General features: G+C 37.2%; 1 protein-coding gene across 2 annotated transcripts; it reads left to right on the top strand.

The window, feature by feature from the left end:
• Positions 1–40,526: 40,526 nt before the first annotated feature.
• LOC121380556 lies at positions 40,527–50,067 on the top strand. Of its 2 annotated transcripts, XM_041509422.1 has the most exons (6): positions 40,527–40,589; positions 42,986–43,059; positions 46,124–46,235; positions 49,117–49,229; positions 49,422–49,500; positions 49,922–50,067. In XM_041509422.1, exons 2-5 carry the CDS (start codon positions 43,023–43,025, stop codon positions 49,487–49,489), a joined length of 330 nt encoding a protein of 109 aa, XP_041365356.1. In that variant the 5' UTR covers positions 40,527–40,589; positions 42,986–43,022; the 3' UTR covers positions 49,490–49,500; positions 49,922–50,067. The 2 variants fall into 2 exon arrangements, with proteins under 2 accessions (XP_041365356.1, XP_041365355.1); XM_041509421.1 differs by lacking the exon at positions 40,527–40,589 and having other exon boundaries at positions 42,927–43,059.
• The last annotated feature ends 22,022 nt before the right edge of the window (positions 50,068–72,089 follow it).

The raw sequence follows: 72,089 nt of genomic DNA, 5'->3' as shown, positions 1-72,089 counted from the left end.
GGAACCGATGAATTGGCATATAACTATATAATGAATAATGTTAAATCTTATATTAAGGGACATACCCTAGTTTTTAAACACTAAGGGACATTTGTTTACTATTAAGAGCCGTTTTTGATAACTGAAATCATATTTTACTTAGATTTTATTCTTTAGAATATCCATTTCCGTACATTCGAAGTGTTTTTAGTCATCCTTGTGTTTTTAATATCACAAAATACATTTCTCATATTTTAAAACACGTACGTGTGTCTGAGAAGTAACAGTTATGGAGTCGAGTTTTAGTCTATTTTAGAGGGTATTTCACCCTTTCAAAGTCACAGACTCATGTTTCACTCAATTTTAAATTTATCCAACTGTGTCAGGTTTGTAGATTACCTATACATAGTATTACTTTTCACGGGTTGAAACAAGGGTCTGTCCCTTTAAAACACATTACTGAGTTTTAAACACATACCAACTAAACAAACATATTTACTGAATATTTGTGTAAATTCAAAAGTTTCTTAACAAATTGCCATTAAATTATATAGATTAATATCCTTTTTAATACAGGGTGAAGACAAAATGCTAGAACAGCCTTAGTTGCATTGTTATCGAAGTAATTGATAATGCAGTACACTGAAACTAAAGGTAAAACCGTGCGTGCTTTATGTTGGCTGTTCCATCAGTTGTTTTCATACCTGCATTATAAAATAAGATTTAGCCTATGCATGTTGATGATCATTTGTAAAGAAAGCTTTTTATCTAAACTGATTTGTTTTACAAAAACGTTATTTGAGTTGGTATGGGTTTAACACTTAATTGTATATTTTTATATGAATTTTAACTTTATTCATTACAGAGCTCTATGCCAATTCATCGGATCCCTTTTCACGCAAATAGACTATACGGGCTCGTTCAACGCTTAACATCATCCTTTGGGTCCAATTTCACAAAACATCGTAAGCCTAGTTTTGCACATAATCTACAATTCGTATTACTGTTATAGTACAACAAATATAGCTAGAAGTACACACATTTAATTTTCTTTTGTCCTTAAAATGCAACATCTTCCGTAATGATGTAATATTCTGCATCAAATAGATGTCAAACACGTGCAAACGTAGGACCAGTATAACTGCTGGTCGTAGACGTAAATTTACGATCTTTTCTAACATTGGCCCCTGGAGACGTAAATTTACGATCTTTTCTAACATTGGCCCCTGGAGACCTAAATTTCAGTTCCACACGCAGGCTGGCGAGTAGAGTATGAATGTACCTTTAGTCTGTCCTTCCGTCCACACACACTGCACATTTTTGCATGGATTACAACAAACATTGTGAGTAGAATGATAGAAATATGTGGTAAAAAAAGGTCTCAGGCACGCGCATTTTTACCGAATATCTCTCATCTTTTTTGTCCGAATTTGAGTTGTCTCCGCCACCCACCGTGCCCCCTGTCGTGTACGCTTATGCATACATACACGCACGCAAGCACACACACACACACACACACACAAAACACACACATACACACACACGTAGAGACGAAAATAAAACAATTTAATACTAACCAACGAGATATACCCATATTCCCTTATCAGTTGTCGCCATAGAAACCTTCGCCATTCGAATATCAAATACTGGATAAGTCATTTGGAGTAATGGATATTTTCCGATAACCTTGCCAACTCCCACCTGAAATGAGCCCTTATTGTCCCAGCTCATCCAGAAAGTAAAATACTTGTTGCAGTTCAGTAGAGGTGTGGTTTTGTTGTCGGCAAAGGAACAGGATCCGCCCACACAGTCGGCGTTGGAAAAGATGTAATGTCTCTCTGCTCCGGCGGACTGGTCTCCGAGTCGGACAAACACATACTTAACTACTCGGTGCTTTTCTGTGAACAGAATATCGGCGCCTTGGCAAGCTCTCACCGCAAAGATGAACCAGTCCCGCGTGTTGATGTCGATGCCGACATCAATCATATAGTACCAGTCCTTGTTGTCTACCATGGCTCCAACCCATTTTCCTAGAAGAAAAAATGAATGCATCATGATAGCCCGCAGCTCGAGTTCGAGAGGGTGGTGGGGTTTTTTCTGTTTCTGTTTCTGTTTTTGTTTTGTTTTGTTTTGTTTATTTTTTTTATTAACGACACCATTAGTGCACATTGATTTATTAATAATTGGCTATTGGATTTTTTTTTTTAAATTGGGGCTATTACAAACATTAAAGTCAAAACAATGTTGTTGTTTTTAGTTAACGACACCACTAGAGCACATTGATTTAAAAAAAAAAAAATTATGCCACTGCCCCCATTCCTTTTACTCCTTTGACCGGCCTCGGTGGCGTCGTGGTTAGGCCATCGGTCTACAGGCTGGTAGGTACTGGGTTCGGATCCCAGTCGAGGCATGGGATTTGTAATCCAGATACCGACTCCAAACCCTGAGTGAGTGCTCCGCAAGGCTCAATGGGTAGGTGTAAACCACTTACACCGACCAGTGATCCATAACTGGTTCAACAAAGGCCATGGTTTGTGCTATCCTGCCTGTGGGAAGCGCAAATAAAAGATCCCTTGCGGCTAATCGGAAAAGTAGCCCATGTAGTGGCGACAGCGGGTTTCCTCTCAAAATCTGTGTGGTCCTTAACCATATGTGTGACGCCATATAACCGTAAATAAAATGTGATGAGTGCGTCGTTAAATAAAACATTTCTTTCTTTTTTACTCTTTTGAATTTCACTTCTTCCCGATCTGGCAACCCATCCTATCTTTCAATTTCTTACGCTGTCCACCTCCACATTCCAGTTCTTGTTTCTCCAACCCCGACGGGTGCTTGTCTGTTGTGGCTATCCGTGCCACGCCACACACCTGTCATTCCCCATCAGCTTTTAGCTGTGGACTTAGTCTGACCACTTCGGAGAGATTTATTAATGATCGGCTATTGGGAAAACAATCATTTGGAGCTATTACAAACGTTAAATTAAAAAAAACATTTGTTTTGTTTAACGACACCACTAGAGCATATTGATTTATTAATCATCGGCTATTGGATGTCAGATATTTGACAATTTTTACATGTTGTCTTAGAGACGAAACCCGCTACATGTTTTTCCATTTTTGTTTGTAAGGGATCTTTTATATGCAACATCCCATAGACAGGATAGCACTTACCACGGTCTTTGATATACCAGTCGTGGTGCACTGGCTGGAACGAGAAATAGCACAATGTGCCCACCAACAGGAATCGATCCCAAACCGACCGCGCAAAAAGCGAGCGCTTAACCACTGGGCTATGTCACGCCCCATTGAGTGTGAGAATAACATATAATAGATTAACGCTAGAAGGTGTGCACCATTAAATGAAATTCCATAGACGACAACAATAACATATGTGGCTAAAACTCCTACTTGCAGCATATCAATCGATATAATCATTACACATATAAATACCACCACCCCTACCCTTAAAGTAAATCAGAAAATAAAATTGGGGGTTAAGCTGCTCATTCCATAGACTAGGTGTAGCGTCAATGACTATCCTAGTTCCGCACAAAGTTTGAGTACCTTCTTTTACAGGTACCCCATCATGTTCCAAGCACAAAGCTACCAGACTCAGATGAAGCTAATTTTTGTTATAACAAACACGCTTGTGGTATTAACTGCTCTATCGACCTTTGACCCAGTCGGAAGTTATTTGGTTTAGTACTACCTAGAGGTATTCGAGCTAGATGGCCCATGGAGTGTTTTTTTTTTAAAGAGTTTGTTTTGTTTAATGACACCACTAACGCACATTAATTTATTAATCATCGGCTATTGGATATCAAATATTTGGTAAATCTGACTTAAAGTCTTAGAGAGGAAACCTGCTACATATTTTCAATAGTATCAAGGGCTATTTTATGTGTACCATCCAAGAGACAGGATAGCAAATACCACGGTCTTTGGCATCGTCAGTGCGATGGTCTGGAGAATGAAAATACATGGATTTGAAAACATGATCCTTTTAAGGGTGTTAGGGGGCATGTTTTCTCTAGGAAATATTGTATTTAAAGTTTTTAAAACACCACATTTCCAACCTCCTGAACAAAGTAGCAAAATATTTCGGTATTTCACTCACAATACTAAAAATTCTAAATATATTAAAATTTGAACTTTTTAAAATATGAGACTTTATTTTTTATTGGTACTTTCGGTAATTATGCAAACAATTATACAAAGTAAATGTTTTAGTTAATTATATACATAGCAATGAAATATATAGATCGATGGAAACCATAACAGTGATATCCGGTAAAAAGTCATATTGACACTGTATTGTAGCTACAGTCAAAATATAGATATCGTATTAAATTTGTTTTGTAAAAGTGCATGATTAAATTATATCCCTTTGTCTCGATTCTTCGTATTTAAATTTGATGATTACCAATGCATCTTATCGTATTGGAAACTTTTTTTTAAAAACAACTGTACCTATGTAACAGGGATATGAAGTGCAATTACGATAAAATATCTAAAAATGAATTGAATACGAAGCTAATTAATGATGACACAATGTAGTGTCATTGAGTGTAAGTGTAAGAATTTAACGGCCTTCGATTCGGGGGTTTTTTTTGTGAGGGGTTTTGGAGGATCGCTTTGTCAAGTATGTTTGCACAGAAGTATTATTAAATAAATGTTAATTTAATAATTAAATAAATATAATTTTTATTCAATTTTCTTTTAAAAGTCTATGGTCAAGTATATTTTTCAGAAAAGTTCACATAGGAAAAAATAGATCAAAGCGCTACGTGTTTTCCATAGGATAAACGAAAGATATTAACAAAACGCAAACGATATTGTCAAAAAATTAGGAAAGATGAATATAATAAATACTCGTGATGTGTGAAAACCATATTTTCACTCATTGCGAGGCAATTCGTAAAAACATGTTTTTCACACATCACTTGTTGACATAAAAATCGTATAAGTAAAAATCCCCATGAAATAGTCTCTATATATTTAACATTTTTAGCATTCTGGGTGAAATGTTAAATTATTTCGCGATTTTTTCGTACAGAAGACCATTTACGTTCATTTATAAACATGCAAATTAGGCAATTAGCATATTGTAAATAAGAATTTAGTTAATCCGAAAATATGCAGTACCTTGATATCACGTTTGATGATCCATTTTGACAATTAACAGATATATGTCTATTTTAGTAATAATAAAATGCATGTGGATTTTTTTCATTATCAATGAAACGAGACACAAAACTAACGTTATTTTTATTAAATTTGACCAGAAAGAGTACTTTTGGATTAAAATGTGTTCACACCTTTCAAAAAGTGAAATATTTAATGTTCTGTTATAATTTGCAGATTTCTGGAATAAAAGTCTGAAGTCCCGATATGAATTTTTAGAATAAAAATACCATTGACGGTAATTTATGAATAAGCAAATTAGCTAATTAATATATAGAGGATTCGTCACGAGTATTTTTTTAAGATGGAAAATATCAACCGAGTATTAATTCGTATTTGTCGAGGCTCTGCCGAGACAAATACCGATTAACTAGACGAGGTTGATATTTTACATAAATATTATTAAAAAACACGAGTAGCGAATTCTGTTTATCCTATAACACTTCTAAAATAACAATTTAATTATTTTTTTTAGTAAATCACAGTACTAAAGTCGCCACCATCGATGATATGACGTCATCACGATTAGCACAGATTAGTTTGACGTCACGCATTTTAAATAAATCTTTAAAAACGTTACGCTCAAGTAGGCCTACACGGGTCTTGATGGCTGGTAAGCAAATAACCCATCCACGACAACACATTACCTTGAGACCTTGCAAATTTGCACAACATTATTAACCGGTTAATAAAGTAAATTATCACATGAGTTTATAACATGGATATGATGGGTAAGTTATAGGATAAATATGATTATGCTCTATTTTCTATACCAAGTTTGTTTTTATATTTTAAACAATAAGAAATCTGTAGCAATACAAGATTATATCAGAAGGTTAAACATTTTAGGGGGTTGCCTACCACAGGCAATAAGGCAATTTTTTTTTAACTTGGCCACTGCTCTAGATTAATTGACTTATTGAATTTTTGATTGAATCAATCAATCAGTCAGTCAGTCAGCCAGCCAGCCAGCCAGCCAACCAACCAATCAGTCAGTCAATCAATCAATCAGCCAACCATCCAGACATCCATCCATCAGTCAATCAATCAATCAATCAACTCAAAGCCAAGCCAAGCCAAGCCAAGCAAAGCAAAGCAAAGCAAAGCAAATCAAATCAAATCAAATCAAATCAATCAATCAATCAATGGAAGGCTACTTTATCAAATAAACGTTACCATGTGAATGACTGATTAAATGAACGTATTAATGGATGGATGTTTAACAATTAGTCTATAAATGCAGAATATATCTTAAAATTAATTCTTTCATATTGATGATGATCATAACTACAACTAATAATTACTACTAATAATAGCCTAACCTTGTACCGTGTTAATCGATACAGCTACGACAGTTAACACAAATACGACTTCTTTCCATTTCACCATATTCACCTGAATAATAAAAAACAAACACAAAATCAACAACAAATTGAATTGGATTGAACTGAACTGTGTGTTACTCCCGATCAGACCATAGTGTTGGTTATAAACTAACTGAAATATATAATACAATCTGTAAATCTCTAGACATTAATAAAACACAAATTGTGCTGTATTTTGTGACATGTCCACAGCTTTCGACAAGGTATAGCACAGAAGATTAATCTATGAACTTAAACAATATGTGATCAATATTAGTCTTTTAAAATGAATCAGCAATTATATTTCTGACAGAAAACAGAAAGTGTATATCAATAAAACGCTACAAGTTATGGAATACTGAAGGCAGAAGTGACTCAAGGCTCCGCGTTGGGTCCCTTTCTGTTTTTAGTCCATATTAACGATATTACTGACGAACTAGACTGTGCAATCAGACTATTTGCGGATGATAAAACTATTGCAACATCATCTAGAGACAGTTCAAACCTAGAACATAATATGAATATTAATTTAGCCAAACAGTATAAATGATCGCAAAAATGGAAAGTTACGATGAATCAGAACGAAACTAATGCATTGTTATTTTCTCAAAGAATGCTTAATGAGCTACATATTGAGTTTGGTAACACAACTGTAAAGGTAAAATTATGCAAAATAGTTCATTCATATTCAATCTGCGTGTAAATATGCGTCAGTAATGATTTCGGTATTAAAGAAATACAAAATGTTATTAAATCGCTAAACGTTAATGAGAATATAATTATATAGCTTTCATACCACCTGTTTTAGAATATGCTTCTCAGATATAGGGTGGCTGGTCCCAATTAGATGCAGATACATTAGAGAAAAATACGGTTAGAAGCAGCTAGAATAATCACTAGCATGATCAAATTTGTCCCACGTCATTTGTTCTATGTTTAAAAATGTTTGACTACTGTAAGTGAAACAAGAAAAGCAAACATATTATGCACTATTTTTAATTTCCAATTTCTTAACTGATTGTATTCCAGAAAGTGTGGAACAAAGAGTCCCTTGCATACTAAGAAGTCGGGAAAACATATCAACACCGTATTCGAGAACACATTTATTAAAATCTTCATTTATTTATTCAACAATTGATTTTGGGAATAATTTAAATCCAGTAATTAGAGACTCTGAAACTATATCATCGTTTCAAAAAGTAGTAACACCAACAACGGTAGATGTGGTTCAATCATACTTTTGGCGTGGGAGACTACGCTAAAACCTATTACACACAAGGTTACAACATGGGTGTATTGCCTTAAATGCAGATCTGTACAGATGTGGGCTTACTATAGATCCTTCGTGTGACTAGATATTATACAGAAAACAGTATTCAATATTTCTTTCAATGTAAACATATAAGCAACAGAGGCAGGTTCTTTGAAACTCGTTGCAACATGTACAACCAATAAATTTACAACTGCCTTTAAAAAGTCCCTTCCTCTTTTTACTCTATATTAACGATTAACTAGACTCTGCAACGAGACTATTTGCAGATAATAAAACTATTGGAACATTCGTTCCAGGGTTTGCAGCCCGTTACCGGCTCCCACCTAGAGGGAGTTTTAACGACTCAATGGGTAGGTGTAAGGACACTACGCCCACGACTCTCTCACTAACCACTAACAATTAACAACTAACCCACTGTCCTGGACAGACAGCTCAGATAGCTGAGGTGAGTGTCCAGGGCAGCGTGCTTGAACCTTAATTGGATATAAGCACTAAAATAAGTTGAAATGACTAATGAAATGAAATGAACACATGGTCTAATGGTTTGACTGCACATGTACTTCTTTGTTTCTCTTCGTGTATTTAGTTTCCTTCAAAATCCTGTTGTATATAATACCTTCTTTCCCTCAATTTGATTGTTGTTGAAATAAATTTATATACAAATTGTAATAGTACATATATGTATACATTACTATTATATTACAATTAAGTAATTGTCGCCATTATATTGTATGTACATGTATATAGGAGAGGGCCTAGTAAGTTGGGGAACTTGTGCCCAATCCTTTTGTTGTTTATGCAATGAAATATGTTTTCAATAAACTTTATGTTATCTTAATTACGTTTAATAAGATGACAATAATATACAAAGAATAACTGGTTACTGTCGAGATATATTGGCTTTATCATGCGAAAGTTAGAATGGCGAATACATCGAGGCTTTGCCGAGCGGCATTCATCATTCGACCTAGTAGGAAAAAGCCAAAATATCACGATAGTAACCTGTTATTTTATTTATCCTGCTATCCTCATAAAACCAAAAATTAAGGAAGTGAACTATTTTATTTCACAACTTTAAGGTTTTTCAGAATAGTATGTATTCAAAACGGTTTTTAACTTTGAACAATACAACATTCCTGTGCTGATCATAACCAGTGTAAACGTAGTTCCGTCCCAAAAGCTATATTTTTGGTCAGTGACTGAAATATAGAAATGTATCTAGTTATCTTATAACATTGGCAATACTTATAGTGATTGCACGATTTCAAAAAACAAAAACAAAACACAAACAACAACAACAAAACAAAAAACAAAAAACCCGCAGAGAGACAGGTGAAAATACATAACAATAAATATGTGAACATAGACATACATATAATTATAAAATTTAAATATACCATCACTTCAATGTACTGTTCTCAGTTTGTTAAAATATTTCCGACTAACAATGTCATTTTTATGGACCATGATTACAAACTAAATGAGTTTTCTTTGTTTAGAATATCAGTGTTCGCGCCTTTGTTTCCAACATACCATGTTTTTACATAATTATATTTATTTTTATTTATAATGTATTGAATCATATTCATATAATATTTGTTGCGTATGGTTGTGGTGGGGTGTCGTTAAACATTAATTAATTTATTTATTCATTCGTTCTTATTTACCGGCTGTTATTTTTGTTGTATCTCAAAGTTTTTTCTCTTTTTTTCTTTTTCATTATACATCATTTATTATCCCCAGCTCAATCTGACTGTCAAGGATGGGGAGCCTTGACTTCGTGGTTGTACAGTGAATACACAGTATATACCCCAATAGTAATGTTAGGATTGGGGACTCCTAATTCACCACCTTACAAAATAAGTGGTCAAAAGCTATATTTATACATTTAACTAATAAAGACATATTGAAAACACAATATTCTGTACAACAATTTGAAAACAATATTTGTTACTATAAAAACACACACTTATGTACGATTACGTCATTGAATGTCAACCTTAAGTTTTGTAAATATTTTGTGAGATGTATATTGGGAGCAAGTAATAGAGTAGGATTTATAATATACCATTGGAATTCCAGAAAAACAAAAACAACAACAAAAAGAAGAAGAGGAAGAAAGACAAAATTATTTTCAACAGAATAAATAAATAAAATATAAATAAAATAAAATAAAATAAAATAAAATAAATAAATAAGTATTTAAATATATACTTGCATAAGAATTAGACGAAAGGAAAGAGAGAGAGAGAGAGAGAGTGTAAGAGAAAGATATTTGTAAATAATGAAAGCCTTTTCTCTGTATTAATGCAAGTTGATTCTTGTTTGATATATTTAAAAATATGAACCCAGTCTCGTCTTTTTAACCCAGAACACCAACTATTTAATGAAATATTTGTAGATCGACTACCGTTGATCAAATCTGGTCCAGTCACAATTGCGAAATGCAAGAAACTTTTCAGTATTGTAATTAAACATTATTGTACATTTGGTACCTCCCCAATATACTTCATCCTGTATATATACTGCTTTGCAAGTAACATAATTAAATTTAATATATCATTTGCCCTATGATTATCATGTATTTGACGTATATCTGTAACTGTAAAATGAAGATGTGTAATAGGAGTACATTATTTTATTTTTTTAGCAATCTCTGTAGGTTTTGCTAAAATGTTTGTATTAATGGACAGAACCAAAATAAATGAATAAGAGTTTTTGGAACGGATTTACAGAATAAACATTTGTCATCTTTGTTGCATTTTTACTTTACAGAGAAATGTTTGTAGACAGTATTCGGTGTTCTAGTCTATATTGTAACCACTTCAAATTCGTGTCCTTAGTTATTGTTTGATAAAGACTATATGTTTTTTTCCAATTAAACGCATTTGTAAGAAAACGTTCATTAATCCATTTCTTTTGTGAGATTGGTTTACAGTTGTTTTTGGAAGAATGATATAAATTCTTTGACAACCTTTTTTGTCTTGTAACAGAATTTTTGTCGGGATAGGTATGGTGGTCTTTGTATATTTCAATTATACTTATTGAAAACATATTTATTTATTAAGTCCCTTACTGCATTTAAAAGTCCTTGTATTTCTATAACATTTGTGTCCTGTGTATGTAGTCTACCTTTTGTCTCTTACCTTCATTATTAATTAGATCATATATGAAGAGAATTCCTTTTCCAAACCATTTGTATAGAATATGTGTTTGCCTTCGACCTTCACACCTTCGTTATACCATATAGGTTGGTGTAAAATATCTATCCATGACGTTATTTGTATTTTATTTTAAAAAGATAGCCCATGCCTGAAATGTGTCATGCCAAAATTTATTATCCAATATTCTTAATTTTTGTTTTACAAATTCCGTTCCAAAATTAACGGACTTATGCAAATTTGGATATACTAGTTTTAGAAGATATTTCCATTTTGATTCTTTATGTATATATCTCCGAAACCATGACACTTTTAATGCATTTATAAAATAATGTATGTATACTTGATTCCTCCTTCTTCGTATTGTTTAGTTATTATGTTGTGTTTATTCTATCAATAGAACCATTCCAAATAAATTTTTAGAATGTTAAAATTAAATGGTTAATTTTAGCCATTGCTAATTTTGTTACACTACTATCCTACCAAATGGCGTCAATAGTCTTTTAAACCACTGTATCAATAATTTTTCTATTTCTCGTATTTTGTTATTGTAAGTAACAGTTACCATATCTGTAAGATTAGTAGAAAAATCAACTCCCAGTAAGGTGAACATTCCTTTATCCCAAGTCAATTTTAGATCTGGACAGAGTATTTCGTTGCTATTTTTATGACTACTAAACCGTATAATCTTAGTTTTATCTATGTTTGCATGAAGGCCGAAGCTATGTATATTTATTATCGTAGTTAAATATATAAAAAATATTTACATTCTTATTGTATGAATTGAGATTATCAAAAATGCATAAATAAATGCATACAAGCATAAAAGCATAAATAAATAAAATAAACTACATAAATAAATAAAATTAATAATTTAAATACATAAATAATAACTCAATTGCATGTCCAGGTATCTTTGTACAAACGAAAATATTGGAAGGTAAAATCCATTTTGGGCTATTACAAAAACTAAAGTTAAAAAAAGAAAAATGTTTGTTTTGTTTAACGACACCATTAAAGCACATTGACTTATTAACCATCGGCTATTGGATGTCAAACATTTGGTAATTTTGAAATATATTCTTAGAGAGGAAACCTGCTACATTTTCCCATTAGTAATAAGGGATCTTTTGCATGCACCATCCCACAAGCAGGATAGCACATGCCATGGCCTTTGATATACCATTCGTGGTGCACTAGCTGGAACGAGAAATAGCCCACTGGGCCCACCGACAGTGATCGACCCTAGTTCAATAGCGCATCAAGCGAGTGCAATACCACTGGGCTATGTCCCGTCCCTGGATTTAAAAGACCAATTGCTAATAATGGGACAATATGACTAGAGTTTCCTCAAATAGATATACCATGACAGAATGATCAAATTTCGAAAATCAGTTAAGATGTTTTAGTGGTATCGTTTAACAAAACAAACTTTAACTTTTTTAAAAGGTTCTGCTAGTTAGAAAATGTTATAGTGGGAGAAAATTCACGACAGTATCTTCAAGGTTATTTTGCGTTCCAACCAGTGCGCCACAAGTGGCCATGTCCCAAGTCGGGCCTCTGGCATCCAGAGGTGGGACTTGGGATAGAAATGCTCGAAACCTTAGTGGTATAGGAGCATGATAAAATTTAACAACAACAACAAGTGGCCAAAGGCCGTAGTATGTGCTGTGTGAAAGTGCATATAAAAGATCCCTTGCTGCATTAGAGAAAAATGTGGTGGGTTTCATCTAATGACTACGTGTCAGAATTACCCAGTGTTTCACCTCCAATAGGCGATGGTTAATTAATCAATGTGCTCTAGTTAAACAAAACAAACTTTAACTTTAATGTTATCTTATTGATTAAGTGAATATGTTAACTTTACTTCAGCCAGAGAACTTGAACGTGATTGGGTTTTGAAAATTAATTTACACAAACTATATAAGCTTTACGCAGAACACTAACTTTTGTACAGATAAACAACTGATAAAATTTATATATAGCGTGTATTAGGTTTTGATTTACAGTAGCATGGTAAATTATCTAGTTAGAAATCTTTATAAAAAGAAAACAAAAATGCTCATGCTAATATACTAAGACAAAACTGTTTAGCAATTTAGTACTTCTACATTATACTTTAAAACACAAGCTACATTCAATAATGTGATGGTTACGCACTTCATTTAGTATTATACGCAAAAATGTAGTGGGTTTCTAACTACCAAATGTTTCACATCCAATAGCCGATGATTAATAAATCAATGGGCTCTATTAGTGTCATTAAGCAAAACAAACTTTAACTTTTTATTTTAGTATTGATATGATCCTGTTAACTGACAAAATTGATGCATCAATTAAATCCAGTGTCTGATTTCACTTTGAAAGTGACTAGTTATCTTGTATTTAATATTACACTTACCACATTGATAAACTTTTTGTCTTAGTATATGTCATAAAACTCATCTCATAAAACTCATAGTGTTTCACAAAGGGCATACTCTGTCAAAGTGAAACCCACCCATTTCCATAGAAAATTATGAGTCTGAAATGTAACAATTGACAACATTTAGTTTTCTCTAGAAATATGACATTTGTGTCTTAAATGTATGCTGTTTTAAGAAAACAAATAAATCCGCGACGGCTGAAGAGCGACATCTTTAAATAGCCAATTTATAGATACAAAACCACATGTGTAAGAAAATTAATTGTGATATTTCTTGCGTAGTTTTAAGTTGAAATATGATTGTTTGTGTTATGTTAACGCAGAGTTTACTAAATTTGTTTATAAATCTTGGTCGTGTAGTGAACATGATAGTCATAATTTGTCGTTTATAAATCTAGTTAATTTTGTGGTGTAATATCAATGTAAAGTTTAAATTCTGTCGTTTTTAAATGTAGTTAATGCTTAATAAAAAATAAAAAAATGTAGGTTATACGTTTTGCAGTTTATTAATCTAGTTAACTTTGTCGTGTAAAATGTTTGTTATACATTTTGTCGTTTATTTATATAGTTAATGTTGTCTTATGCTATGTATATTATACATTCTGTCGTTCAAAAATTGTGTTAATTCTGTCGGGTATTACCAATGTAGGATATACATTCTGTCGTTCATAAATCTAGTTAATTGTGTCATATAATAAAAAAATGTATGTTGTACATTAATCGTTTATTAATCTAGTTAATTTTTTCGTGTAGTATCAATGTGCGAACACCCCACCCCAACACAGACATTTCTTTTTTACACCGATTATTTTGAGAAATGCGTTTTTTCACGATACTGGATTTTTAAAAACGTTAAAGTTTGTTTTTGTTGAACTACACTACTTAACTAGAGTACATTGATTAATTAATCATCAGCTACTGGATGTCAGATGTTTGCTAATTGCGACTCGTAGTGTTCAAAGGAAATCTGCTACATTTAGAAGGCGACACCCTACGACACAAAATCACACAGAAATCATTCTCGTTAAACGTGGTGTACACACAAAAAATTTGTATTAGTTTATTAGTTCTTTCATTCATTCATTATTTTTTTTATTCAATGGTAATTCTTTAACTACACTGTTAATTCCTTCCTTTCATTCATCCATTCATTCATTTGTTTGTCCATTTATTCATGCTTTCATTATTTTATTGAATCATTTACTTCCACGTGTGCTTGCGTTGATTGTTAATTATTAAAGAAACCCCCGCAGTTGTACACACGGGGAAATACTTTTCAAAAAACTACTTACAAAGTTGACTAGTTTGATGGTAAATCCACTAACGTAACTTCAAAAGAAATATTGCAGAAACAACACCGTGTATATACTATGGCCTGCACTAACGTTTCACACCCAATACATCACTGACGGCTATGCAATATAAATGCATATCATACACGTGCGCCACATAGAGCTTTAAAGACGAAATAATCGTTACCCTTCTCACTACTGTATTTATTTCTTGAACAGCGATTTTCTTGATTTCCAAAACATAATTATTTTCCAACCGCAGCTGTACATTGTCTGATCACAATACATTGATACACATTAAAATACTCTCTATATGCCAAATACTTGCTTCGACGTTTTCTGACTTTATCAGTTGTAAATGTCGTGACCATTGGTAATATATATACATTGTGGGGACTCACACCCTATTATCATGCAATTATTTTACAATATTGTTTACTTTCACTGTCGCTTAAATACAACAAGATAACATTTCGATCGGATGTTAGACGCATTGCAGGGAGATAACGTACCATAGCGTGCTACGCGCAATAATGAACGCTACAGGAGAACACATCAAGGGGAGAGCACTGATGAAGGCAAAGCGTAACCTGATCCAAACAACACACGATTCTTATCCTTATCCTTTCAGTCATAGCGTAATGGCTTGTTGTCGACACCCATTTTGTTTGTTTCCTAAAAGATTAATCTAACCGAGCTCTATATTTAAAAACAAAATAAAATAATTATGTGGCTATCTACTCCATCTATTTCTGTTTGCACTGGAGTTGTTTGTCAATAGTATGCATCACTAACATAGAAGGGGTGAATGAATGAAGGAAGGAAATGTTTTATTTAACGACGCACTCATTTTATTCACGGTTATATGGCGTCAGACATATGGTTAAGGACCACACATATATTGTAAGGGGAAACCCGCTGTCGCCACTTCATGGGCTACTCTTTTCGATTAGTAGCAAGGGATCTTTTATATGCACCATCCCACAGACAGGATAGTACACACCACGGCCTTTGTCACACCAGATGTGGAGCACTGGCGGGAACTAGAAATAGCCCAATGGGTCCACCGACGGGGATCGATCCTGGACCGACCGTGCATCGATCCTGGACCGACCGTGCATCAAGCGAACGCTTTGCCACTGGGCTACGTGCCACCCCTCAGTGGACTGAGTGCTTCTTGAGGTGCTTGAGTCGCGGGATCGAACCACCTTACATCCAATGTGTTTGCGGTCGATTGCTAATGTCCGTAGAAGTCACTTGTCATTATACTTCACAATACATATGTTTTTCGTACGTTCGAAATTTATGAAATATAAAATTTGGTTTGGTACCACAAATATGAGGACTTGATTATAAATATACTGATATTCTACAAAAATATATACATATCTTCAATATGTAATTTTAATCATCAAAAGGGATATTTTACTCGTCACATGTGTACAGTGGTAATAGTCCATTTAAATCGCAATTGGGGCAATTTCTCGTGCTTGGGTTAGGTAAGAATAGGTCATCGTATAACGCTAGGTCAATCCCGGGATACGTCATACATAGAAAACCTTAACCTACACCCGTGGGTTGGTGGCTTTTCGCATGCTTGGGTTATAGACATGTCACGAAAACCTTAACCTACGCCCGTGGGTTGGCGGCTTTTCGCATGCTTGGGTTATAGACATGTCACGAAAACCTTAACCTACGCCCGTGGGTTGGCGGCTTTTCGCATGCTTGGGTTATAGACATGTCACGAAAACCTTAATCTACTCCCGTGGGTTGGCGGCTTTTCGCATGCTTGGGTTATAGACATGTCACGAAAACCTTAACCTACACCCGTGGGTTGGCGGCTTTTCGCATGCTTGGGTTATAGACATGTTACGAAAACCATGGGTTTTGCATGGGTTTTCTGGGCCGAGTTCAGCCAGACCGAGCACAAAAACGTCTGCTTGACCGATTTATGCGATTCACGGTATGGGAATTTGTAAAGAATATTTTACATTAGGGTTTAAAAGAAGAAAATGTGTTGCAAGTTGGGTTTAAAACGTAATAATACTTTTTGATATGAATTTTAACTTTATTCGTTTAATAGAGTTAAAAATGCAAATTCATCGGTTCCCTTTTAACGTAAACGGGCTATACGTATGGTTGTGGAAACACTTCTGAACGACGAGAACTCGTTGTTGTAAACCAAATCGAGTTATCTCCCTGGGTGAATTAAATACATGTAATAATTATTGGAAAAGCCATTCATGGACACCGTGGGAAGACAAAATATAGATACATGAAAGTTTGTTTTGTTTTGTTTAACAACACCACTAGAGCACATTGATTAACTAATCATCGGCTACTGGATATCAGCATATTTTGACATATAGTCTTAGAGAGGAAACCTGGTGCATTTTTCCATTGTTAGGAAGGGATCTTTTATATGCACCACCCCACAGCCAGGATAACACATTATACAGGGGTATTATACACCAGGGAAACATGTCCCAGAATAAAGTTAACTGCCTCTTTTTAAACAATTTGTTTACTTTTTCACTGAAGTGCACTTTTCAGGGAGTTTGGTCAAGTACCATTTTGCCCTTGTTCTCCTCCCTAAACAATTTTCTGGGTCCGCCCTTGCATTATAAGTGGAGTTTACTTGTTGTAAACCAAATCGAGTTATCTTCCTGTGTGAGTTAAATATAGATAATAATTATTGGAACCGTACTGAGCGAATTTTCGTTTTTAATATATTTTCCAAGGAAGTATGACCCGACCCCTCCCCCCCCCCCCCCTTAAACATTTTGTGCACACTTGTCTGGTACTGTAGATTTATTAACAGAGATAAATGTTTGTACAAAATGCTCATACGAATACGTAAAGCCAAATGTGTTTGCTGATATAGAGATAGGGAGGGGGGGGGGGGGGGGGGGGAGAGCTCTAATGTGCGATATTCGGCGCGAACATGTAATGTAGGCTATTGAAGTTTGTTTTGTTTAACAACACCACTGGAGCACATTGATTAGTTATACATCGGCTATTGGATGTCAAATATTTGGTAATTCTGACTCGTAGTCATCAGAGGAAACCCGCTACATTTTTTTCTTATGCAGCAAGGGATCTTTTATATGTAGACTATTGATAACAACTACGTAAACCAAAAATGAAATAGTTTATGTGGGTTTATTTTACATCTTTAGGCCATATGATGTATTTTATCATATATGTGATAGCTAGTTGCAAAATATTCAAACAACAACAACAATACAACTAAAGGAAGCTTAATAATCTTTATTAACGAAAGTCTAATTTATTTACGCAGGAATTTATGCAATTGCTTATATACTTCCAGAACAAACATTCAAACATAAAAATATACTTGTAAAGATAATTTTGTTTTTTTTACAAATAACCGTGTTAATTGCTTTATTGTTAAAACTCGTTTTATATATATAAATTTCATACAAAAACCAAGTTAATATATAAGTAATATAATCTCAGAGACAGAGAGAGAGAGAGAGAGAGAGAGAGAGAGAGAGAGAGAGAGAGAGAGAGAGAGAGAGAGAGAGAGAGAGAGAGAGAGAAGGGGGAGAGAGAGAGAGGGGGAGGGAGAAGACAGGTCACACAGAGCATAGGCTAACAAGATCTCGTGTGTGTGTGTGATTGTGTGTGTGATTGTGTGTGTGTGTGTGTGTGTGTGTGTGTGTGTGTGTGTGTGTGTGTGTGTGTGTGTGTGTGTAATGCAGGAGGTTAACGTCTTAATAGTTATAATTATATATATATATATATTAATAAACACTTCAAAATGGTATACATGCAAAAAACATACTATATAAACTGTGAAAAATAAAATACGTCACATATACATATATATATATATTAATAAACACTTCAAAATGGTATACATGCAAAAAACATACTATATAAACTGTGTGAAAAATAAAATACGTCACATATACAATATAATATGCTAAATAAATTTTAATAATAAAATTACTCAAATGTAATAAGAAGGTCCTTACGCCTTTGAAACGTTTATTAAGTAAAAAGTAATTTCAAAAACTGAACATCATCATCGATTATTAAAATTAATTTTCCAATTGTCGCAATCACCATACAATGAAGCGTACATATATTTAACACATCTAATATAAATATAACAGGACAATAAATAGTGACACAAAGTGTACAGAATAAACCAAGTCTATCGGTGACCTGTTATGATTAGGAGGGCGAACGATTACTATAATATATATATATATATATATATATATATATATATATATATATATATATATATATATATATATATATATACACCCAGGCCGTTAGGCAACTGCATGTGGGGAAACATTAACAACAATGCTGTACATGACAAGATAGGACAGGGTAAACATATAAAATACAATAATACGATGCGTCGCGTGGTGTGGTATATATTGATACAAATATATCTACGGTCTTCTGAATTTATCATTAAATATTTTAATTAATTTACCGAATTTTCTTAGGACACCTATTTTATTACTGGTCAATAATTCTTTAAATTTCAGGGTACTGGGATTTAGATAAAAAGGATCGTTTTAGGAAACATGTTCGGGTTTCCTTAAGAAGGCACAAACGAATAATTAATGATAATCATCGCCAATATCATTAGGAAGGAAGGAAATGTTTTATTTAAAGACGCACTCGACACATTTTATTTACGGTAAGATGACGTCAGACATATGGTTAAGGACCACACAGATATTGAGACAGGAAACCCGCTGTCGCCACTTCATCGTCAACTCTTTTTCGATTAGCAGCAATGAATCTTTTATATGCACCATCCCACAAACATGATAATACGTACATACCATGGCCTTTGTTACACCAATTGTGGAGCACTGACCGGAACGAGAAATAGCCTTATGCGGCCACCGACGGGGATCGATCCTAGACCGACTGCGCATGAAGCGAATGCTTTATCACTGGATGACGTCCCGCCCCTGCCCCCCCCCCATTCGAGACACAGTGTGCATAATCGATTTTCTACAGGGGTGTTGTTCCACCGTCCTATTTCAATTGAAAGGTATCATTCGAGACGACAGTGTGCATAATCGATTTTCTACAGGGGTGTTGTTCCACCGTCCTATTTCAATTGGAAGGTAGTGATTCGATGTTCTACAGGGGTGTTGTTCCACCGTCCTATTTCAATTGGAAGGTAGTGATTCGATGTTCTACAGGGGTGTTGTTCCACCGTCCTATTTCAATTGGAAGGTAGTGATTCGATGTTCTACAGGGGTGTTGTTCCATCGTCCTATTTCAATTGGAAGGTAGTGATTCGATGTTCTACATTTGAGAATGGTGATCCACAGTTTTTTTGGTATTAGGGTGAAATATTTTTCTAATGTTAGATTATCTTTAAAAATTAAGTACCTTTTCCCTGTAGACGAAGTTGCAATATTATTGTTTCACGTTTGAAGATACTGGTCATGCTGTCTTAATTTGATTTGTTCAAGAAATATATATTTTACTTGGAAATCCATATATCTGTTATACCTTGGCTGTTAATTAATTGTCTTATATGTTGAATCCAAGTATAGCTGTGTCCATTTAAGGAAGAGTCATGTAACATAAATTCATGTAATAAGCACGATAGTTTTATTTGTTTGTCATATACAATTCTGGTCCAGAAACTAATCATTCTTTGTTAGATTCGTTAATTTAACTGGTCTACGTCCTAGTTCTCCATATAACATGAATATCGGTGTGCCTTTTTCAACAAGGAGTAAATTTCTCATGAAATTTGGACCAGTCACCCTTATAAACACGCCCGTGTTGTAACGTTTTAATAAGCATCAACGCACAGTCTCTGATCTGGCCAGTGGCCAAGCATGGGACAGACGACTAGACATCATTGCATTCCATTTCATTTCAACTTATTCTCGTGCTTATAACCAATTACGGTTCAAACACGCTGTCCTGGGCACACACCTCAGCTATCTGGACTGTCTGTCCAGGACAGTGGGTTAGTTGGTTAGTGGTTAGCCAGAGAAAAGAGGGTGTAGTGGCCTTACACCTACCCATTGAGCCATTACGAACTCACATTTGGGTTGGATCCGGTACCGGGCTGTGAACCCTGTACCTACCAGCCTGTAGTCCAATGGCTTAACAACTGCGCCACCGAGGCCGGTTTTACTACACATCTTCCCGTTTCCAAAAAAGGGAAGTTACTAGCTCTAAATTTCAATTACATGTATTTGTTTTTGTATGGTTTGAATATATTTCAGGAAACAAGTTGGTGTTGTTGTTTCTCTCTCTCTCTCTCTCTCTCTCTCTCTCCTCTCTCTCTCTCTCTCTCTCTCTCTCTCTCTCTCTCTCTCTCTCTCTCTCTCTCTCTCTCTATATATATATATATATATATATATAGTATTTTTTGTGTGTTTTTTACTTACTTTATTTTCATTTTCCTAATTATTATCATTCTATAAATCAGGAGAAGACCTAATATATTGTATAACTTGTTCCTAATTCTTTTTTCTTTTTTATAGAGCAATACAATATGTTTCATTCAATAAAATCAGAAACCAATCACGTGCATCAGTTCTGTTGGAAATGTCTTCAGTTGATTTGAATGCTGATTCGACTGACTTGCCTAATTCTAAACAAAAACTATTTTCCGAGGGCAGCTAAAATACGTTTTGTCCACAATTTAACATGTGGTCATTTCAGAGGAGATGTTTATTATTGACAAAAAGTCTATCACTTTGAAAATGTTTCCGCTGTAATAATTAATGAATACGACATACCGATACTAAAACTTTTTTTTAATATAATAGATATTTTGTTAGAGTATGCTTTTTCCATCGTCTAGGGATGGTTTTCAGTTTTGAACGAAGTTTCTTCAGATAAATTATTCTACTAAATTAACTACGAATTTTCATCGATATATATTTAAAGGGACATACCCTAGTTTCTAAAAACTACAGCATATTTTCCACTATTAGATCCGTTTACGATCACTATATATCAAACATTACTTATATTTTATTGTTTAGGTTATCAATTTCTGTGGAACTGAAGCGTTTCTGGTCATCCTGTTGTTTCTAATATTACGAAATGCTTTTTTCATATTTTTAACGGTAACGATTATTGATTCGAGTTCTAGCCGGTTTTTTAAGGATATTTTCTGGTTTTAACATCACACTCTTGTTTCACTCTGTTGTATCTTTATTCAAGTGTGTTACAGGTTTGTATATTAACTAAACTTTGTGTCCATTTTTACGAGTTGAAACTAGGGTCTGCGCCTTTAATACGATTTTACTAAAAAAAAAAAAAAAAAAAAAAAAAAAAAAAATCGCATTAAATAATGGTCATAAAACTGAAACTTTCGCTAGGGTTTTAGTGAGCTGGAGGCGCAACTGTTCTGTGGTGTTACTAGCTAGTTTGAGCGCTCATACAACTCGATTCTCGCCGTATAACCCATTTGTTGTTAATCACAATTACAACACAACCGTCGAGTTGGTCACCTTCATCATGACATTTGACAGCCTGACACTGTGATGATGGGTCATACGACGAGAATCGAGTTGGTCACCTTCATCATGACAGTTGACAGCCTGACACTGTCATGATGGGTTACACGACGAAAATCGAGTTGGTCACCTTCATCATGACAGTCGACAGTCTCATACTGTGATAATGGGTAATACGACGACAATCGAGTTGGTCACCTTCATCATGACAGTCGACAGTCTGACACTGTGATAATGGGTTATACGACGAGAATCGAGTTGGTCACCTTCATCATCACAGTCGACAGTCCGCTAAGATGTGGTCATATCACTAGTTGGTCGATAGAGAGGAAAGGAAATCCGCTAAGATGTGGTCATATCACTAGTTGGTCGATAGAGAGGAGAGGAAATCCTCTAAGATGTGGTCATATCACTAGTTGGTCTATAGAGAGGAAAAGAAATTCGCTAAGATGTGGTCATATCACTAGTTGGTCGATAGAGAGGAAAGGAAATCCGCTAAGATGTGGTCATATCACTAGTTGGTCGATAGAGAGGAAAGGAATTCCGCTAAGATGTGGTCATATCACTAGTTGGTCGATAGAGAGGAGAGGAATTACTAGTTGGTCGATAGAGAGGAGAGGAATTTCTCTAAGATGTGGGTATATCACTAGTTGGTCGATGGAGAGGAAAGGAAATCCGCTAAGATGTGGTCATATCACTAGTTGGTCGATAGAGAGGAAAGGAAATCCGCTAAGATGTGGTCATATCACTAGTTGGTCGATAGAGAGGAAAGGAAATCCGCTAAGATGTGGTCATAGCACTAGTTGGTCGATAGAGAGGAGAGGAAATTCTCTAAGATGTGGTCATATCACTAGTTGGTCAATAGAGAGGAAAGGAATTCCGCTAAGATGTGGTCATATCACTAGTTGGTCGATAGAGAGGAGAGGAATTTCTCTAAGATGTGGACATATCACTAGTTGGTCGATGGAGAGGAAAGGAAATCCGCTAAGATGTGGTCATATCACTATTTGGTCGATAGAGAGGAAAGGAAATCCGCTAAGATGTGGTCATATCACTAGTTGGTCGATAGAGAGGAAAGGAAATCCGCTAAGATGTGGTCATATCACTAGTTGGTCGATAGAGAGGAGAGGAAATTCTCTAAGATGTGGTCATATCACTAGTTGGTCGATAGAGAGGAAAGGAAATCCACAAGAATGTGGTCATGTCAATAGTTGGTCGATAGAGAGGAAATCCGCTAGATGTGGTCATATCACTAGTTGGTCGATAGAGAGGAAAGGAAATCCGTTAAGATGTGGTCATATCACTAGTTGGTCGATAGAGAGGAAAGGAAATCCGCTAAGATGTGGTCATATCAATAGTTGGTCGATAGAGAGGAGAGGAAATCCGCTAAGATGTGGTCATATCACTAGTTGGTCGATAGAGAGGAAAGGAAATCCGCTAAGATGTGGTCATAGCACTAGTTGGTCGATAGAGAGGAGAGGAAATTCTCTAAGATGTGGTCATATCACTAGTTGGTCAATAGAGAGGAAAGGAATTCCGCTAAGATGTGGTCATATCACTAGTTGGTCGATAGAGAGGAGAGGAATTCTCTAAGATGTGGCATATCACTAGTTGGTCGATGGAGAGGAAAGGAAATCCGCTAAGATGTGGTCATATCACTATTTGGTCGATAGAGAGGAAAGGAAATCCGCTAAGATGTGGTCATATCACTAGTTGGTCGATAGAGAGGAAAGGAAATCCGCTAAGATGTGGTCATATCACTAGTTGGTCGATAGAGAGGAGAGGAAATTCTCTAAGATGTGGTCATATCACTAGTTGGTCGATAGAGAGGAAAGGAAATCCACAAGAATGTGGTCATGTCAATAGTTGGTCGATAGAGAGGAAATCCGCTAGATGTGGTCATATCACTAGTTGGTCGATAGAGAGGAAAGGAAATCCGTTAAGATGTGGTCATATCACTAGTTGGTCGATAGAGAGGAAAGGAAATCCGCTAAGATGTGGTCATATCAATAGTTGGTCGATAGAGAGGAGAGGAAATCCGCTAAGATGTGGTCATATCACTAGTTGGTCGACAGAGAGGAAAGGAATTCCGCTGCCAAAGTCGAGTAAAAGTAGTATGTTCAAAACCGGTAACTGGCCGGATTCTCATTAATATGCACGATAACTCATTAATATGCAAATATATGCACGACGTGATAGACTTTTTGTCAATAATAAACATCTCCTCTGAAATGACCACATGTTAAATTGTGGACAAAACGTATCTTAGCTGCCCTCGGAAAATAGTTTTTGTTTAGAATTAGGCAAGTCAGTCGAATCAGCATTCAAATCAACTGAAGACATTTCCAACAGAACTGATGCACGTGATTGGTTTCTGATTTTATTGCATGAAACATATTGTATTGCTCTATAAAAAGAAAAAAATGAATTAGGAACAAGTTATACAATATATTAGGTCTTCTCGTGATTTATAGAATGATAATAATTAGGAAAATGAAAATAAAGTAAGTAAAAAACACACAAAAAATACTATATATATATATAAGCGGAGGAGGAGGGAGAAGCTGGTGTAACTGTTTACTGTGTCTTTGCATATTATCCCATTTGGATGTGAAATCCATGATAAATCGAATTCAAAATGATGTCAAAACAAATTCATAGAGTTTATATACTCTTCAAAAAGTAGGGGAACTCTAATAAGAATTTACAATTGCCAAAATTGTAAGGTATATTAGCTGTGGGGAATGGATATATGATAATAGTTAATTAATTGGCAAACATTACAACCGGTAGTTCAGTATTACAGAAGGTTTTATAACCACCAAAGATCTTGAAGGATGATTGGGGTCAGAAGTGAAATTTGAAATTTAACGTTTTTTATCAGTAAATAGCAAATTCAAAAAATAAAAATGACTGAAAAAACAAAATAACAACAACTGTATGATCAACAGAATGAAAACGATTGACAGAAATAATGTTCCACAGTGATTAATGGACCTTCCTGGAAATTGTCAAAATCGAGAATGACACCCCACGCATGTGTACGGGACAACTGCGTGATGCATGTGCAAACTATGGAATGTGTTTCGGTGTGTTGATAAACAGACCTGAACGTTCTTTACAAGGATGTCTGTGGTTAAAACGTATGTTCGGTCTAATAGTTGATTTTAACATTGATATTTCAGGTTCCCCTACTTTACTAGGATGTCTGTGGTCAAAACGTATGTTCTGTCTAATAGTTCACACTGATATTTCAGGTTCCCCTACTTTACTAGGATGTCTGTGGTCAAAACGTATGTTCGGTCTAATAGTTGACATTAACATTGATATTTCAGGTTCCCCTACTTTACTAGGATGTCTGTGGTCAAAACGTATGTTCGGTCTAATAGTTGACATTAACATTGATATTTCAGGTTCCCCTACTTTACTAGGATGTCTGTGGTCAAAACGTATGTTCGGTCTAATAGTTGACTTTAACATTGATATTTCAGGTTCCCCTACTTTACTAGGATGTCTGTGGTCAAAACGTATGTTCGGTCTAATAGTTGACATTAACATTGATATTTCAGGTTCCCCTACTTTACTAGGATGTCTGTGGTCAAAACGTATGTTCGGTCTAATAGTTGACATTAACATTGATATTTCAGGTTCCCCTACTTTACTAGGATGTCTGTGGTCAAAACGTATGTTCGGTCTAATAGTTGATATTAACATTGATATTTCAGGTTCCCCTACTTTACTAGGATGTCTGTGGTCAAAACGTATGTTCTGTCTAATAGTTCACACTGATATTTCAGGTTCCCCTACTTTGCTAGGATGTCTGTGGTCAAAACGTATGTTCGGTCTAATAGTTGACATTAATATTAATATTTCAGGTTCGCCTACGTTACTGTGATGTCTGTGGTCAAAAGGTTCCCCTACTTTTTTTAAGAGTATATATTGTCTACTCCTTCCATTAAAACAGCAAGATATCCATACACAGAACTACCACGCCCTTTGATGAACTGGTCCGGGTCACTGGTTGGGACAAAACCCCAAACAGCAAAATATCCATACACAGAACTACCACGCCCTTTGATGAACTGGTCCGGGTCACTGGTTGGGACAGAACCCCAAACAGCAAGATATCCATACACAGAACTACCACGCCCTTTGATGAACTCGTCCGGCTCACTGGTTGGGACAAAACCCCAAACCGCTCAAGGCGATCGATCCTTGGAGCCATCACACCTGAGGCAAGCGCTCTACCCACAAGCTACATCCCGTCACTTACAGAAATAGAAAGGACAAACGAACAAGAGAGCAGGTATAGTTGACACTGAAGTTGATGTCGAGTGTTATTTGGGGGTTTGTTGCGTGTTTTGGGTGTTGTTTTTCTTTGGTGGGTGGGGTCGGGGTTTTTCTATGACAACACAGTTGTTGATTTGTTATTTGGGGTTGTCGGGACTATCTTTTTTTTTCTTTTTTTACCATTTTTCTTTTTGCAGTATAGATGGCTAACAAAAACCACATCAATAACAGTTACCAGTTGGTCCGAGTTCTAACATCATCGGAGTCTTTGGTTTACATCAGCCGGGCCATCCTCCACAAAGTAAGTCGATTTTTGTTCCAGCAGCGTTGCGGATCCACTCACCCCAGGCCATCGAACCATACACCTCAAAGTCCAGCTGAAAAGAGTAATTGTTTCATATTATAACGGCTTTCGATGCAAGGTCGTTAACAGTCTGGCGGCCAACCTCTAAACCCAAACATAAAATATATCGTCAATTTTTGTTTTATTATATAAACATATGTTTGGTTATGTTCATTGTTTGCAAAGTTATGATACATTTTGTTTTCCCTACCCCAAAATATTGTACAAGAATGTGTCCTCACCTCTCTATGTTTATTGGGTGACATCCCTCAAAAAGCTACTTCTTAGAAAAGTATATCACCTTGATTTATTAACCATAGACATAGGGCTATTAAAACAACAAATGGTAATGTGCTCGCCCTGGCTATGGACTATAAGTTCAAGTTCAAGTTCTTTATTGCTTTAAGTTTTTACAATTCGTCTACATTCCCCCAATTTCGATACCTAAATTGAAGGATTCGAAAGACAATGCGTTGTTACCGAACATGTCAACTGCGAACGTGACATAAAGTGAAAGTAACAGTCGTGCAGTCGTGCGATTCGTCGAATCAATACGTGGTCATTAAATATATGAGAAACAACGGATATACCTTGCTGATTTCATTGTAAGTTATGACATTAAAAGTACATGATTTCTTAATGATTTTTTTTCTTTCAAATGCAGGTGTACAGTTAAATCAAAAGTTTAGGGGTATCACAATACTTTTTCTGAACAAGTGTAGGTATATCATGATACAATTACACTTTTTAAGGACAAGTGTTAGTGTACCGGTGAATACACCTACACTTTTAACACAATTAATCATGATAACGAAAGAAAGAAAGAAATGTTTTATTTAACGACGCACTCAACACATTTATTTACGGTTATATGGCGTCAGACATATGGTTACGGACCACACAGATATTGAGAGAGGAAACCCGCTGTCGCCACTTCATGGGCTACTCTTTTCGATTAGCAGCAAGGAATAATGTATATGCACTATCCCACAGATAGGGTGGTACATACCACGGCTTTTGATATACCAGTCGTGGTGCCATGATAACGAGACCGGAAGTATGGTATATAATAGGTTGGGTATAATAAATAGTTTATTCCACTATTGATATATATATATAGTAATTTTAACTAACATTTTCGTAAAGCAGTTTCTAAAAAGTCACAACCTCCTCATAACTAGAGATGTTGTGCAGAAATAACTCATCAAAAGAATAATACAATTGCAATTTTGAGTAAAAGTCAGTATCTATCTGTGATATTTGTATTTTTGCACAGTTCTTTACACTGTTTTTATTTAAATCTTGAATTTTTTATGTTGATGTTGATCATCACTTTATTTATTTGCATTACCATAGATTGACGCCCAATAGCCGATGTATTTTTCATGCTGGGGTGTCGTTAAACATTCATTCATTCATTCATTGTCAAGAAAAAAACTAAAAGATAAAACAATTTACTGATGAATACAATATATTATATTTGTTCATCCGTTGCGTTGGCAAGCTATTGTAATCACTGTTTAACATTTTATGCTGTTTGTCGCAGACAGGTGAATGTGTATGAAACATTGTTTTGTTTAACGACACAACAAGAGCATGATGATTTATTAAAGTTTATTCATTAGTTGCGTTGGTAACGGCGGGACGTAGCCCAATGGGAAAACGCTCGCTTGATGCGTGGTCGGTCTAGGATCGATCCCTGTCGGTGGGCCTATCAGGCTATTTCTCGCTCGAGCCAGGGCACCACGACTGGTATATCAAAGGCCGTGGTATGTGCTATCCTGTCTGTGAGATGGTGCATATAAAAGATCCCTCGCTACTAATGTAAACATGTAACGGGTTTCATCTCTATTGCTGTGTCAAAATGACCATATCTTTGACATCCAATAGCCAACTATTAACAAATCAATGTGCTCTGGTGGTGTCGTTAAACAAAACAAACTTTCTTTCAGTTGCGTTGACAATTTATTGTAATCACTGTTTAACATTTTATGTTGTTTGACACAGACAAGTGAATGTTTGCGAAACAAAAGTTAAAGTTTGTTTTGTTTAACGACACAAGTAGAGCACGATGATTTGTTCATCATCAACTATTGGATGTCAACCATTTGGTAATTTCGAAATATAGTCTCAGAGAGCCATTAGTAACAAGGGGTGTTTTGTATGCACCATCCCATAGGCAGGGTGGCACAAACCACGACCTTTAATAACAACAGTCGTGATGCACTGGTTGGAACGAGAAATAGTACAATAGCCGAGCGCTTTACCACTGGACTACGTCCCGCCCCAGATGCGCGAGATTCACCCTCAAAATGGGCTCCAGTGTCTGCATTGTGGAGAGCAAGACGGACATTTTGACTATATAAAGCTATCTTGTTTTGTTGTCTGTCGAATGATTGTTAAGGATGTGAGATTTTACATCTTGAACCTGAGAGTGTGAGTTTAAAAAAAATATTAATAATATTTAAAAACAAAACCACCACCAACAACGTGAATCTCACAGCAAAATTGTGTGTTGTTCTATGTTTTTGGTATAGTTGAATCATTTTGGAACTTTACATAATAGTTGAAAGGTCCGTTAGTAGAGCTAGTTGCACCCACAGATCAAATCGATTTTGGCGTTTTCGTTGTCGTGACGTCGGCGGATAGTATCAGGCACGGCGGAGCATTGGGAGGGGGGGGGGGGGGCTGAAGCATTCTGAATAAAAAATATTATTGGTAGTAAATCTTAAGGCAGAGATGAATTTTGCTTGTAGAATGCAGGAAATTGCATTTCAGAACATCTTGTTTTCAAAATTTTACGGGGAAGCATATCCCCGACCCCCTAGAAACTTTCCTTTGCGACATCGATCTCAGTCAGCTGCACCTCCCCCCTCGCCCCCAATGTCTACTTGCTTCCGCCGTGCCTGGATAGTGAAAAATATTGTGATTCATAACTATGTTTAAAATATTCGTTAATGAAATCCGTATCATCGAGTAACGTAATCCGTATCAGCCAAAAAACAATATTCTCAATTCTCAATATATTTGTATTTTCCTTTCTTTACACTAGGTGTACTCCATGTGTGTACACTGCAAGGATTATGTATACCATATTATTATGTACACAAGAAGTATTGTGTACAGGGCATATTTCAAAATACTAGTTTTGGTGTCGGATGGAATTTGAATCTTTGCCCTTGTATTCCTTCCACATTAGGAAGTAAATTAATATTGTTTTCTATTAGGCAGAAGGAGCTGCATTAATGCCATGCATAACAAATTCCTTAATTAACTCATTTTGACTTGGTAAGTTTAAATAGTTTTGGTGTTGGACATTCATAAAAATCAGATGCCAACTTAACAGAATCAATGCAACATTATATCAAAAGTATATGAGGGAACTTCTTTCCTTCCCCCTCTGCGTGTGCTGTAACCTCACCGTGGTGGAGGGGTGTCACATTCTCTTTGAGAATGGCCAATACAGCACAAAATTGAAGTTTTGAATAAGATTCAGTATCCGTAAAATTCTGTGATATTTGTGTTTTTGCACAGTTCTTTACACTGTTTTTGTTTAAGTCTTGAATTTTTATATTGATGTTGATCATTACTTTATTTATTTGCATTACCATAGTTTGACACCCAATAGCCGATGTATTTTTCGTGCTGGGGTGTCGTTAAACATTCATTCATTCATTCATTCATTCTTTCCTTTCTTTTCCATTTATATAAAGCTTTATTACCCCAAATCACTGGCAATGTCAAGGTTGGGGTACCTTGAATCATCGTCTTACAATATACATCAATAATCAAATATATCTATGTGTGTGTGTGTGTGTGTGTGTGTGTGTGTGTGTGTGTGTTTGTGTGTGTGTGTACGAGAACCCATTCGGAAGTCAGTATATGTGAGGTACAAACCGCAATACAAGACCGTACTATAGTCGTTAAAACATTGATATTTGTGTTCTGATATCCGTATTCTACAACCCGTCGAAATACAAGATGTACATGTTAACACACATGCATGTATCGTATGTATTCACTGCGTGGGCGAATCATATGCACATTTATTTTAGTCTTTCACACACACACACACACACACACACACACACACACACACACACACACACACACACAGACACACACACACAGACACACACATACACACACACAGACACAGACACAGACACAGACACACAGACACACAGACACACACACACACACACACACACACACACACACACACACACACACACACACACACACACACACACACACACACACAGACACACACACACACACATACACACACACACACACACAGACACACACACACACACACACACACACACACACACACACACACACACACACACACACAGACACACACACACACACACACACACACACACACAGACACACACACACACACACACACACAGACACACACACACACACACACACACACACACACACACACACACACAGACACACACACACACACACACACACACACACACACACACACACACACAGACACAGACACACACACACACACACACACACACACACACACACACACACACACACACAATCACACACACACACACTACACACACACAATGTATTTGAATTACAAGACACTTACACACACACTACACACAGACACACACACACAGAGAGACACACACACATACACACACACACACACACACACACAAATAGGGCAGAGTCACACACAGACACCGACACAAAGACACACACAGACACAGACACACACACACACACACACACACACACACACAGACACACACACACACACAGAAACACACGACACACTAAATTTACACTATAGGCTGAGAAGTGATTTTTAAAATCTATATCAAATATCTTTATATTTTAATGAGTGTCGGAACATGTCAGCAATTGGAGCGGTCAGCTATTAATTCACTTTTCAACTGGAACGACGCATATATTTGGTTACTCAGAGCTGGGAAGGGTTGGGGCAGTGCTCCCAGCTACCCAGCTCTCCTTCCGCTTCCGTTGCCTACGCTGAGATATATTTAGGAGGTCGAACGATCGGGATCACTCGTTAGACTGGTGGGGTTTTTTTTGCGCTTAACGTTACATGATTAAAAAAACCGATCATACCAGTCAAGCGCTCGATTGATGCGGGGTCGGTTTGGGATCGTTCCCCGTCGGTGGGTCCACTGGGCAATATCTCGTTCCAGCCAGTGCACCACGACTGGTTTATTAAATGTCGTGGTGTGTGCTAGCCTGCCTGTGGGATGGTGCATATAAAAGATCCCTTGCTACTAATGGACAAATGTAGCGGGTTTCTTTTCTAAGACTATATGTCAAAATTATCAAATGGTTGACATCCAATAGCTGATGATTAATAAACGAATGTGCTCTAGCGATGTCGTTAAATAAAACAAATTTAACTTTGATACTACTCAAATAGTTCGCAAGCGCTCCGTATCCTGAACACGTCACTTGAAAAAGTTAAAGTATGTTTTGTTTAACGACACCACTAGAGAACATTTATTAATTAATCATCGGGTATTGGATGTAAAATATTTGGTAATTCTGACACGTAGTCATCAGAGGAAACCCGCTACATTTTTTTTTCTAATGTAAAAAGGGATCTTTTATAGGCACTTTCCCACAGACAGGAAATCACATATCACGGCCTTGGACCAGTTGTGGTTCTGGTTAGAATGAAAAAAAGCGTCACTTCAAAGACTTTTAAAAGGATATTTGCAATACAGCAGCAGAGGTGTATGAGCGTCAACACCAGGCGGAAGTGACGCACACATCCACAGTATCCGGGTATGGTTTTCACAATGTAGGACAGCGCAGTTTGAAACCAGAAGTATACGCCAATACCAGCGAATGACAGGACCGCACCACACAGATGAACTACGATCTGATTGGTTTCCTGTTCAAATAGAAATAGTGTTTTCAGTGCGAATAAATTACAGTGAAAATTATAAATACCAAACAATCATTAACAGTGAACTTGAAATATAGCAAAATGGGTAATGTTTTATTATTTTAAATATTTAAATTTTACAGCAACTTTGGCAGGTAGCCTGCCTGTGGGGTGGTGCATATAACATTATATTATATATTCCCTAGGTGTTTCACTGGAAAGTGGGGAGTAGATTAACATACATTAATATCAACTTTCTGAGGAAAAGACCATAGTCGGAAGTCCCTTTCAGCAGATATTGAAATAAAGACGTTGTAATTACGATAATTGCCGAATTATAAATCGGATGCTTCGATAATTTTCATACAAAGACTACTGAAGATATTTACCACATCCGCAATGGCCACTAACCACAGTACATACCTAGTTTTTGATATATCAGTAGTGGAGCACTGGATGGAACAGGGAATATCAACTGGTCTACGTAAGATCTACTTAGTGGGATCGACCTTAGGCGTCTCGCACCACAGGTAGACCCTCTGTTGCCGAATGTTTATAATTATTTAAATTTGTAAATATATATTTAATACCTGCGTTATATTCCAACGTTTAAAAGTATTTATTACAGAATGGATAATTTCCATTACAAAATGGGCACCTATTTTTCATTACAAAATGGGTCGGGTTTTTTATTACAGAATGGGTACTGATGTTTATCACAGAATGGGTAGTTTTTTTATTACAAAATGGGCACTTAATACAAAACGGGTTGTTTTTTATTACAAACTGGGTACATATTACAAACTGGGTCGTTTATTACAAAATGGGCCCCAAAAGGCGTGACGCAGCCCAGTGATCAAGCTACTTCTCGTTTCGCCCAGTGTGCTACGTAACAAGAAAGAAAGAAGTGTTTTATTTAACGACGCACTCAACACATTTTATTTACGGTTATATGGCGTCAGACATATGGTTAAGAACCACACAGATTTTGAGAGGAAACCCGCTGTCGCCACTACATGGGCTACTCTTCCGATTAGCAGCAAGGGATCTTTTATTTGCGCTTCCCACAGGCAGGATAGCACAAACCATGGCCTTTGTTGAACCAGTTATGGATCACTGGTCGGTGCAAGTGGTTTACACCTACCCATTGAGCCTTGCGGAGCACTCACTCAGGGTTTGGAGTCGGTATCTGGATTAAAAATCCCATGCCTCGACTGGGATCCGAACCCAGTACCTACCAGCCTGTAGACCGATGGCCTGCCACGACGCCACCGAGGCCGGTGCTACGTAACAAAGTCAGTGGTGTATATTATCCTGTCTGTTGGATGATTCATATAAAACACATATACTAATAATCGACAAGAGTAGTTCATGGAGTTGTGGCAGCGGGTTTCCTCTCTCATTTCTTGTGTGGTTCCTTAACCATATGGCCGCTACCATATAAACGTAAATAAAAAAAAACCTAAACCTTATTTTATTCTTTGTGACATTTAGGGCCGGGATGTAGCACAGTGGTAAAGCGCACGCCTGGTGCGCGGTCGGTTTAGGATTGATCCCCGTCGGGGACACATTGGGCAATTTCTCGTTCCAGCCAGTGCACCAATACCGACTGGTATATCAAAGGCCGTGGTATGTGCTATCCTGTCTGTGGGGTGGTGCAAATAAAAAGATCCCTTGCTACTAATGGAAATTAGTAGCGGGTTTTCTCTCTATAACCGTCTCGAAATGACCATATGTTTGACATCCAATAGCCGATAATTAATAAATCAATGTGCTCTAGTGGTGTCGTTAAACAAAACAAAAAAAATTCCGACATTTAGTGACCGTATAGAAGACGCATTTCTGGTAATATGAAGGAACAGTGCATGTGCCATTCATTCATTTATTAATTTATCGTTATTTTTGTGCTTGTATCCAATTACGGTTCAATCACGCTGTCCTGGGTACAAACCTCAGCTATCTGGGCTGAAATATATAAGCCTGCAAAAGAGAGAGCTCTGAGGATATTTCGACAAGATTCACTTAAATGACGAGAACCGGAGTTTTAACGTGGAATACGCAAAACATTTACTTTTATTTTTCTTTCGTCATAGGATCGAATCACCTCAGTGGACCTAATCTCTTACCCCGCCCTCTCCGTCTCAATCAGTGTACCACGGCTAGTATATCAAGGGGCGTGGTATGTGCTGTCCTGTCTGTGGGGAAAATGCATATAAAAGATCCATTAACGGATGATTTAAAAAATGCAGCGGATTTCCTCTATAAGACTATGTCCGAACTACATGTTTGAAATCCAATAGCCGATGATTAATAAATCAATGTCTCGAGTGGTGTCGTTAAACAAAACAAAAAACACTTAGCTTTGAAACAGCCAAAAGTGATCAGTATTATAACAGATTAATAAGTAAAAAACAAATTTGTTTTGTTTAACGACACCACTAGAGCACATTGATTGTTTACTAATCATCGGCTATTGGATGTCAAAGATATGGTCATTTTGACATAGGGAGGAAACCCGCTACAGTTTTCAACTAGTAGCAAGGTTTTTTTTATATGCACCATCTTATAGACAGGATAGCACATACCACGGCCTTTAATATACCAGTCGTGGTGCACTGGCTGGAACGAGAAATAAGAACCAATAACTATCGCTTTTGATGTGCGATGCCTTGCAGTTATCCATACCACACCAATATTAAAGTGACCAACGTCAAAACGATCAATATTGCATGTCATGAATATTAAAGGTTAAACTGTACGTCACGTTTGTTCACGTTTGTTGCCTAGAAACCAAAATTTAACGTGGTCACAATGACGAACACGACCAATAGATATAACACCTTCATTTCTTCTAGAATAATTTAATCTTCGGTCAACTCGCTTCAAGCAAAGATGAAGAATATTATCCTGGCCTTAATTGTTTTTCTGAGTAAGTACATTCACAGTAGGTTGTGATTCTGTCAGTTTGTTTTCCATTTAATTATAAACCAAAGTATTTTAATGGTAATTAAATGTCCATGCTATAATGCGTATATGGGTAAAAACGTTGACATTGTTAACTTTCGAAAAATACAATTCGACAGCATTTGTCTCGACGTAATGATATTTTTTTTGATATTTTTTTTTTTTGCGGCGCTTTTGTAAAAAAAAGTACAGACGATTCAGAAGATCTATGTCTTTCATAGGTAAAATAAATATGTTCGTAGTTCTGACCCGACAAAGGTAAAAAGAAAACTTGATTTTTTTTAGATGTCGCCAACACGATTTTTAAATTTTGACAACGAATTACTCCTCCGTGTGACGCAGTATGTTAAAGGCGCTCAATCACGAATTTAGTGGGCCTTATTTCTCTAAATATGGATTATAAATGGAAATGACATTTATTTGGAAAACCTTGTTATTGTATGATCAAAAAGATTTTAATTGAACTACGATTGAGGGAATTCAATGACACGCTTCATTTTTAAAATTAGGAACTCTTCTTGTGAAAAGTCATTAAAAAATACGACAAAACAGGCTCGTAGTGATGAGGCTGTATATACGACAACCGTATAATGTATTTTAGAATTTTATATAAACGACCGCCGTGTATATTATGATTATGATTATGATTATGATTATTATTATTATTACATGTATTATAATGTGGGTAAAATCACGTCGCTGTGGGGTGGGTGGGGGCGGTTGTTACAGAAACATTACATAAATTTAGAGGGGGACCCGGGAGTGGTCTCAGTGTCACTGGTATAAAAAAAACTATGTATTTTGAGTTTTATCACATCGTATATAAACACCGTCTAGTTCAGAGTAGCCTATTCTTTTAAAATGTAACAATTCCTATCCCAAGTCAGCTGTTATAGCATATTTTGCATAAAATGAATTTGAAAAGGTGAACAATGAAGGTGTTTGTTATCCAGACGTTTAGTTTTTTTGGTACGACTAAACGATAAATTTACCAGATAGATGCAAAGGCCTAACTAGTCGGAATTGTCAACGTTTAACATGCTTCTGTTACTAAAATAAATTAATAATTATCAATCAGTACATGTTTTTATTAATTTTTTAAAACTTATTTTCATTGTTATTTTTTCTATTTACCCTACGTAGCAGAGGACAGTGCGTTCTCGTTACACCATATTGGTAAATTGTTTTGACACTGCGGTTATTCGGGGGATGCCCGTAACGTGACTCAAAATAATACGTCACACCTCTGCTCTCCAAATAGCGATTATTTTTCTCTGAATTATGGACCGGTGACATAATTCAATTATTTTTATAAAATAGCAATCATAAGTGGAATAAGCTGGTTATGTAGATAGTTCAGTAAAGTACTTTTAGATACAAATCAAATGTATATATTGTCATATAATACTTTGTTGGGTCAATAATTAGGTCAACTATTCGTGACTGAGCGCCTTTAACTTAGACTGCAATAAATTGAAGCGTGGTATACCTGCTTTGCTTTGGCTATTCACATTTGTCTTCAACAATCAGTGAATTTAAAAAAGAAGTGTTTTCTGCATGTCGCCAGAAACGTACAAAATCCGTTACTATAGTCCTGTTCAATTGGTTAGACCCTAAGTGTTTTGCAAATGTTACGTTTAATTCCTATTCAGTACTTGTTTTCTTTACATACGCGTGAAAACAAACCCAAATGACATATTTCATATACAACTCATCATCTAAAATTCACGAAGTTGACTTATTTCCATTTTACAAACATCTCTGTATGTTTTGAATGCAGATTCTTTGTCCTATAAATAATTAAGGCTATTTGCATAACAAAACATTACTCTATAGTGTGTTTGAAACTAATGTTCTTTTCCACCTTCCTAGCGGAATATATTGTAGTATGACCTATATTTAAGAAACAATTTGGAAACATTAAACAATAAACAATTCAGGCGCGGATTCAGCCGGGGAGTCCAGGTGACATGCGCTATTGGATGTCAAAGATATGGTCATTTTGACATAGGGAGGAAACCCGCTACAGTTTTCAACTAGTAGCAAGGTTTTTTTTATATGCACCATCCTATAGACAGGATAGCACATACCACGGCCTTTAATATACCAGTCGTGGTGCACTGGCTGGAACGAGAAATAAGAACCAATAACTATCGCTTTTGGTGTGCGATGCCTTGCAGTTATCCATACCACACCAATATTAAAGTGACCAACGTCAAAACGATCAATATTGCATGTCATGAATATTAAAGGTTAAACTGTACGTCACGTTTGTTCACGTTTGTTGCCTAGAAACCAAAATTTAACGTGGTCACAATGACGAACACGACCAATAGATATAACACCTTCATTTCTTCTAGAATAATTTAATCTTCGGTCAACTCGCTTCAAGCAAAGATGAAGAATATTATCCTGGCCTTAATTGTTTTTCTGAGTAAGTACATTCACAGTAGGTTGTGATTCTGTCAGTTTGTTTTCCATTTAATTATAAACCAAAGTATTTTAATGGTAATTAAATGTCCATGCTATAATGCGTATATGGGTAAAAACGTTGACATTGTTAACTTTCGAAAAATACAATTCGACAGCATTTGTCTCGACGTAATGATATTTTTTTTTGATATTTTTTTTTTTTGCGGCGCTTTTGTAAAAAAAGTACAGACGATTCAGAAGATCTATGTCTTTCATAGGTAAAATAAATATGTTCGTAGTTCTGACCCGACAAAGGTAAAAAGAAAACTTGATTTTTTTTAGATGTCGCCAACACGATTTTTAAATTTTGACAACGAATTACTCCTCCGTGTGACGCAGTATGTTAAAGGCGCTCAATCACGAATTTAGTGGGCCTTATTTCTCTAAATATGGATTATAAATGGAAATGACATTTATTTGGAAAACCTTGTTATTGTATGATCAAAAAGATTTTAATTGAACTACGATTGAGGGAATTCAATGACACGCTTCATTTTTAAAATTAGGAACTCTTCTTGTGAAAAGTCATTAAAAAATACGACAAAACAGGCTCGTAGTGATGAGGCTGTATATACGACAACCGTATAATGTATTTTAGAATTTTATATAAACGACCGCCGTGTATATTATGATTATGATTATGATTATGATTATTATTATTATTACATGTATTATAATGTGGGTAAAATCACGTCGCTGTGGGGTGGGTGGGGGCGGTTGTTACAGAAACATTACATAAATTTAGAGGGGGACCCGGGAGTGGTCTCAGTGTCACTGGTATAAAAAAAACTATGTATTTTGAGTTTTATCACATCGTATATAAACACCGTCTAGTTCAGAGTAGCCTATTCTTTTAAAATGTAACAATTCCTATCCCAAGTCAGCTGTTATAGCATATTTTGCATAAAATGAATTTGAAAAGGTGAACAATGAAGGTGTTTGTTATCCAGACGTTTAGTTTTTTTGGTACGACTAAACGATAAATTTACCAGATAGATGCAAAGGCCTAACTAGTCGGAATTGTCAACGTTTAACATGCTTCTGTTACTAAAATAAATTAATAATTATCAATCAGTACATGTTTTTATTAATTTTTTAAAACTTATTTTCATTGTTATTTTTTCTATTTACCCTACGTAGCAGAGGACAGTGCGTTCTCGTTACACCATATTGGTAAATTGTTTTGACACTGCGGTTATTCGGGGGATGCCCGTAACGTGACTCAAAATAATACGTCACACCTCTGCTCTCCAAATAGCGATTATTTTTCTCTGAATTATGGACCGGTGACATAATTCAATTATTTTTATAAAATAGCAATCATAAGTGGAATAAGCTGGTTATGTAGATAGTTCAGTAAAGTACTTTTAGATACAAATCAAATGTATATATTGTCATATAATACTTTGTTGGGTCAATAATTAGGTCAACTATTCGTGACTGAGCGCCTTTAACTTAGACTGCAATAAATTGAAGCGTGGTATACCTGCTTTGCTTTGGCTATTCACATTTGTCTTCAACAATCAGTGAATTTAAAAAAGAAGTGTTTTCTGCATGTCGCCAGAAACGTACAAAATCCGTTACTATAGTCCTGTTCAATTGGTTAGACCCTAAGTGTTTTGCAAATGTTACGTTTAATTCCTATTCAGTACTTGTTTTCTTTACATACGCGTGAAAACAAACCCAAATGACATATTTCATATACAACTCATCATCTAAAATTCACGAAGTTGACTTATTTCCATTTTACAAACATCTCTGTATGTTTTGAATGCAGATTCTTTGTCCTATAAATAATTAAGGCTATTTGCATAACAAAACATTACTCTATAGTGTGTTTGAAACTAATGTTCTTTTCCACCTTCCTAGCGGAATATATTGTAGTATGACCTATATTTAAGAAACAATTTGGAAACATTAAACAATAAACAATTCAGGCGCGGATTCAGCCGGGGAGTCCAGGTGACATGCGCTATTGGATGTCAAAGATATGGTCATTTTGACATAGGGAGGAAACCCGCTACAGTTTTCAACTAGTAGCAAGGTTTTTTTTATATGCACCATCCTATAGACAGGATAGCACATACCACGGCCTTTAATATACCAGTCGTGGTGCACTGGCTGGAACGAGAAATAAGAACCAATAACTATCGCTTTTGGTGTGCGATGCCTTGCAGTTATCCATACCACACCAATATTAAAGTGACCAACGTCAAAACGATCAATATTGCATGTCATGAATATTAAAGGTTAAACTGTACGTCACGTTTGTTCACGTTTGTTGCCTAGAAAAACCAAAATTTAACGTGGTCACAATGACGAACACGACCAATAGATATAACACCTTCATTTCTTCTAGAATAATTTAATCTTCGGTCAACTCGCTTCAAGCAAAGATGAAGAATATTATCCTGGCCTTAATTGTTTTTCTGAGTAAGTACATTCACAGTAGGTTGTGATTCTGTCAGTTTGTTTTCCATTTAATTATAAACCAAAGTATTTTAATGGTAATTAAATGTCCATGCTATAATGCGTATATGGGTAAAAACGTTGACATTGTTAACTTTCGAAAAATACAATTCGACAGCATTTGTCTCGACGTAATGATATTTTTTTTTGATATTTTTTTTTTTTGCGGCGCTTTTGTAAAAAAAAGTACAGACGATTCAGAAGATCTATGTCTTTCATAGGTAAAATAAATATGTTCGTAGTTCTGACCCGACAAAGGTAAAAAGAAAACTTGATTTTTTTTAGATGTCGCCAACACGATTTTTAAATTTTGACAACGAATTACTCCTCCGTGTGACGCAGTATGTTAAAGGCGCTCAATCACGAATTTAGTGGGCCTTATTTCTCTAAATATGGATTATAAATGGAAATGACATTTATTTGGAAAACCTTGTTATTGTATGATCAAAAAGATTTTAATTGAACTACGATTGAGGGAATTCAATGACACGCTTCATTTTTAAAATTAGGAACTCTTCTTGTGAAAAGTCATTAAAAAATACGACAAAACAGGCTCGTAGTGATGAGGCTGTATATACGACAACCGTATAATGTATTTTAGAATTTTATATAAACGACCGCCGTGTATATTATGATTATGATTATGATTATGATTATTATTATTATTACATGTATTATAATGTGGGTAAAATCACGTCGCTGTGGGGTGGGTGGGGGCGGTTGTTACAGAAACATTACATAAATTTAGAGGGGGACCCGGGAGTGGTCTCAGTGTCACTGGTATAAAAAAAACTATGTATTTTGAGTTTTATCACATCGTATATAAACACCGTCTAGTTCAGAGTAGCCTATTCTTTTAAAATGTAACAATTCCTATCCCAAGTCAGCTGTTATAGCATATTTTGCATAAAATGAATTTGAAAAGGTGAACAATGAAGGTGTTTGTTATCCAGACGTTTAGTTTTTTTGGTACGACTAAACGATAAATTTACCAGATAGATGCAAAGGCCTAACTAGTCGGAATTGTCAACGTTTAACATGCTTCTGTTACTAAAATAAATTAATAATTATCAATCAGTACATGTTTTTATTAATTTTTTAAAACTTATTTTCATTGTTATTTTTTCTATTTACCCTACGTAGCAGAGGACAGTGCGTTCTCGTTACACCATATTGGTAAATTGTTTTGACACTGCGGTTATTCGGGGGATGCCCGTAACGTGACTCAAAATAATACGTCACACCTCTGCTCTCCAAATAGCGATTATTTTTCTCTGAATTATGGACCGGTGACATAATTCAATTATTTTTATAAAATAGCAATCATAAGTGGAATAAGCTGGTTATGTAGATAGTTCAGTAAAGTACTTTTAGATACAAATCAAATGTATATATTGTCATATAATACTTTGTTGGGTCAATAATTAGGTCAACTATTCGTGACTGAGCGCCTTTAACTTAGACTGCAATAAATTGAAGCGTGGTATACCTGCTTTGCTTTGGCTATTCACATTTGTCTTCAACAATCAGTGAATTTAAAAAAGAAGTGTTTTCTGCATGTCGCCAGAAACGTACAAAATCCGTTACTATAGTCCTGTTCAATTGGTTAGACCCTAAGTGTTTTGCAAATGTTACGTTTAATTCCTATTCAGTACTTGTTTTCTTTACATACGCGTGAAAACAAACCCAAATGACATATTTCATATACAACTCATCATCTAAAATTCACGAAGTTGACTTATTTCCATTTTACAAACATCTCTGTATGTTTTGAATGCAGATTCTTTGTCCTATAAATAATTAAGGCTATTTGCATAACAAAACATTACTCTATAGTGTGTTTGAAACTAATGTTCTTTTCCACCTTCCTAGCGGAATATATTGTAGTATGACCTATATTTAAGAAACAATTTGGAAACATTAAACAATAAACAATTCAGGCGCGGATTCAGCCGGGGAGTCCAGGTGACATGCGCTATTGGATGTCAAAGATATGGTCATTTTGACATAGGGAGGAAACCCGCTACAGTTTTCAACTAGTAGCAAGGTTTTTTTTATATGCACCATCCTATAGACAGGATAGCACATACCACGGCCTTTAATATACCAGTCGTGGTGCACTGGCTGGAACGAGAAATAAGAACCAATAACTATCGCTTTTGGTGTGCGATGCCTTGCAGTTATCCATACCACACCAATATTAAAGTGACCAACGTCAAAACGATCAATATTGCATGTCATGAATATTAAAGGTTAAACTGTACGTCACGTTTGTTCACGTTTGTTGCCTAGAAACCAAAATTTAACGTGGTCACAATGACGAACACGACCAATAGATATAACACCTTCATTTCTTCTAGAATAATTTAATCTTCGGTCAACTCGCTTCAAGCAAAGATGAAGAATATTATCCTGGCCTTAATTGTTTTTCTGAGTAAGTACATTCACAGTAGGTTGTGATTCTGTCAGTTTGTTTTCCATTTAATTATAAACCAAAGTATTTTAATGGTAATTAAATGTCCATGCTATAATGCGTATATGGGTAAAAACGTTGACATTGTTAACTTTCGAAAAATACAATTCGACAGCATTTGTCTCGACGTAATGATATTTTTTTTTGATATTTTTTTTTTTTGCGGCGCTTTTGTAAAAAAAAGTACAGACGATTCACAAGATCTATGTCTTTCATAGGTAAAATAAATATGTTCGTAGTTCTGACCCGACAAAGGTAAAAAGAAAACTTGATTTTTTTTAGATGTCGCCAACACGATTTTTAAATTTTGACAACGAATTACTCCTCCGTGTGACGCCCCCCCTCCCCCCTCCCCCCCCCCTTATAACAAACAATATATATTACAGAATAAACTAAAAACTGAAGGTTTATCCCATCCACCTGTTCAAAAGCAACAACGGGTTTTTGGCCCCCACTATTAAAAAACTTTTAGATACGCGCCTGTTTTGTCATTAATGTAATGCACTGATTCAAAAATAAATAAGTTTGGGCGCTATTTGGGATAAAACACTGTAAAATAACTATAAGATATATTGATACATTATGACTGTCAGGTTGTATGTCTATTAATAATATATAGTATTTATTATTTACTAATGCACGGGCAAGTGTTCATCTGAAGGCCACGTTCCCTTTTAGTGGGTGGATGAGGTCTTACTCTCGTGATGTTCATTGTGACATCATATTGCACACACACACGTGGCCAGAATATTGTATACCCACGATTGGTGGAGGGGTGGCCCTCTGCCCAACACCACACCGACTTCTGGCTTCGTATATAGTTGTGTTTGGTTAGGTATTGTGTGTAAATATATAATTTATAAAACAAAAATCAAGTAAATAATGTATTGGCAAAATTGATTCAATATACTACATGTACATGGAATGGTTACATGTATTTTACCTATATGTTTAAAGAAAAGGTTAGACATACATATATTTTTGTAAAATGAAAATAAGTCAACTTCGTGCATTTTAGATGATGAATTGTATATAAAACCTGTCGGAGTTTGGGTTCGTTTTTATGCAAATGTAAAGAACATAGGAATTAAACGTAACATTTGCAAAAAACCTTAGGGTATAGGCTAAACAATTGAAGAGGACTATAGTTTTGTGTAGCATGTACAACATGCAGGACTTAAGTCATTAATCGCTTTCAAAATATGTATCAACCCTATGTGACCACTATGCGTATTTAAATGAAATATTATTAAATTTTACCAAGTACATTAAAAAACGGTCAATATTATCTGAACAAATTTCAAACCCATAAATTGATGTTTAAAAACCAAAACACGTTACACTATTTTGACCTATTTATAGAATAGAACGACAAATGACGTTTGTTATAAATATAACTGTCAGTCGGTCTTCTCTCCAGCAAAGGAAAATAGACTGCGGTTCGTAAAACAATTCGCTGAGTTATGTGAGAATAAAGTGGTGTGCACAGAATCCGTTGCACCGAAATCATTTACGCAAAAAAACGTTACTATTTGTAAACATCACTTAATTAATGAGAAGAAACCCGTCAAAAGGCACAAATCAATGGTAGCCTACCAATCTATGCCAGTATTCACAGACAGTCAAAAAGAAGAGGAGTACAATTTATTCCTAAATGCCAATAACCAAATTTAAATCAACTAGAACAAGCCAAATTGAATTACCTTTCATTAGTAGTTATAGCTAATTTAAATATTTTTATTGTAATTGTCACATAAATTTAGTGAAATTATGTTGAGAATTAATTTACAATTAGAAACAAAATACGTTACATTCTGTGTCTGTGTTTGTTTTATATATTTTTTGTTTTATAACAAGCACAGATCAATGAGGCTGCAGTAGAAACAATTGATCACTAGATTAGTTTCAGTACGTGTATAAACGTGTCTAAAAAAACACACCCCAAGAACTTGAATTCGCTAAGACAAATGTCGCTGTTTATGAAATAAAATGTAATTTTTATTTCTATAAATGTTACAACCAAACATGTATACCTTATAAAATACGTGTTAAAATAGTTTTTGATACTATATTTATTTTTCTGCGAGTTTTAACTCGAAAGAGAGAAGTTATAGCAGATACACGTACATAATTGGTTTTAAGGTATGCTAATAAACAAAATACGTTACACAATTACTTCTTTCAAAATGTGCGTGCAGATGTTTGAACATTACATTATGAGATATAAATATACAATAGAATTATTGTGAATAGTGTCACTTTGCATTGTGCTAATATATATCGGTGTCCTTAGGTTTGTTATAAATATGCAAGAGATGAAAGCATAAACCTGAAAGGTAGAAAACCACCGAAAAACGAAACGCAAACAACTTTGAATAATAACGTAATACATGTATATTCAAATTGTTTCAAATATCCCAATGTAAACACGCCAAATGTGATTAAAATATTATATTCCCGCTAAGTATATTGGGAAAACCGAACCTGGTATCATACATTACCAAACAATAGACATTTTATTAAAAGTAACGGGTTGGAGTTTTGTTTGCTCTAAAAAAATGCCCACTTCACTAAAAAGTCGTATTTTTTGTTGATATATACTTGGTATCTCACAATGTTTGATAAAGGACCTTCAATGTATACACAACTAAATTAACATAATTTGAAATAATTTCTGAGAAATACGTTTTTCTAAATTTTTCTCGTCAAAAATTAACAATGTCGGCGTTGTTGCCCAACTGTTGCATAGTTTTGGTCATCTCCAGTATATCCAGCCTGAGCTCGGACCAACACAGCTGCCGTCGGACCTATACCAAGACCAATATAAAAACACCCAGTTAATAACATAATCACGTTTTGAAAGGTGGCCCAAAGTCCAATATCACTATGTGCTTCCGGAGGTGAGGATATTGGAGGTGAGAGTTATTTATTTCTTTGTTTGTTTTAGAGTTTGTTTTTACATATCTTCGTGCTTATTTCCTATTAAGGACTGCAATTATAATGTACTCCTCTTTTAATTGAACAGGCGTGGCTGCTACGGTACACGCCGAATGTGACGTCAAACGTGCCGAGTTTTGCCGAAATGAACTCATGGTCGGGGCATCGGCCGATGAACAGAATAACTTGATGTTATGCATGTAAGTTGGTTATAAACATATTGTAGACTCTTCTGTTTATAAGCATAGACGGGCTGGACAGAGTTTTATGTAAGTTGACTAGAACCTTGTCAGTCAGAGATATATGTCATTGTCACTGTATGATATCATAACTCGTGGTATATGTTATCCTGTATTAAAATTTGGCAGCTATATATATACTAGTATTCTGATACCTGAATGTTTTAGTATGAATGTGTGTGTATGTCCCTCCCTCCTCTCTCTCTCTCTCTCTCTCTCTCTCTCTCTCTCTCTCTCTCTCTCTCTCTCTCTCTCTCTCTCTCTCTCTCTCTCTCTCTCTCTCTCTCTCTCTCTCTCTGTATGTGTGTGTGTGTGTGTTTGTGTTTGTGTATGTATGTATGTATGTATGTATGTATGTATGTATGTGTGTATGTATGTATGCACTGGCTAGTATGTATTGATGTATGAATATCTATATATTGTATGTATGTCGAGGCTGACTGTTACATACATAGATATTAACGCACTGGCGCAGGGGATAATTAAATCCTTTTTGGCCTCCCAAATTGCCCCATGCCGTTGCTGGGACTCGAACCTGTGGCACCGAATGGCCCGCAAATTGCAAGAGTAACCACGGTGCGCTCTGAGCTATTGAGGCATCCATAAAAAGGATGTTCTTTAACTCAACCACATGCCTACAATCTACGCGGTCGATCCCGCTTACGTGCATGAAACAGTGGGCAGACCTGGCACTGGCTAGTATGTATTGATGTATGAATATCTATATATTGTATGTATGTCGAGGTTGACTATTACATACATAGATATTAACGCACTGGCGCAGGGGATAATTAAATCCTTTCTGGCCTCAAAAATTGTCCCATGCCGTTGCTGGGACTCGAACCTGTGGCACCGATTCGCCCGCAAATTGCAAGACTAACCACGATACGCTCTGAGCTATCGAAGCTTCCATAAAAAAGGAAGTTTATTTAACTCAACCATATGCATGCGGCCTACAATCTACGCGGTCGATCCCGCTTACGTGCATGAAACAGTGGGCAGACCTGGCACTGGCTAGTATGTATTGATGTATGAATATCTATATATTGTATGTATGTCGAGGTTGACAGTTACATACATATAACGCACTGGCGCAGGGAATAATTAAATCCTTTCTGGCCTCACAAATTGTCCCATGCCGTTGCTGGGACTCGAACCTGTGGCACCGAATCGCACGCAAATTGCGAGACTAACCACGATGCGCTCTGAGCTATTGAGGCATCCATAAAAAGGATGATCTTTAACTCAACCACATGCATGGGGCCTACAGTCTACGCGGTCGATCCCGCTTACGTGCATGAAACAGTGGGCAGCCCTGGTACTGGCTAGTATGTATTGATGTATGAATATCTATATATTGTATGTATATCGAGGTTGACTATTACATACATAGATATTAACATACTGGTGCAGGGGATAATTAAATCATTTCTGGCCTCACAAATTGCCCCATGCCGTTGCTGTATGTATGTATGTATGTATGTATTGTATGTATGTATGTATGTATATTTGTTTGCATGTATGTATGTATGTATGTATGTATGTATGTATGTATGTATGCATGCTGGAAGGTAGGTCATAAGTAGATAGGTAAAAGTCTAAAGGCAACAAATAAAGATATGTTTTAGTTTGAATTACAACTGTACTGATTATTTTGTTTCCATAAAATAATTTATCACCACATGCATAAAAGGAGTTTCTCTTTCTTAACTCTTGTTCACTATATTTTAAGGTTACATGTTTATGTATATAAAATTCTATTAATGGAAACAGTTTCACCATAGGCGTGTATAGTGAAACCTCTCAAATCCGGACTCTTTGTAAACCGGAACTGGAAGTTTATCTTGGCCCCCTTTTACATATCTGTACAGAAGAGAACCTCTCTAAACCGGATACCTCTTAAAACTGGACTTTTGTACTTGGTCTGGAGAGTGTCCGGTTTAGAGGAGTTTCACTGTATTCACTTAAAGGTACTGAACCAGGTTTCTCCAGCTGGTATATTGAAATATGGGACGCAATCCTGTCAGTAGGAGATTTTGTTACTGAACCAGGTTTCTCCAGCTGGTATATTGAAATATAGGACGCAATCCTGTCAGTAGGTGATTTTGTTACTGAACCAGGTTTCTCCAGCTGGTATATTGAAATATAGGACGCAATCCTGTCAGTAGGTGATTTTGTTACTGAACCAGGTTTCTCCAGCTGGTATATTGAAATATAGGACGCAATCTTGTCAGTAGGTGATTTTGTTACTGAACCAGGTTTCTCCAGCTGGTATATTGAAATATAGGACGCAATCCTGTCAGTAGGTGATTTTGTTACTGAACCAGGTTTCTCCAGCTGGTATATTGAAATATAGGACGCAATCCTGTCAGTAGGTGATTTTGTTTCTTCTTTTAATTCACCGATTAAATTCGCTGTAGCCTTTCTGCTGAAATAGCCAGGTGTTGCCACTGTTTTGTTGAAATTCTTAACACAACTAAGAAAAAGAAAAAAGAAAAAGTTGTTTTAAGTATTACAAACGAACACAAACATGTAGTCAGTATATATAAAAAACAAACATTTGGCTATGTTATATATATATATTATGACATTTGAATACATTTTATATATAAAGCTTACATAGAAACCTTTACGAAACATGAATGAATAAATGTTTAACGACACCCCAGCACGAAAAATACATCGGCTATAGTTGGTCAAACCACTGTAAATACAATAAAAGGTAACGTGAAATATATACCAGCGTCATAATATGTATACACAACATTACATTGTAGACTTTACTGTTAGTCAGATCGTGTCCTTGTACGAAATTCCCACAATAATTGGTTTTATTTTACAGCTTACACCTCAAGTTCAAATCTTGCATTAGCCTCGCCGATTGCAACAATGATGCTGTCTATGGACAACTCAGAGTCGAAGTCGTGAACGATATTAACATGTTGTGTAACAGCGGTAGGTACACTTCAAACCACTATATATATATATAACTTTCTTTCTCGCCTCCTCCCCCTCGATCTCAGTCAGCCACCCCCCCACCCCCACCCCAACCCCATGTCTTCTTGCTTCCACCGTGCCTGACTTGGAGCCGTAGTCTAAAATGGGCTGAGATGTCATTTAACAAACATTTCTATCCTTTCCTTTCAGACGGGGTCATGATGGTTGCTTCAATCGCGACCATGCTTCTCGCTGTCCTCGCTATGTTCTTCATGTAAAGAACTTTCAGGTATAAAAGACGGGTTTCTTTTGTAATATACGAGTGACATAAAAAAAAATCCACAAATATGCACGCAGTTCAACTACCACTACAACACCACCAGTAACAGCACTACTACTGTCTTTCTGTCTCTCTAGCTCTCGTGAAGGACAACATAAAATCACTCGTGCAAGATGAACGGTATTGCCTCGTAACTCGTTGAGTATTCTCTAATGGTATTACTGCTATTATTACCACTACTTCCACAACTACTCCTATTCCTACTCCTACTACGATTCAAATAGTACATAGTATTGATACTTTACTTATATTTTGTACTGTCTAATACGCAAGGTGGTTCCAATTCCATGAACTCGAAATGTTATTTATTTATTGATAATAATGTAATTATAACTATCAAATGAATCTGCAATTGCATTTTATTTTGCAGAGCCCGGCAATACTAATGAAGTCACCTATTCTTTGAGATGACCAGCCGCGCCTGTTGACAGCTTTAAGAGATTTGTTTTTCTACAATATTAAAGTCTTCTTCTTACTAAACTCTATATTTGTATTCTTCTTAAATAAAGAAAATAATCTTTGAACATTTGTTATGTGTTACCTTCTTTCACTGCCGTCGTAATTCGGGAACAAATAAGCCTGCAACCCCCCCCACCCCCCCCCCCCCCCCCCCCCCCCTTATACAAAAATGGGAGCCCGTACGGCTATGATTGCCGTATATCATACTATAGCCTCTATTAGAAATTAACGAAAACAATTAGGCAGAGTTACGTCGCCTAACCGCTCTCCAGTTCCGGCGCGTTCCGCTAACAGCAAGTATGGCCGATGACCACAGTTATTTGTGAATTTTCAGCTGAGATTTATGCATGCCAGCCCCTGGCATCAAAAATGTCCCCACCTAAGCTTTAAAAATAAAGAATGATACAGGTAAAAATTAAGTAGCTGAAATTGCGTTTTGTTATAATTGACCATGTGTTAAATATAGCAGATGAATCTAACAAGCTGTCACACACCCTGATTGTTTTGGTTTTCTTGTATGGAAATTTTTGATTTTTATTTAAAGCTGCAGTCTCGCCTCACATTAATTATCATAATTTAATTTTAACATACACACACACCTACAGTGTTAATGAACTGTGTGACAGTAACACAGTTGTAATAGTTAGATAATAGAAACAAAATAAGTTTATAATGCGTCCCACGGGTAAGGACTTTTTTCATACTATGGAATCTACTACAAGTTATTTATTTCTGAGCCGACTGTTTTTTAAATTACACACAAAAATAGTTTAAAAAAAATTGTTATTTCCAAAACACTTTTATTTTTATTTTTAAGTCAAACCATTTTTGTAGGAGATTGGACGGACTATATGTAATATTCCGATCAGAACAGTCCCTTCCCCACGTGCTATATTATGGGGTTTTTTGTGGGGGGTTTTGTGGGGTTTTTTTTTTTTGGGGGGGGGGGGTTGGGGGGGTTGGGGGGGTTCTAAACCGACCAAAACCTTTAAGGGGAAACGTGATTATATTAACTGTTCTGTGTAAAAGGAGAGATCAGTCATCACATTTGGACACCCCCCCCCCCCTTTCAGAAATTCAGCATCCGCGCCTGACACATTGCAGTATAAAGTGTACATTTTTGTAAATAACAGCTAAATATATAATTTAACCTAAAAACATCTACCTCGTAACAGTATTTGTTCTATTTGCATCAAAATATTTTTTATAAACACATTTATGTTAGTCTTGCATGCCGATTATTTAAGGCAGGTAGATGCCCAACATGAAGACATTGTTGTATACATGTTTATAAGCGTAAGTGACAGGCAAAACAAAAAACCTAATATTTTGTTTATGAAATCCCGGCAACATTTTTACCCCCCAAGAAAACCCCAGTAACAACAACAAATCTGCCCCCCCCCCCCCAATAAACAATAGCCTACAAAACAAGCCCCCACACGCCACACGCACAATCAAAAATATAACCCAGACAAACACGCACATTATTTCGTTTTTAACTATGTACACATTTCAGTGGCGTGGAAAGGTGGTAAGGGGGGCACACATACACATATATATATATATATATATATATATATATATATATATATATATATATATATATATATATATATATATATATACTAAAATTTAACCAATTGTAAAAAAAATTATTTTAACTGAACGGTCTACCTATAAGTGGTATAATTAACTCTTTAAATGCAATCGATATTTCACCTGAATTTGATGACAATTTTAAGATAACTTGACGACGAACTTTGTGATTTGATATGAAGGGTAAGTGTGTATCCATATCCTTTAGATCAGTCTGTAGAACCTAACCAATGTACCAAGCATTGCCATACATTGCAAACACCGAATCCTCCACACAAGGTGGAAATCGTTTGGATTCTCATTATCTGGTTGTAATGCCGACTGACCAATAGCAGCCGACTCGACCTCGTGTTCTGAAGTGCGGCTCTTTCACAACATTGTGTTGTAGATCAGAACAAAGCTTGCGCGGTACCCACCCATTGCATGGATGATATACCTCACTGTAGCAAGATGGCTCAAGAGTATATATCTATCCATCTATGAAAAACTGTAGTTTGGACAGCAGGTAACTTCACTGTACATAGAGTTTAGCAATCAGCAAGAGCATCAACTGATCAAATTGGAATCGTTCAGGGGTTTTATTTTTTCGTTCTCTGTAGGATTTCTGTCCGTGTTTTAATAATTGTCGAACTAAAATGAATTACATTGAGTGAAGTACAATCCAGTACAAACGAAATTACATCAAAGGAACACACACTATCGACCAATATATGCATTATTATTATTATTATTATTATTATTATTATACAAAATGATATTAGAAAAAAAACCCGTCTTGCACCATATATGTTATCGAATTATAAAAGATACGCTATCACAACTCCAGACAAACCTGATTCGATTAATTTAATATTACAGCTGTTTTTCGTTTATGTGTACATGGAATATAAAAACAAACGATATAGCATGCATATTATTATTATTATTATGTAGCAAGAAATAGACAGGAATTGACCACATTGATGCAATGATTACACTTGATTTTAAGTAGATACAAAAATACTGACCAAATTTGTTTCAAACACTAGATATTGGTTTTCAAATTAATCCTGGAACACTTCTAGCTGACTCGTAATCAAAACGACGTCACAAGAGGCAGTGTAAGCGGCGGGAAAATCAAAATATCTCAAATGCAACTGATGTTTTATCACGTATCTATATAGTTAGGGTTAGGGTTAGGGTTATTGAAAATAACCAAGACCATTGGTCAGACGTTGGAGGTCTTTCAAAATCGGCACCTTCGCGGGATTCTGAATATCTTCTGGCCCAACATCATAACCAACGAAGAACTCCATAAACAAACCTCCACACAATCATTGGTATCGGAGATCAAGCGCCGAAGATGGCGTTGGATTGGCCATGCTATCAGAATGCCTTAAACAGCCCTACCATGAGTGGCACTCCGATGGACCCTTCCTGGAAAAATGAAATGGGGAAGACCGAAAGAAACACGGAGCAGGACAGTAGAGAAAGAAATCCGAGAGGGCAGTCTGAGCTGGGGGGGGGGGGGGGGGGGGGGGGCTGGAGAAGGTGGCAAAAGACAGGCAGCAGTGGCGATCTCTGGTTACAGCTTTATGGGCTTCTCAGCACGAACGAGATTAAGTAAGTAAGTATATAAGTATATTTCGGGTTTCAACATCACATAATAGTATTTAGTAATGTTTAGTTTTGATATATATAACATCGATGTCCTAAAATGCGTTCGGATTAATCAGTACATTTATGCCGTAAGGAAAACAATTTCGAATATAGACAACAGCAAAAAATTATATAAAAGAGTCGTAATTAAAACCTCCATGACAATCTCCACGGCAATCTCCACGACATTGCCTATTAGTGTGGGCAGTAGCACACAGTCAGTAAAAAAAAGAGTAACGTTTGTTTTATTTAACGACGCCACTAGAGCACATTGATTTTTTATCTTATCATCGGCTATTGGACATCAAACATATGGTAATTTTGACACTGTACTTTAGAGGAAACCCGCTGTTGCCACATAGGCTACTCTTTTACGACAGGCAGCAAGGGATCTTTTATGTGCGCTTCCCACAGGCAGCATAGCACAAACTATGGCCTTTGTTGAACCAGTTATGGATCACTGGTCGGTGCAAGTGGTTTACACCTACCCATTGAGCCTTGCGGAGAACTCACACAGGGTTTGGAATTGGTATCTGGATTAAAAATCGACTGGGATCCGAAACTAGTACCTACCAGCCTGTAGACCGATGACCTAACCACGACGCCACCGAGGCTGGTACACAGTCAATAAAGACAACTCTCTAGGAGACGAGAAATTAAAAAATGAATGGACAAAGAGGGATGAAGTTTAGTTAATATACAAACCTGTAACACATTTGAATGAAGTCACAACAGAATGAAACAATAGTCTGTGACGGTGAAACGGTGAAATACCCTTAAACATATAGACTAAAACTCGACTCCATAAATATGAAAGATGCATTTTGTGATATTAAAAACATCAGGATGACCAGAACACTTCGGATGTACAGAAATGGATAATCTAAATAATAAAATCTAAGTAAAGTATGGTTTCAGTTATTTAAACAAAATGGCTCTAGTAGTGAAAAATATGCTTTAGTGTTTAAAAAACTAGGGTCTGTCACTTTAAGAATGGAAACTAAACTCAAACCAGCTCCATGGAACTCAAAGAGTACAGGAGCTATGTATCGGCTTTGTGTGGAAACGGGAGAAAATGTCTGTACGTGCACCAAGCTCTATGCTCAAGCTACAGATGTTGCCCCCAAGGACCGAAGCCAGGTGAGTACGGTGCTGGGCTATCAGCCTCCAATGGGTTCACTCAAGCAGCTGACGGCTCTATCAGCCTTAGAATAGGTATTTAAACACAGTAGTAGGCTACTGGGCAGCATGTAGAGTAGGTATTTAAACAGAGTAGTAGGCTACTGGGCAGCATGTAGAGTAGGTATTTAAACAGGGTAGTAGGCTACTGGGCAGCATGTAGAATCGTTTTGTCCAGCCATTGTGGTGATCTAAATGTCAAAGATGTCGCACCAAGAAGTGAACTTTGTTAAAAAGTGACGTAAAAGTTAAAGTTTGGTTTGTTTAATGACACCACTAGAGCACATTGATTTATTAATCATTGGCTATCGAACATTTGGTAATTCTGACATATAGTCTTAGATACGAAACCCGCTACATTTTTCTATTAGTAGCAAGGAATCGTTTATATGCATCATCCCATAGACAGTTTTTCACATACCATTGAATTTGATATACAAGTAGTGGTACATTTGCTGGAAAGAGAAATATCCCAATGGGCCCACTAACGGGGGGCGATCTTAGACCAACCGCGCATATGTCGAGTGCTTTACCATTGGGTTACGCCCCGCCTCGAATGTGACATGTGTTCTTCACAAGCCACTCCTTATGGCTGGAGAAGAAAAGAAGCCATATCCGTCCACATGTCTTTTCTGTGTCCTCAGTGCATCAAACACAAAGATCAGTGATCTCCGATGCAATCTGGTTTGTGTGAAAAAAAGTTGAGGTATACAATCATGAGCTTTCAGCTTATAAATACTGCTTACGACCTCGATGTGCAAACTATTGAGGGGAGTATCTGGAGCCAGAACGGAATGTGCCAAGCCCTGTTGGTAGAGGGTGGAAGATTGAAAAGGAAGAAGGAGCAGAGGCTGTTTTGGATCTACTGGCTTGAAACTATCCAAAGACGAGTACACTGCCAGATTGCGTGTGTGTGGCAAATAAACTGGCAGTAAAGTACACTGATATGTACAGACTACTAGACTATGGGGAAAGTACAAATGAGGATGAAGAAAATGAATATGATTATCTTATTTCCCCCTGAACACTTTACATTGCTTACAATGGTTAATTCATTCACTGACATATATTTTTGTGTTTTAGCTCAATTAAGGTTCAAGGACACTGCCCTGGGCATACATCTCAGCTATCTGGGCTGTCAGTCTTGAACAGTAGATTAGTGGCTAGTGAGAGATAATGCAATGTAGTCGCCTTACACCTTTCCATAGAGTTGTCAGACTCACTCTGGGTTGGAGCCGGTAAAGGGATTCGCACTCAGTACCTACCAGTCACGAGTTCTACAACTTAACCACTACACTGCCGAGGCGGGTTTAGAATAATTACAACATGTTACTATAACTTAACCACTACAATGCCGAGGCGGGTTTATAATAATTACAACATGTTACTATACACATTTATTTGATGTCGGGAGAGTATTCTTCAACAGCAATAGCAAATGAAATACAGTTTCTACAAATAATCAAAAATATTCTTATTTTTTTAATTTCTGTTTTAGTGATTTTAATATATAAATTGCATAAACTATTTTCAATTATTTGGATTCCTCTATAAAATAGATAAACATGTGTAATTGTATGTATTCCAATACTTTTATTAACGTTTTAAAACTAAATCATATATAAATCTTTTTTGAAACTGAAATATTGCATTGTACAAAACGTAGGCACTTCAATGTAGGTATTAACATTGCTAAAATGTTCAACTTCAATATTTTATTAAATGCTTTTTAAAATTCTATTTAACATTACCACAGGTGTGGCAAATATCATTGACAAGGACTGTAAGTGGCACTAGGTTTAAGTTGGTTGTTTTACGGTGTATAGGTCGTATTTGTAAAATGATTAGTTCAGGATAGGGTCAGGAAAAGGGTGATACTACTCGAAAGCTACCACCATTCCAATGCTATCACCCATTTTCCAAACCTCGATATGCATACCTTGTTAAAAACTACTGTGAGCCTTATTCCACAAAATGATACCGATATACCTCATTGGCTCATGGTCTATTAGGCATTCCTATCGAGTGAAGATTTAATATAGTACTGTTTCAAAGTTCAATATGCCGGGTGTCACTGAACCTTTAGGTATTACAAGGGTTGGGCGAGTTGTCTCAAAACAGAAAACACTCTGTTATCATGTCAGATTTCTAACACTGGGTCATCGATCTTTAAGTTAAATATTATTAGAAAAGGCAGACATCATCAAGTTTAATACACCAGAACGAACGTATGTACAATTGAAATATAAATAATGTCTAGGCCCGTAGGAGCCTGTGTCTCTTCACTTGAGAACGAAGATGTACTCCCCCACTTCTCTCCCCTTCCCGCCCCCGAGATTGTGCTACCACATCCTACAGAAATCGACTTGAGAACGAAGATGTACTCCCCCACTTCTCTCCCCTTCCCGCCCCCGAGATTGTGCTACCACATCCTACAGAAATCGACTTGAGAACGAAGATGTACTCCCCCACTTCTCTCCCCTTCCCGCCCCCGAGATTGTGCTACCACATCCTACAGAAATCGACTTGAGAACGAAGATGTACTCCCCCACTTCTCTCCCCTTCCCGCCCCCGAGATTGTGCTACCACATCCTACAGAAATCGACCATGCGGTTCTGGTTGCAACAAAAACCGTCATACAATTATATTCTGTGATCCACCATAAAAGAGGAAACAGGAAATTTACTTCATCTACTTAGGGGACCCAAATGATACTTTTCGCACCCAAGGTGGACCCTCTGTCATCGAATGTTTAAAAGTATTTAAATTTGTAAATATATATTTAATACCTTTGACATATTCCAACGTTTTAAAGCATTTATTACAGAATGGGTACTTTTCATTACAAAATGGGCACCTATTTTGTATTTTAAAAATGGGTGTTTTTTATTACAAAATGGGCATCTAGGTTTATTACAGAATGGGTCGTTTTTTATTACAAAATGGGTAGTTTTTTGTTACAAAATGGGTACATATTACAAAATGCGTCATTTATTACAAAATGGGCCCCAACACACGCCTAATAGGTTAAATGTCAGCGTTGATCAAGTGCCATGATAATAACGTCAGTAACGTCCTTCAACCCAAACACAGCCAGTAAGACACATCCTGTAGACACTCCTAGATGAAGATTATATGACTGTACACCGCTGAACACACGATAATGACGTCAGTAACGTTCTTCAACTCAAACACGGCCAGTAAGACACTTCCTGTAGACACTCCTAGATGAAGACTCTATGACTGTACACCGCTGAACACATGATAATGACGTCAGTAACGTTCTTCAACCCAAACACAGCCAGTAAGACACATCCTGTAGACACTCCTAGATGAAGATTCTGTGACTGTACACCGCTGAACACATGTTAATGGCGTCAGTAACGTCCTTCAACCCAAACACGGCCAGTAAGACACATCCTGTAGACACTCCTAGACGAAGACTCTGTGACTGTACACCGCTGAACACACGATAATGACGTCAGTAACGTCCTTCATTCCAAACACGGCCAGTAAGACACATCCTGTAGACACTCCTAGACGAAGACTCTGTGACTGTACACCGCTGAACACACGATAATGACGTCAGTAACGTCCTTCAACCCAAACACGGCCAGTAAGACACATCCTGTAGACACTCCTAGACGAAGACTCTATGACTGTACACCGCTGAACACATGATAATGACGTCAGTAACGTCCTTCAACCCAAACACGGCCAGTAAGACACTTCCTGTAGACACTCCTAGATGAAGATTCTATGACTGTACACCGCTGAACACATGATAATGACGTCAGTAACGTCCTTCAACCCAAACACGGCCAGTAAGACACATCCTGTAGACACTCCTAGACGAAGACTCTATGACTGTACACCGCTGAACACATGATAATGACGTCAGTAACGTCCTTCAACCCAAACACGGCCAGTAAGACACTTCCTGTAGACACTCCTAGATGAAGATTCTATGACTGTACACCGCTGAACACATGATAATGACGTCAGTAACGTTCTTCAACCCAAACACGGCCAGTAAGACACATCCTGTAGACACTCCTAGACGAAGACTCTATGACTGTACACCGCTGAACACATGATAATGACGTCAGTAACGTCCTTCAACCCAAACACGGCCAGTAAGACACATCCTGTAGACACTCCTAGATGAAGATTATATGACTGTACACCGCTGAATACATGATAATGACGTCAGTAACGTCCTTCAACCCAAACACGGCCAGTAAGACACATCCTGTAGACACTCCTAGACGAAGACTCTGTGACTGTACACCGCTGAACACATGATAATGACGTCAGTAACGTTCTTCAACCCAAACACGGCCAGTAAGACACATCCTGTAGACACTCCTAGATGAAGACTCTGTGACTGTACACCGCTGAACACATGATAATGACGTCAGTAACGTTCTTCAACTCAAACACGGCCAGTAAGACATATCCTGTAGACACTCCTAGATGAAGACTCTGTGACTGTACACCGCTGAACACATGATAATGACGTCAGTAACGTTCTTCAACTCAAACACGGCCAGTAAGACACTTCCTGTAGACACTCCTAGACGAAGACTCTATGACTGTACACCGCTGAACACATGATAATGACGTCAGTAACGTCCTTCAACCCAAACACGGCCAGTAAGACACTTCCTGTAGACACTCCTAGATGAAGATTCTATGACTGTACACCGCTGAATACATGATAATGATGTCAGTAACGTCCTTCAACCCAAACACGGCCAGTAAGACACTTCCTGTAGACACTCCTAGACGAAGACTCTGTGACTGTACACCGCTGAACACATGATAATGACGTCAGTAACGTCCTTCAACCCAAACATGGCCAGTAAGACACTTCCTGTAGACACTCCTAGATGAAGACTCTGTGACTGTACACCGCTGAACACATGATAATGACGTCAGTAACGTCCTTCAACCCAAACACGGCCAGTAAGACACTTCCTGTAGACACTCCTAGACGAAGACTCTGTGACTGTACACCGCTGAACACATGATAATGACGTCAGTAACGTCCTTCAACCCAAACATGGCCAGTAAGACACTTCCTGTAGACACTCCTAGATGAAGACTCTGTGACTGTACACCGCTGAACACATGATAATGACGTCAGTAACGTCCTTCAACCCAAACACGGCCAGTAAGACACTTCCTGTAGACACTCCTAGACGAAGACTCTGTGACTGTACACCGCTGAACACATGATAATGACGTCAGTAACGTCCTTCAACCCAAACATGGCCAGTAAGACACTTCCTGTAGACACTCCTAGATGAAGACTCTGTGACTGTACACCGCTGAACACATGATAATGACGTCAGTAACGTCCTTCAACCCAAACATGGCCAGTAAGACACTTCCTGTAGACACTCCTAGATGAAGACTCTGTGACTGTACACCGCTGAACACATGATAATGACGTCAGTAACGTCCTTCAACCCAAACACGGCCAGTAAGACACTTCCTGTAGACACTCCTAGACGAAGACTCTGTGACTGTACACCGCTGAACACATGATAATGACGTCAGTAACGTCCTTCAACCCAAACATGGCCAGTAAGACACTTCCTGTAGACACTCCTAGATGAAGACTCTGTGACTGTACACCGCTGAACACATGATAATGACGTCAGTAACGTCCTTCAACCCAAACACGGCCAGTAAGACACTTCCTGTAGACACTCCTAGACGAAGACTCTGTGACTGTACACCGCTGAACACATGATAATGACGTCAGTAACGTCTTTCAACCCAAACATGGCCAGTAAGACACTTCCTGTAGACACTCCTAGATGAAGACTCTGTGACTGTACACCGCTGAACACATGATAATGACGTCAGTAACGTCCTTCAACCCAAACACGGCCAGTAAGACACTTCCTGTAGACACTCCTAGACGAAGACTCTGTGACTGTACACCGCTGAACACATGATAATGACGTCAGTAACGTCCTTCAACCCAAACATGGCCAGTAAGACACTTCCTGTAGACACTCCTAGATGAAGACTCTGTGACTGTACACCGCTGAACACATGATAATGACGTCAGTAACGTCCTTCAACCCAAACACGGCCAGTAAGACACTTCCTGTAGACACTCCTAGATGAAGATTCTATGACTGTACACCGCTGAACACATGATAATGATGTCAGTAACGTCCTTCAACCCAAACACGGCCAGTAAGACACATCCTGTAGACACTCCTAGATGAAGACTCTATGACTGTACACCGCTGAATACATGATAATGATGTCAGTAACGTCCTTCAACCCAAACACGGCCAGTAAGACACTTCCTGTAGACACTCCTAGACGAAGACTCTGTGACTGTACACCGCTGAACACATGATAATGACGTCAGTAACGTCCTTCAACCCAAACATGGCCAGTAAGACACTTCCTGTAGACACTCCTAGATGAAGACTCTGTGACTGTACACCGCTGAACACATGATAATGACGTCAGTAACGTCCTTCAACCCAAACACGGCCAGTAAGACACATCCTGTAGACACTCCTAGATGAAGACTCTATGACTGTACACCGCTGAACACATGATAATGACGTCAGTAACGTCCTTCAACCCAAACACGGCCAGTAAGACACTTCCTGTAGACACTCCTAGACGAAGACTCTGTGACTGTACACCGCTGAACACATGATAATGACGTCAGTAACGTCCTTCAACCCAAACACGGCCAGTAAGACACATCCTGTAGACACTCCTAGATGAAGACTCTATGACTGTACACCGCTGAATACATGATAATGATGTCAGTAACGTTCTTCAACCCAAACACGGCCAGTAAGACACATCCTGTAGACACTCCTAGATGAAGACTGTACACCGCTGAACACATTTTCTAAGTTGAATAAGCAGATTTTAAGTCTAAAGTAACCAAACACCTCAGCCTAATATTAAAATTTAACGAATAATCGTGGCCCATCAAATACTCTAGACTTGAAGTAAGGCAATAATAAAAAATATATATATATGAGAAACGCTGAACGTTTTACTTGATGAGATAGGCCAACATAGGTCTAGACAAAAGATGCTATCGCTACTTGATGAGATAGGCCTACATAGGTCTATACAAAAGATGGTATCCCTACTTGTTGGGATAGGCCTACATAGGTCTAGACAAAAGATGTTATCGCTACTTGATGAGATAGGTCTACATAGGTCTATATAAAAGATGGTATCCCTACTTGATGAGATAGGCCTACATAGGTCTATACAAAAGATGTTATCGCTACTTGATGAGATAGGCCTACATAGGTCTATACAAAAGATGGTATCCCTACTTGTTGGGATAGGCCTACATAAGTCTATACAAAAGATGGTATCCCTACTTGTTGGGATAGGCCTACATAGGTCTATACAAAAGATGTTATCCCTACTTGATGAGATAGGCCTACATAGGTCTATACAAAAGATGGTATCCCTACTTGTTGGGATAGGCCTACATAGGTCTATACAAAAGATGTTATCCCTACTTGTTGGGATAGGCCTACATAGGTCTATACAAAAGATGTTATCGCTACTTGATGGGATAGGCCTACATAGGTCTATACAAAAGATGGTATCGCTACTTGATGGGATAGGCCTACATAGGTCTATACATAATATGGTATCCCTACTTGATGAGATAGGCCTACATAGGTCTAGACAAAAGATGGTATCCCTACTTGTTGGGATAGGCCTACATAGGTCTATACAAAAGAAGGTATCCCTACTTGATGAGATAGGCCTACATAGGTCTATACAAAAGATGGTATCCCTACTTGATGAGATAGGCCTACATAGGTCTATACAAAAGATGGTATCGCTACTTGATGAGATAGGCCTACATAGGTCTATACAAAAGATGGTATCCCTAAAGGCAACAAAGATCTCATCAATGCTTTGCTTATAAATGTGGATTCCAACTAATCTGGCTAAATTAAAAAAACAAAAAAAACAATCCGACTGAAATATTTGATTTCAGTCATCGCTACACTGATCTCAGATCGTTCAATATTATCATGTTAAAGTCACAGACCCAAGTTTGAACCTGTGAAAATGCACACCAAGTTTGGTTAATCTACAAATCTGTAACATATCTAGATAAAGTTGCAACATAGTGAACCAAGAGTCTATGACGATGAAATCGGGAACTGCCACAGGAAATAGACCAGAGCTTGTCTCCATAACCGTTACTTCTCAGACGTATATACGTGCGTTTTAAAAGGCCCAGACACTAGTTTCAGCCCGTTAAAAGTGGACACTATGTTTAGTTCGTCTACAAACCTGTAACACATTTGGATACGGTTTTAACAGAGAAGCTAAAATCTGTGATGGTGAAACGGGCTAATACCGTCTACAAATAACTAGAGCTGGTCTTAACAACCATTACTTCTCAGACGAACGTGCGTTTTTAGAATTATGAAATTAATGTTTTTGACGTATGACCAGAACCACTTCACGTGTATGACAATGAATATTTAAAATAATAAAATGTAAGTACTTCGAATTTAAATTATCAAAAAACGGCTTTAATAGTGAAAAATATGTCGTAGTGTTAAAAAGCTAGGGTCTGTCACTTTACGAATTATGAAAACATATATTTCCTGGCATTACAAAGACGTACCAAGATGACCATAAACACTTTGGATGGTCGGAAATGGATATTCAAACAATAAATATTAGTAATATCTGATTTAATTCAGTTATCAAGAAAGGCTCTAATGACAAAGAAAATACGCCGTGCGTTGTGTTTAACAACTAGGGTATATCAGTTTAAGTTGGTTGATTTATTTACTAAAAACAATTAACAACAACAAAAATGGTGATTTCCTGGTTTTAAAACGTGTTATGGATATAATTGTATGACGGTTCGTGTTGCAACCAGGTCCGTATGGTCGATATCTGTAGGATGCGGTGGCACAATCTCGGGGGAGGGGAAAGTCAGGTTCGTATGGTCGATTTCTGTAGGATGCGGTGGCACAATCTCGGGGGAGGGGAAAGCCAGGTCCGTATGGTCGATTTCTGTAGGATGCGGTGGCACAATCTCGGGGGAGGAGAAAGCCAAACGTTTTAATATTTATTTACTCTATGTAAATGTAGGACAAAAAGCAACAATAACAACAAAAAGAGAGCGAGGAAAAGAAGAAGTACATCTTCGTTCTCAAGTGGAGAGGGGCACAGGCTCCTACGGACCTAGACATTATTTATATTTCAATTGTACATACGTTCGTTCTGGTATATTAAACTTTATGGTGTCTGCCTTTTCTAATAATATTTAACTTAAAGATCGATGACCCAGTGTTAGAAATCTGACACGGTAACACAGTGTGTTTTCTTGTTTTGCGACAACTCGCCCAACCCTTGTAATATTTAAAGGTTCGACGACACCTGGCATATTGAACTTTGAAACAGTACTATACTAAATCTTCACTAGGATTGCTTATAGTCCATGAGCCAATGAGATTTATCGGTATCATTTTGGGAATAAGGTTCACAGTAGTTGTTAGCAAGTTATGCATATGTAGGGCTGGACAATATGTGATAGCATTGGAATAGTGGTAGCTTTTGAGTATCATCACCCTTTTCCTGACCCTACCCTAAAATTATCATTTTACAAATACGACCAATACACCGTAATACACAATATTTCAGTCTCAAAAAATATTTATATATCATTTAGTGTTAAAACGTTAATAAAAGTTTTGGAATACATATAATTACATATGTTTATAGCTATTTTATAGAGGAATCCCAATAATTGAAAATAGGTTATGTAATTTATATATTAAAATCACTAAAACAGAAAAATAATGCGGAGTGTTGAACGCTGGGATTGCCATAGGACACTAAATTGTTCATCCAGGAGTGTCCACCGGATGAATCTGGTACTGATCGTGTGTTGGAGTAAACAGCAATGACGTCGTTGCCTTGAAACGTTTCACAGTTAGGTGCCTCAGGCTTTGACATTTGGGGTTGTTCGCTAAATAATATGCAACTGAAAGTTAGGGGCCAAATCGTTCAAACGTTAGTTAGTGTAACCATGGGTGAACAGAAATTTTCAAACGCAAATACTGAATCAATACCATTAATAATTAAAAGCATAATGTTGAAACATGATTTAGAATAATCAAAGGTACCCATACATAATAAAATCTAAAGTTTATTTTGTATTTCTTCGATAATAATACAAATAAAAATATTAGATTAAACCTGAAATGAGCATAAGGCAAGCTATGCGCATAACGCGTGAATAGCACTTTCAATTGACAGAACACCTGAAGAATATCAAAGGAATTGTTACCCAACCATATACATATAGTGTATTTATGCGTATAACAATAATAATAAACAACACGTGGCAAGTTTCAAAACGATATTTTCTTTATTCGTGAAATGTATTTGTTATTTAAAATTATTAAAATATCTCGTCACTTATAGGCAAATAGGTTTGCAGTATCGTAAACCTATCGTATACTGTATGTCCTGCGGTACGTGCTGCCTAGCACTGCAAAATAAAAAATACATAGATAAATTTCTCTGGTATATTACTGCCACATTTTAATACAAGTTTAAGACATTAATAACATTTCGTGTCGATGTATACTAATTATAACATTTCATACTATTATTCTTAATAGTAGTAAGTAGTGGCGTTAGTCGTAGTAGTAGCAGTAGTAGTAGAAGTAGTAGTAGTAGTAGTAGTAGTGGTGGTGGTGGTAGTAGTAATTATAGTAGTTGTAGTAGTAGTAGTAGTGGTGGTGTTAGTAGTGGTGGTAGTAGTAGTGGTGGTAGTAATAGTAGTGGTAGTAGTAGTAGTAGTAGTAGTGGTTGTGGAAGTGTGGCACTTAGTAGCAGTAGTAGTAGTAGTAGTAGTAGTAGTAGTAGTAGTAGTAGTGGTGGTGGTGGTGGTAGTAGTAGTAGTAGTAGTAGTAGTAGTAGTACTAGTAGTAGTAGTAGTAGTGGTTGTGGTGGTGGTGGTTGTAGTAATTATAGTAGTTGTAGTAGTAGTAATAGCGGTGGTGTTAGTAGTGGTGGTAGTAGTAGTGGTGGTAGTAATAGTAGTGGTAGTAGTAGTAGTAGTAGTAGTAGTAGTAGTAGTAGTAGTAGTAGTAGTAGTAGTAGTAGTAGTAGTAGTAGTAGTAGTAGTGGTTGTGGTGGTGGTGGTTGTAGTAGTAGTACTTGTGGTTGTGGTGGTAGTAAAAGTAGTAGTAGTAGTAGTAGTAGTGGTGGTGATGGTAGTAGTAATTATAGTAGTTGTAGTAGTAGTAGTAGTGGTGGTGTTAGTAGTGGTGGTAGTAGTAGTGGTGGTAGTAATAGTAGCGGTAGTAGTAGTAGTAGTAGTAGTAGTAGTAGTAGTAGTGGGTGTTTGTTGTGGTTGTGGTGGTTGTAGTAGTAGTAGTAGTTGTGGTTGTGGTTGTAGTAGTAGTAGTAGTTGTGGTTGTGGTGGTAGTAAAAGTAGTAGTAGTAGTAGTAGTGGTGGTGATGGTAGTAGTAATTATAGTAGTTGTAGTAGTAGTAGAGGTGGTGGTGTTAGTAGTGGTGGTAGTAGTTGTGGTTGTGGTGGTAGTAAAAGTAGTAGTAGTAGTAGTAGTGGTGGTGGTGATGGTAGTAGTAATTATAGTAGTTGTAGTAGTAGTAGAGGTGGTGGTGTTAGTAGTGGTGGTAGTAGTGGTGGTGGTGGTGGTGGTGGTGGTGTTTCTAGTAGTAGTAATAGTTGTGGTTGTGGTGGTGGTGGTGGTGGTAATAGTAGTTGTTGTAGCAGTAGTAGCAGTTGTAGTAGTAGTGGTAGTAGTAGTAGTAGTGGTTGTGTTTGTGGTGGTAGTAAAAGTAGTAGTAGTAGTGGTAGTAGTAATTATAGTAGTTGTAGTAGTAATAATAGAGGTGGTGGTGTTAGTAGTGGTAGTAGTAGTGGTTAGTAGTGGTAGTAGTAGTGGTAGTAGTGGTGGTGGTGGTGGTGGTGGTGGTGTTTCTAGTAGTAGTAATAGTTGTGGTTGTGGTGGTGGTGGTAATAGTAGTTGTTGTAGCAGTAGTAGCAGTTGTAGTAGTAGTGGTGGTAGTAATAGTAGTGGTAGTAGTAGTAGTAGTAGTGGTTGTAGTGGTGGTGGTTGTAGTATCGTATCGATGTATACTAATTATAACATTTCATACTATTATTCTTAATAGTAGTAAGTAGTGGCGTTAGTCGTAGTAGTAGCAGTAGTAGTAGAAGTAGTAGTAGTAGTAGTGGTGGTGGTGGTGGTGGTAGTAGTAATTATAGTAGTTGTAGTAGTAGTAGTAGTGGTGGTGTTAGTAGTGGTGGTAGTAGTAGTGGTGGTAGTAATAGTAGTGGTAGTAGTAGTAGTAGTAGTAGTGGTTGTGGAAGTGGTGGTTGTAGTAGTAGTGGTGGTAGTAATAGTAGTGGTAGTAGTAGTAGTAGTAGTAGTAGTAGTAGTGGTTGTGGAAGTGGTGGTTGTAGTAGTAGTAGTAGTTGTGGTTGTGGTTGTAGTAGTAGTAGTAGTTGTGGTTGTGGTGGTAGTAGTAATTATAGTAGTTGTAGTAGTAGTAGAGGTGGTGGTGTTAGTAGTGGTGGTAGTAGTGGTGGTGGTGGTGGTGGTGTTTCTAGTAGTAGTAATAGTTGTGGTTGTGGTGGTGGTGGTAATAGTAGTTGTTGTAGCAGTAGTAGCAGTTGTAGTAGTAGTAGTAGTAGTGGTAGTAGTAGTAGTAGTGGTTGTGTTTGTGGTGGTAGTAAATGTAGTAGTAGTAGTGGTAGTAGTAATTATAGTAGTTGTAGTAGTAATAGAGGTGGTGGTGTTAGTAGTGGTAGTAGTAGTGGTAGTAGTGGTGGTGGTGGTGGTGGTGGTGGTGTTTCCTAGTAGTAGTAATAGTTGTGGTTGTGGTGGTGGTGGTAATAGTAGTTGTTGTAGCAGTAGTAGTGGTTGTAGTGGTGGTGGTTGTAGTAGTAGTAGTAGTTGTGGTTGTGGTGGTAGTAAAAGTAGTAGTAGTTGTAGTGGTAGTAGTAGTAATTATAGTAGTTGTAGTAGTAGTAGTAGTGGTGGTGTTAGTAGTGGTAGTAGTAGTGGTGGTAGTAATAGTAGTGTTAATAGTAGTAGTAGTAGTTGTGGTTGAGGTGGTAGTAAAAGTAGTAGTAGTAGTAGTAGTGGTGGTGATGGTAGTAGTAATTATAGTAGTTGTAGTAGTAGTAGAGGTGGTGGTGTTAGTAGTGGTGGTAGTAGTGGTGGTGGTGGTGGTGTTTCTAGTAGTAGTAATAGTTGTGGTTGTGGTGGTGGTGGTAATAGTAGTGGTAGTAGTAGTAGTAGTGGTTGTAGTGGTGGTGGTTGTAGTAGTAGTAGTAGTAGTGGTGGTGATGGTAGTAGTAATTATAGTAGTTGTAGTAGTAGTAGTGGTGGTGTTTGTAGTGGTGGTAGTAGTGGTGGTGGTGGTGGTGGTGGTGGTGGTAGTAGTAGTAGTGGTGGTGGTAGTAGTAGTAGTAGTAGTAGTAGTAGTGGTAGTAGTAGTAGTAGTAGTGGTGGTAGTGGTAGTAGTAGTAGTAGTAGTAGTAGTAGTGGTGGTAGTAGTAGTAGTAGTTCTGGTGGTAGTAGTGGTGGTGGTGGTAGTAGTAGTAATAGTGGTGGTAGTAGTAGTAGTTCTAGTGGTAGTAGTAGTAGTAGTAGTAGTAGTGGTGGTAGTAGTAGTAGTAGTAGTAGTAGTGGTGGTAGTAGTAGTAGTAGTAGTAGTAGTGGTAGTAGTAGTAGTAGTAGTAGTGGTGGTGGTAGTAGTAGTGTTAGTAGTAGTGGTAGTAGTAGTAGTAGTAGTAGTGGTAGTAGTAGTAGTAGTAGTAGTAGTAGTAGTAGTAGTGGTGGTAGTAGTAGTGTTAGTAGTAGTGGTGGTAGTAGTAGTAGTAGTAGTAGTAGTAGTGGTGGTAGTAGTAGTAGTAGTAGTAGTAGTAGTAGTAGTAGTGGTGGTGGTAGTAGTAGTAGTGGTAGCTCTGGTTGTAGTAGTAGTAGTGGTGGTGGTAGTGGTAGTAGTAGTAGTAGTGGTGGTAGTAGTAGTAGTAGTATTGGTGGTAGTAGTAGTAGTTCTAGTAGTAGTAGTAGTAGTAGTAGTAGTAGTAGTAGTAGTAGTAGTAGTAGTAGTGGTGGTGGTGGTAGTGGTGGTGGTAGTAGTAGTAGTAGTAGTGGTGGTAGTAGTAGTAGTAGTGCTGGTGGTAGTAGTAGTATTTCTGGTGGTAGTAGTTTTGGTTGTAGTAGTAGTAGTGGCGGTAGTAGTAGTGGTATTGGTGGTAGTAGTAGTAGTGGTGGTAGTAGTAGTAGTAGTGCTGGTGGTAGTAGTAGTATTTCTGGTGGTAGTAGTTTTGGTTGTAGTAGTAGTAGTAGTGGTGGTGGTAGTAGTAGTAGTGGTGGTAGTAGTAGTCGTATTGGTGGTAGTAGTAGTAGTGGTGGTGGTGGTTGCTGTAATAAATGTAGTAGAAGCTGACGTTACTGTTGTATTAAAAGAGAAATACTTTTGTCTTACCTGAAAGTTCTTTACATGAAGAACTTTGCGAGGAGAGCGAGAAGCATGGTCGAGATCGAAGCAAGCATCATGGCGCCGTCTTGAAACCCCCCCAAAAAAAAAAAAATAATAATAATAATATATATATATATATATATATATATATATATATATATATATATATATATATATATATATATACTACTCAAAAGAATTTAAGGGTCAAACATTTATAACCAAATAAGTTTCGGAGTGTATTAGATTGATGATGTAAACTACACCAAAAAAATTATCTACTGTTCCATATTTACAAAAAAACACAAATAAACGTCACTGTATACAAGAAAGTCACATGACATGCTGTCAAAGTTGAAGGTTGTCAAACATGGATTTTACACATTGGAACATTCGTTTAATAGTGTGTGAATCCACCCCTGGCGCGAATACACTCGACACATCGTTGCCTCATGCTGTTGATCAGACGTCTGAAGAACTCTTGGGGAATGGCCTGCCACTCTGCCATAAGGAGTTGACCCAGATCATGAAGGTTGGCCGGAGGGGCATGGTTATCCCGAACTCTCCTGCCTAATTCGTCCCAGGCGTGCTCTTTTGGGGCCAAGTCAGGCGAATATGCTGGCCAATCCATCCTGGCGATACCTTGTTGTCTGAGAAAGTCCGTTACCACCCTGGCGCGGTGGGGTCTGGCATTGTCATCCTGCAGAACTGCCCCGCCGCCAATCTGATGAAGGCCTGGGAGAACCAACGGCCATCCACCACATAGAAGGGGGTCCTGTGGTGGATAGAGATGCCGCCCCACACCATGACGCTGCCACCACCGAAACGGTGACGTTGTCTAACGTTAACGTCAGCGAAGTGCTCCCCAGGACGTCTGTAGACACGAACCCGACCGTCGTTGAACTGGAGAATAAACCTGGACTCATCAGTGAACATCACTCGACCCCACTGAATACGTTGCCACCGCAGATGAAGCGTGCACCAGTGATGTCTGGCCGTTCTGTGACGTGGTAGGAGTGGTGGTCGAACAGCCTGGCGACGGCAGCGTAGATTATTGGCTCTCAGACGATTGCGTATGGTTTGATCAGACACTCGAATTCCAGCCGCAGTCCGCAGATTGTCACGTAATCGGCGTGCAGTGGTTGTGCGTTGACGTAGAGCCATATTGGTGATGTAGCGGTCCTCTCTATTTGTAGTGCTTCGGGGTCTTCCCGAACGTGGACGATTTCGAACAGAATTCGTTGCTTGGTACCGTTGCCACAGTCGGCCAACGACACTCTGACTGACACCAAGTCTCAGAGCAACATTTCTTTGCTATTGCCATCCTGAAGCCAAGCAATAGCCCTTCCTCGATCTTCGATAGTCAGTTGAAGTCGTACCATTGTCGAATTTGGAGTGTGCACCGTACACGAACGCAAGCTCCAATTATACGGAAATTCATCATTGGGAACATGGAATACACGTGCAAAGCGTGCAAATGAAGCGCTTTGTGAAAAAGCAAGTTATGGGCACTTAGCAGATCTTTCGCTTTCGCCCTAATTTACGTGCAAATGTAAGCATGTTTTCGCCATTAGAACTAGTCGACAGTGTCGATGACAGTGGATTTTAATTCATTTATGGGTTGCTTAGACCCACTTTCGTCAAAATGGAACAATACCGTGCGTGACATTATGGTCTAGCTAATATAATTGACATTCAGAAAATAATGTCGAAAATATCGTCTGACCCTTAAATTCTTTTGAGTAGTATATATATGTCTCTGTCTCCCCTTGTCTGACTGATTCCCTCACACACACACACACACACCACGTCTGTCTGTCTGTCTGTCTGTCTGTCTCTCTCTCTCTCTCTCTCTCTCTCTCTCTCTCTCTCTCTCTCTCTCTCTCTCTCTCTCTCTCTCTCTCTCTCAGTCCCAAAAAAGTAAAGTCAATATTTAATATTTTGAAACGTCGATTCTTATCTGGCATGTGCCCCTTCCCACTTTTTTTTATCCAGTAGCAGCAGCGATGGTTTATATACATTTATATTTATATATGTGTACCCCCGCGAGCGTACCACTGGGCTACGTCCCGTTCCCTAAAGAGTGAAAAAAATACTTACCATTATCACACAACATTTTCATATTTTTAGTCGCCTCGACCGTAGCCGCTTGTAAATGGGGTTGTTTTTGCAGGTCACCGTGGTAAGACAATCCAAGAACTTGATGTGCGTACTGAAAAATATGTAATGGACGCGAATCGGATTTTAAAACTGTAAAGTATGTCTATGTAATGTCTGAACTTAGGGCAGTTTTTTATAATTGTAAAATATTAACTGTGTAATGGAGGAGACTCGGTATTTACGACTGTAACATACTTGGCCCTTTTGCCTGAATTATGAGAACACCTGACCATCATCATTTCATTTCATTTCAACATATTTTCGTGATTATATCCAATTAAGGTTCAAGCACGCTGTCCTGGGCACACACCTCAGCTATCTGGGCTGTCTATCCAGGACAGAGGGTTAGTTGTTATTTGTTAGTGAGAGAGAAGAGGGTGTAATGGCCATACACCTACCCACTGAGTATTTAAAACTCGCTATGGGTGGGAGCCGGTACCAGGCTGCGAGCCCTGTACCTACCAGCCTTATGTCCGATGGCCTATACACGACACCACCGAGGCCGGTTGACGATCATCATTCATTTGACAGCGATTCATAAGTGCTAACACAACGCGGGCAGATATAGGATTTAAAAAAGGGAGTTATAAAGTTGCAAAAAGGACAATATTTGAGTTTGTCGAAGGCAAATGCGCCGAGCTACAAAATATAAAAGCGAGGGTATAATATATATATATTAAATGCCTACGTATTATTTTTAGTATTATATTGCATCTGCACCCGTTTTTGAAGACACGGTCACAATTATGTTTGCAATCAACTTACCTGCATAACTTCAGCACATTCCGGCCATCATCCGCTAGTCCGACCTTTAACTTACTTCGGCAATCTTCGGCGCCTTTGACGTAACATTCGCAGTTTACCGTAAGACCCAAATCTGCAGTATCAGAAGTAAAATAATCAGGACCAACTAAAAATGTAGTTGAGTACAACACCCATTATACAGTTACTTGGTGTAGGGGAGGTCTTTGAAACATTTC

Source organism: Gigantopelta aegis, chromosome 9, assembly GCF_016097555.1.
Source record: "Gigantopelta aegis isolate Gae_Host chromosome 9, Gae_host_genome, whole genome shotgun sequence".
Taxonomy (NCBI): Eukaryota; Metazoa; Mollusca; class Gastropoda; order Neomphalida; family Peltospiridae; genus Gigantopelta; species Gigantopelta aegis.
The sequence above is the reverse complement of the archived record's forward strand: the minus strand, read 5'-3'. Positions and strand labels throughout refer to the sequence as shown.

Bases quoted from the DNA above. Each gene is read 5' to 3' on its own strand.
- LOC121380556 (XM_041509422.1), top strand. From the start codon at position 43,023: ATGAAGAATATTATCCTGGCCTTAATTGTTTTTCTGA. The intron at 46,236-49,116 runs GTAAGTTGGTTA...TTTATTTTACAG, and splicing joins AATAACTTGATGTTATGCAT to CTTACACCTCAAGTTCAAAT. The intron at 49,230-49,421 runs GTAGGTACACTT...CTTTCCTTTCAG, and splicing joins TAACATGTTGTGTAACAGCG to ACGGGGTCATGATGGTTGCT.